At 33.7% G+C, this 72,089-nt stretch overlaps 3 protein-coding genes, 2 long non-coding RNA genes and 3 other non-coding genes across 8 annotated transcripts; 2 read left to right on the forward strand and 6 right to left on the reverse strand.

The window, feature by feature from the left end:
* Positions 1-3,099: 3,099 nt before the first annotated feature.
* On the reverse strand, positions 3,100-3,260 carry LOC112941221 (U1 spliceosomal RNA). The gene has a single exon (XR_003246318.1). It is a non-coding gene; the product is annotated as a U1 spliceosomal RNA (small nuclear RNA).
* A 9,190-nt stretch (positions 3,261-12,450) lies between these two features.
* On the reverse strand, positions 12,451-12,569 carry LOC112941218 (U5 spliceosomal RNA). The gene has a single exon (XR_003246307.1). It is a non-coding gene; the product is annotated as a U5 spliceosomal RNA (small nuclear RNA).
* A 334-nt stretch (positions 12,570-12,903) lies between these two features.
* On the reverse strand, positions 12,904-15,957 carry LOC138347188 (uncharacterized). Its single transcript, XR_011219885.1, has 2 exons — positions 15,838-15,957; positions 12,904-13,413 (listed from the first exon to the last, which is right to left on the reverse strand). It is a non-coding gene; the product is annotated as an uncharacterized lncRNA (long non-coding RNA).
* Positions 13,922-14,080, reverse strand: LOC112941232 (U1 spliceosomal RNA). The gene has a single exon (XR_003246329.1). It is a non-coding gene; the product is annotated as a U1 spliceosomal RNA (small nuclear RNA).
* A 1,016-nt stretch (positions 15,958-16,973) lies between the features above and the next one.
* LOC101250089 (4-hydroxy-tetrahydrodipicolinate synthase, chloroplastic-like) lies at positions 16,974-21,411 on the reverse strand. Its single transcript, XM_004234623.5, has 3 exons — positions 21,120-21,411; positions 20,947-21,030; positions 16,974-18,202 (listed from the first exon to the last, which is right to left on the reverse strand). The coding sequence occupies exons 1-3, from the start codon at positions 21,179-21,181 to the stop codon at positions 17,275-17,277; spliced, it is 1,074 nt and encodes a 357-aa protein (XP_004234671.1). The 5' UTR covers positions 21,182-21,411; the 3' UTR covers positions 16,974-17,274.
* An 18,590-nt stretch (positions 21,412-40,001) lies between these two features.
* LOC138347396 (uncharacterized) lies at positions 40,002-40,307 on the forward strand. Its single transcript, XM_069295693.1, has one exon. The coding sequence runs from the start codon at positions 40,002-40,004 to the stop codon at positions 40,305-40,307; it is 306 nt and encodes a 101-aa protein (XP_069151794.1).
* Positions 40,308-48,295: 7,988 nt separating this feature from the next.
* On the reverse strand, positions 48,296-49,036 carry LOC101249797 (uncharacterized). The gene has a single exon (XM_019212615.2). It carries the CDS (start codon positions 49,016-49,018, stop codon positions 48,296-48,298), a length of 723 nt encoding a protein of 240 aa, XP_019068160.2. The 5' UTR covers positions 49,019-49,036.
* An 8,083-nt stretch (positions 49,037-57,119) lies between these two features.
* On the forward strand, positions 57,120-60,409 carry LOC104646222 (uncharacterized). The gene is made up of 2 exons (XR_011219886.1): positions 57,120-57,456; positions 58,139-60,409. It is a non-coding gene; the product is annotated as an uncharacterized lncRNA (long non-coding RNA).
* Positions 60,410-72,089: the final 11,680 nt, after the last annotated feature.

Raw genomic sequence — 72,089 nt, forward strand, 5'->3', positions numbered from 1 at the left:
CAGTCGCGGCCCGGATTTGGGTCGTGACAAAAAACTAACTGAGCAATGTCTTTCTTCCTCCTTGATATTAGCTAAGTATAGTATACTCTGATGATATCAATGAGTAATTGAATAATGTTTTCTTTGAGTTTTTTTACAGTCCTTCGATAAGATTATTTAATCGTCCATTATACCGTAATGGTATATACATATTGTCATATCATTGAGGTATATTTCAATTCCTCAATTTTAATTTTAATAAATATAAGAATTTCATAAATATTTAATAATTTTCTCTTTATTGTTTCTTATTTACTTCTTAAAAAAGAGAATTCAATCCTATATGATATGATAGTGGAAGAAAATAACAATTTACGTTTGCGGCACGTCAAGATTATACTTTCGAGTTTTTTGAAATATTATTCACTCGAAACAATTCATGTTTGCGGCACTTCAAATTTCAAAATAAACAAGTTTTAATGGCTAATGGAGTCTTGTATTACCCGATAACTTTTTTAAAAAGTCATTTATATATATATATATATATATATATATATATATATATATATATATATAGAGAGAGAGAGAGAGAGAGAGAGAGTTAACAAAATGAATATATACTTAGTTGTGCACCCTAAAAAACAAAAGTTGTTGTGGGTGCACTTGTCGAATACACCAGTTTGATGTGCAACTGCGTGAGATCGACTCCCGGCGAAGGCGCCATTAATTTAACTTCAAATCCAACCTTTTCTCTTAAAAAGAACTTCTTTTAAATTTCTTTTATTAAAACTTGTTTTTCCACCTCATCTGAGCCCACCCCTTTCTTAACAACTTCTTTTTGTCGTCCGGTCCTATTCCTTTATTAATTGCATTTGAAAATCAATAAATGCCATAACACAATTCTAAACAAAATATAAGACTAATTTTCCCTAGCACAGTTGGATTCGGCTCCTCTTCATTTCTCGTATATCTATTTTTCCCAAGTTTTAGTTTAGATTGATGACACATGTCGTCGTTTAGAATTAATGATTGACATCTAATTGATTAAAATAAAGTCATAACAATAGTTATTTACTTCTTAAACATTTTTCAATCCAACAATTCTAGATTTACATTATATTTTTCATAAATATATTTGAAAGAATCAGTTTTTTTATTACTTGAGTATTCTTCACTGCATAATTGAAGTCGTATTCCTATTATCTCTGCTTAAATTGGTGAGTTCTTCTTTATAAGTGTATTTTCTTTTTGCAATAATTTGTTGTTGATTTTTGTGATTTGACATGGGTAGATTTTTTACGATAAAATGATTCTTCTCAACCAAGTGCTGGTTTTAGAGACAATTCTTCGGATTTTATAGATGAGCTTGATTTGCAGTCACTTAAACCAGATCCTGAAGAAATAATAACCGTTGATAAATATAGCCCTAGAATACGAGATGAAGTGAGAAGACACTATATTCAACAAGGTCTTGTTACTCCTAGCCTTACCCTTAGTCAATCTTAGTAGTGTTCCTCTATCTTCAAATTATGGGTCCACCACTGCCTTTTAAATAATCTCAAATTTTATATATAAGCTCCTCTCAATGTTCTCAAAACAATTTACTTTTATGGCAGGTCAAAATTTGAAACTCAAATTTTAATGATAGGAACATGTACATACGGAATACGAGAATTTCCACCTTGTAAAAGATCTAGTGAATATTTTTGGCACATAATTGGTTTGTCAAAAATAGGTAAACTTTTGTTCCATCAAAACTGCCCCTCCCATTCCTGAAATAGCCACACTCAGAGTTGGTCCAATCTGTACTTCTACTACAGCTTCAAGTGTTTTAAAATTTTAAAACCAAATCGAATGTTAAATTAAAACACCCCTTGTTATTTTCATATTTATGTGAAAAAATATATAATTAAAGAAAATTCAAATTATATATCTAAATAAAATTTCATCTTCAAATTAACCAAACCATTTCCAATAGACATTCTGCAATTTTTAATCTATATAAAAGAAATTTCTTACCTTGAAAATAAGAAAAAACACTCTTGTAAGAGTAGTTCGCTTTGTGCTCACTGCGTGACTGCGTAAGTTTTATTGAGAATTTATGTGTTTATTTTATTTATGTTTACTTATTATTCAACGGTGTGGTACTCGCCTCACTCCTTTAATATCTATATGAACAAAAATCAATCATCATGTTTCTTTAATGATTTTGTACACATATGGTCACAAGCAGATCGATGAAATGTCACCTAGAATGGTTTAGCCAGTATCTTTGACTATTCTTGACTTGTGCGTGGAGTAGCAATTTTTGCTAAACAAATTCAAAAATAAAAACACATGAAAAAGGTAAAAGGATTCAACAGTAAAAATAATTTTATCATTATATATGGAGTGATTTTTTGGTGAAGGCTCAGCTTTTCCTCTTTTGTGGTAGTTTAAGTTGGTCTTGTAATGGCTTTGAGTCATATAATGAACGTCGTGTCTCGAGCTAAGATTTTGAAACCAACAGAAAGTGGAGTGGATAGGGTTTAAGCAAACCACTACACTCTCTTCTTCCTAACTTGTAATTTCACCTGAATGTTGAGAAGGAACCACTACAGCTAAAAAAAAAAAGGAAGTACAAAAAACGCTAAAACTTTAGTGGGCTACAAAAAGTACTAAGATGAATCCTTCCTGTTCTTTTATATTCATCCAGATTCTTTTTTCCTTCATTTCTGTCGATGAGGGACATTTTTCGCTTGAATTCTTTTTTTAAACTTATGGTACCACATAAACAACAAACACATCTTTACAGCTCTCTTATTAGCCAAGAACTACTATGAACCAGGGATAAAAATGACAATGAAAAAATAATTTTTGTGGCAAACATAAACGTCAAAATTCATGTGTTTATTATAGGGCCTTTACTCAATATCTCAGGTTTAACATATTAGTCGCGTCTGGGAGCAACTAATTAATTATTTATTCCTCATACAAAATCACTGTGCAAAATAAAAAATAAACCAATAAAAACATTTTCAACTTTTATAATTTAGCCCCAAGTTAGCTGAAAACTATGTATCAGTAACCAGATGCAACAAAAAAATGAAAAAGGTTTGACAAAATTTTGTTTTAGAATCGGTAGGGACCGCGCGAACGCAGGCCCCCACTGCAACAAATTATGACGTAGGCTCGGCCACTTGGACCGACCTTAGGCGGGCACCCCTCCAGAGTGCAATGGAGGTCACCAACCTAGGCCATGGGCCTTATTGATCACCCATTGACCCCGTCCAGGTAAGTATGTTTCCTGGAGCTCAGACCTTTTTTCTTATACCCATTTTAATCCCTTTATTCCTTTGTTTCAACCGATGAGGGACTTATTATTACCCTTGATTATATTTTTTTTTCATTTATAGCACCACAAAGACTGTATGACTAATTCATCTTTCTTTGCCTTTGTAAGTGGAACATATGGAAGTATCCATGGCAATGGGATTTGGCTCATGAAACAACCATTCAACCAAATGCAATTTCCTTTTGTTCTCTATTCTTGTCGTAAATGGAGACACTATTGCTAGAAAAATTTTGTGTAAAAGTAGCATATTCTTCTTTTGATTTTTCAAACTTTCATCTTTCTTCACCAAACAATCTTTTGCTTTATCTTGTTCGATTACTTATACATGACACACGCATCCGTCAACGTTTCTAAAGAGTACAATCAGCATAGGCTAAACCTGATTGCTTAACAGCCAGAACAAAACTCCGTAATGCTCACTAATAAAATATCATCTTATCTCATTTACGACCTTTAACGTCAAAGAATCAACCGACCGACACATTTGGAGAAAAAAATATTACCAGATACACCTGACCATTTTATTCCATACATGGAAGGCAAATTTTCAAACTTGATGAGTGACGAATCTTATTGCTTAATAGCCAGAACAAGTAGATGCCTTTGGACAAGTAGATGGCTTTGAACAATCCAAAGTAAGCTTCAAACTAAAAAAAATGTCTTGGCTGAAAAGGGGTAAAGGGAACTCAAAACAAAGATTAATTGGGATCAAAAATCAAATTGATAAGCTTAAGAATGATGTTGATCACTTTGACCTCTCTAAACTTTGAATTTTGAGAAAAGAATCAGGTAAAGCTTACAAAGAAGAAGAAGCATACTGAAAATAAAAATCTATAGCTTTATGGTTGCAAGATGAAAACTATTCAGCGACGAAAATGCAATAGCATCAAATGTTTTGGCCTAGCTAATGGAAATTGGGTATCAGAACAAGGAGATATTATTAGAGTAGAGGAAAATTATTATGAAAATTTATATACTACCTCTAGACCAACAAATCTTGATCCCATTTTGAACTTAATCCTGAGATTACTTGAAGATTCCATCAACCAAAGTCTTATTAAACATGTTGTCTTTAGATGCATCCATTAAAGACACCAGGGATAGATGGAATGACCCCTTTTTTCTTTCACAATTATCGTTGAAATGTTTTATCTACAGACATTATAGTTATCGTTAAAAATTTCTTCTATTCAAGATATCTTTTACTCTCTTGGAATAAAACTCTTATTACTTTAATCCTTAAAGTAAAGAATCCTAGTGTTATTAGTCAATTTAGACCTAATAGCATGTGCTCTACCATATACAAAATTAACTAAGATTATCGGAGCAAGATTCAAAAGGTATTTGCCTAGTATAATCTCTCATAACCAATCTACCTTTGTAGGGAGTAGACATATTGTTGATATTGTTGTCTTGGCTCTTGAGTGTGTACATTGTGATGAAAAATAAGAGAAGAAATCATAAATTTATGGTCTTAAAATTAGACATGGCAAAAGCTTACGATAGAGGGGAATGGATGGGTTTTCGTGAAACTTTTGTTAGTTGGATTATGCAATTTACTTACAAGTTTAATATATATGGTGAAATTGTTCACTACAAAAGAAACTCCAATTACCAATAAAAAAACGTTTGTAAATTCTTCAAATTGATTGGCAAATTGAGTTACCAATCAAATGTCAACTTATATAAATCAGTTGTCCATAAATATTACCAAAAATCAGTTGGTAAACATCCAAAAATGTTGTTAAAAAATTTGACCCTGAAATTTTCTTTGGTAAATTTACCAACTAATTTTTGGTTAGTATATCTTTAGTACCTAACTAACAAATTGAAAAGGAGTTAATAAATTTTTTTCTCCATTATGAAAATTTATGTTGGTAATTTACAAATAAATTTTAAATACTTCTTTTTGGATTTTCCATCCGGTGTCTAATATCCACATTGGAGCCCGACTAAATTCGAATTCACGTCGAGAAATCTCACATTGGGGGGGGGGGGGGTAAAACACTCCCTGACAGAGGCAACTCTCTACACAAGGGGGATTGAACCTCAGACCTCTTGGTTAAGAATGAAGGAGTACTTACAACTCCACCAAAAATCCTTTTTGGTAATAATTTTAAATACATTAATATGATTATTTGTTTTTTCAATAAATTTACTAAATGATTGTTAGTTTATTGGTAATATATCATTCAAGTTTAATGTAAAGTTAGCAAGTGATGACAATATGTTCAAAATATTATTAACTAAATAATTATTTAATAGTAAAATATTTATTAATTTATGGGATAATGCACAAGTACCCCCCTCAACCTATGCCCAAAATCTCAGAGACATACTTATACTATACAAAGGTCCTATTACCCCCTGAACTTATTTTATTAATAATATTCTACCCCTTTTTTACTAACGTGGCACTATCTTGTGGGCCAAACACTGGTTGACTTTTTCTTTCAAACTAGTGCCACGTAGGCCTAAAAGGGGTAGAAAATTACTTATAAAATAAGTTCAGGGGGGTAATAGGACCTTAGTATAGTATAAGTGTGTCTCTGGGATTTCGGGCATAGGTTGAGGGGATACTTGTGCATTTTCCCTTAATTTATTGCATTCAAAAATCTAAGAGCACGAATATAAATCCAAAAATATTAATATCAATTTTATACATCATATTAGAATGAAACAATGAAAAACCTACTGTAACAAGTTAAATTAATCTCAATATGACATATATCATTCAATCAAAAAAATTAATTTGAGCATGCTTACCAAAAATAGTGGTCAAATCTAATTTTGGCCAAAAATTAAAAGTTAAAACGCCTAACAATAGAAACTGAAACTAGAAAGCTCAAAACATGAACTAGTCATCCTATTAGATATAAAAATTACCTTCCGATATTAATCGCGTTGACGAAATTCTCATCAGAGCACATTTTACAAAAAATGTTAAGTAAAGTCAAATTTTAGTCAAAATCTAAAAGTTAAAACGCCTAAGTTACATACTAAATATGAAAATCTCAAAATCCAAATCAACAATCTTATAAGACGAAAAATGACCTTCCAGAGTTACCGCACTGACGAGATTCAAATTTGAGCATGTTTCCCTAAAAAATGACCTAATTTAAATTTTAGCCAAGAGGTAAAAGTTAAAATCCTTAATGACACAAATTGAAAATAAAAGTCTCAAAACACGAATCAATCATCCTATGAGATCAAAACTGAACTTATATGGATAATCTCGGTGACAAATTTCAGTTTGAGGATGATTATCAAAAATATTGACTGAGGTGACATTTTAGACAAAATTTAAAAGTTAAAATTCATAAGGGCACAAACTAAAAATGGAAGTCTTAAAACTCAAACCTCTATCTTATTACATAAAAAATGACCTTCTGCATCTTACTGCACTAACAAAATTCTCATTTGAGCACATTCATCAACTTTATTGAACACATTAAATTTTGGCCAAAATTTATAAGTAACACCTTATGGCACACACTAAAAATGAAAACCTCAAAACCCGAACCCATCATTCTATTAGATAAAAAATGACCTTTGAAGTTAATTACGATGACAAATTCTCATCTGAGTACGTTCACAAAAATATTGACCAAAGTCAAATTTTGATCAAAGCATAAGATTTGAAACACCTAACGGCACAAACAAAAAATGCAAACCTCAAAATTCGAACCAACCACCCGTTTATATCAAAAATGACCTTTCGAAGCTATGACATTGATAGAGTTCTAACTTGAGCATGTCTACCAAAATATTTGACCAAAGTCAAGTTTTGGCTAAAATTTAAAAGTTAAAACGTCCAATGACACAAACTAAATATGAAAGCCTCAACAATAGCGCTGATTTACCAAAAAAATAAATTTCAACTGATAAACTTATCAACTATTCGAATATGAGTTAGTAATTAATAATTTACCAATATATTTTTTCACAGTTGGTAATAGTTACTATTCAACTAAACATTCATATGTAATATTACCAACTAATAATCAATATGTTGGTAAATTTTATTATGGATTTATGATCAATGAAATAAACCAACTATTTTAATGATGTCAGTAATTTACTAACTAAAATATTTATTCGTTGGCAAAATTTTCAACCAATTGGATATTGGTTGACAAGTTTACCAAAAATTACATTTCACTACTAATTTACCAACACTTTTATATTTGGTTGGTAAATTTAGCAACACAATCTTGCCGTTGGTAAATGTCCAGTTAGTAATTTATTGGTAATATGTCAATAATCATATAAACAATTTATTTGTCATATATAACAAACGATATACCACTTTGTTGGTAATATTACCTACAAAATTCGTGTGTTGGTAATCTTTTAATTGATAATCCATTGAAAGAGCGTTGCTAAATTTGGCGTCATTTTTTCTGCCGTATTTACCAATCAAAATACTTAGTTAGTAGATTTTGGTTGGTAATAAGTCTGAATTTCGTTGTAAAGTTTTAAAATATAATTAAGTTCGAAATATGTTGATATTTTGTTAGTAGAATACTAACCAACTTAAGTTGTTAGTAAAATCTGTTGACAATTTGAATTTTCTTTTGTAGTGGTTGAGGTTGTACAACCTAGTGGAAGACTAAGAAAAGGTGATCCTTTATCCCCATATTTGTTCAAATTATGTGCTGAAGGACTTTCAAGGCTTTTGAACCAAGCTGAGGAGCAAGGAGAGTTGTGTGGAATAAGACTAAGAAGGGGAGGTCCTACAATGAATCATCTTTTCTTTGTTGATGACTCCTTTTTATTTTGTTCAGTTAATACTCAAAGTACGATAAAAATCTTTGAAATTCTAAGTACTTTTGAACTTAGCTTAGGCCAAAAAGTTAATTTTGAAAAATCAACAATTTATTTTCAAAAATTTTATCGAGAAAGAAAAAGATAATATCATAGATGAGATAGGACAAATACATAGAGGAAATTTGGGGCTTCATCTAGGATTACCTGCGATAGTTGGAAGATCAAAGACGAAAATGCTTGAGTTTATCAAAGAATGAGTTAAAAGTCAGATAAAGGATTGGAAGAGTAGTTTTTTAAGCCCTGAAGGCAAAGAAGTCATTCTTAAGTCAGTACTTTCTTCTATTCCTACATATGCATTATGATGTTTTCAATTTCTAGATAACTTAGGAAAGGAAATTACTATCATTTTTTCTGATTTTTGGTGGAGGAAAAATGAGGGGAAAAGGAAAATGCACTACAAAAAAAGGCAGAAACTCTGTGAAGTAAAGTCCCAATGATTTTCGAGATCTTAAACAAGCCTTTTTGGCTAAACTTACGTGGAGAATTTTAACCCAGGAGGAATCTTTGCTTCATAGGATGCTAAAAAGTAAATATTTTCCTAATACTTCTTTTTTGAGTTCAGGATGTCCCTCAACAAGATCTTGGATTTGGAAAAGTATCATGTGGGGACGAAATCCCTAGCAACAAGGAATTCGATGGAGGGTAGAAGACAGAGAAAACATTAAGGTTTGGAGTGATCCTTGGATTCCTAATTCGATTGGTTTCAAACCCCTACAAGGACATACACAAATTTAATCCACAGTTGAGGGTAAGCGATCTTATAGATCAACACCATCATATATTGAATATCCAAGATCTCCATCACAACTTTTGCCTTGATGATATCAACTCTATTTTGTCTATCCCGATACCTAGCACTCAAAAATCTGATAAAGTTATCTGCTATATATAAATTCTGGACAAGGTAAGTTCTGGATATCATCTAGCGAAAAAGCCTAGCTAATAGTACTGATCATAGAACTAAAAAACCTCAAGTCAATGGTCCATCGTTCCCAAAAAATTTTTGGACTTTCTTATGGTCACTTAGAATAAAAAACAAATACAAACATTTCGTTAGAAAATGTATTCTTAATGTTCTTCCTGTTAGTGCAAATATTTCTAAGAGATTGCATCAAATTGTAATGTTTGTATGGTCTGTGGCTTGAAAACTGAAATGGTTGTTCATATGTTTTTCAGTTGCCCAAAAGCACATGGTATGGAAGTTGGCCCCATTAACTAGCCTAACGTAGAATATGTTATGAGTTTTGCAATATGGAGGAATAACTTATTTTGTAATACATTTAATATTTTTTTCTTCTCCTTTTATATATAGATAGATTGGTCTCCTTGAATTGATGATAATATAATTGATTATGTAAAGGGAAAAGGCATAAATTGCTCCCTAAACTTGTACCCAAAAGTCATTTACACGCTTAAAGTATTATAACAACATATTACACACTTATTCTCGTTAAAAGTGTAACTAATACCGCCTTCTAACGTACAAAATCAGTCACACTTATTAGAGTTGTGTGCACGCGCCTGCCAGATCATGTGCAAGAATACACGTGTAATTTTTTAATTTTTTCACTTTTTTCCTAACCAATTTTGCCTTTATCTTCTCTCTTCATTTTTTCACTTTTTTTCTCACCATTTTACCTCTATCTTCTCTTTTCTTCCTTGCATGAATGACACCATTTTTATCTTTATTTTTTTTCTCTTCTTTCTAACCTGAATGACTACATTTTCAATCCTTCCTTCTCCATTTTGAATCATTTCTTCTCCATTCGATCCTTTCTTCTGATTTTAAAACATATCAAACAAACTATTGTGACAAATAAGATCGACGGAGTAACATATATAATTAGAAAATTCGTGAAGAAATGGAGAGCATGGATAGAAAATTAAGTCAAAGTTATCATACAATACGATTTTGTCCCACTTTTCATCGTCACTGACATCAATTTTGAACCCAAAACTTATATTTCTATGTTTCTTAAACTATCTAAACACCTTTCTTTCTTTTGGGTTTTTTAAATATGGGTCAAAATGAACTTTATTTGGTAATGATTTATTTTAAAATTTCTTTTTAGTTACTAGTGTTTTGATGGTAATGGATTGTGAAACTTGAAATAAATATTTTAGTTTGATATTGATCAATTTTATATTGTCGAGTCAATTTTGATTTTGCTATGCATAAATCATCATTAAATCCAAATTCTCGTTCTATCAAATTTGCAGCGCTATGTATAATTGATAATTTTGATAAGTCGGGGTGAGGAACAATAAACTTTTCTTGTTAATAAATATTTTGTAATTAAGGGATTGACTCTTTAATGTGCTTTTGATGCTAATGGGTTGTGTAAAATTTAGATTAGAAAATTATCTTTTTTGGTGAATCACTTTGCTGAATTAAGTATGAGTAAAGTTGAAAATTCTCAAACATAATAATATTGAGTGAGAAATTGTAGAGTTCAGATAAGAAAAAATGAAGAAGAAGTCTAAAAGAGAATGAGAGAAGATAAGCACGAAATCAGGGGGTGGGGGTCAAAAAAATAATTTTTTTTTACTTTATTTTGACTAAAATGCGCCTAATTTTACTTTTTAATTTAATTTTCTTTCCACGTCAGTTCTGGAGTGATATTAGTTACACTTTTAACGAGAATAAATGAGTAATAGGTCGTTATAATACTTTAAGCGTGTAAATGACTTTTGGAAACATGTTTAGCTTGCAATTTATGCCTTTTCCCTTATGTAAATGAACCTTTGAGTATGGAAAACTAGAGAGTGAAGATATTTTTGTAAAAGATATTAGAATTTGATTGAATTTTGGGAGATTGATAGAATATTAGACATAGAAGAATGATTTATCTTGCTTCATCTTTTTTGTCTTTTATTGTGATGGTTTTCATTTGTGGTTCATTTTTTCTCATTACTTCAAAAATCAGATATTAAATCTCCCAAAGATTTTTCCTTTAAATGTAGGGAAAGTTACACATTTAATAGGTCGGTCAAAAATAATTAATTACATTTTATGGTCAAATTTATGGAAAAAAAATTATTTTCTCTATTTTTAATTTTGTCTGCTTAACTTTTATAGTCTATTTTAAATAGAGTATTGCTTTTCTTTTTCTGCAACTTTTTAATTTAGACTTTTCATATAAAATACTTAACGTCGTATGATTAAAGGATATTCTAATAATAATTTAATTTAAGTTTCTTACCTTTTGTTCAAAAATAATTACAACAATTCATTTTCTAAGATAATAAAAAATATAAAACTTATGTTTTTTAAAGAAAAAAAACAATACCTTCTTTGTATCATTTAATTTAAGTATCTTAATTTTCTTGTAGAAAACAATTGTGGTAATTCATTTGGGATGGTGCATACTCAATATTTCCTAGCACTTTCTATTTGTGGAATAGTACATAAGGCATAATCTGTTAGGAAAAGAACAATTATTTCTCAAAAGAGTAAAATATTTATTTTTGAATGTGTCTTTACTTTCATTTCCTTTTTAAATTTTAAAATGACATATTAAATTTAAATATTTATTTTTGAATGTTTCTTTACTTTTATTCCTTTTTAAATTTTAAAATGACATATATTAAATTTTTTTGCACGTTAACGTCATATTGATATCAGCGTTCATCCTTTTGTTCTCTCTTCAATATCATCACAGTATATTACAATATATGGATATAATCTGGTGATATCAAAAGTTGAAGGATTCTTTCTTCCTCCTTGATATCATCAAAGTATACTTACTTTGATGGTATCAATGAGTAATTGAATAATATTTTTATTTGAAGTTTGTCACAATCCTTCGATACGATTATACTTTGGTGAAATCAATGAGTAGTTGAATAATGTTTTTTTTAAGGTTTATTACAATCCTTCAATACGATTATTCAATCATTTATTATACCCTAATGATGTATCTACATATAGTCATATCATTGAGGATGTTTCAATTCCTCAACTTTAATTATAAAAAATATAAAAATATAATTTCTACTAATTTAGAGTTTCATAAATAATTAATTATTTTCTCTTTATTTTTTCTTATTTATTTCTTAAAAAGAAAAATTCAATCCTATATGATAATGATAATGAAGAAATCAAGATCAAGCTTTGAAGAAGCTGGATAATGGAGTCTGAAATTTCAACTAAAAATTTTAGATCAACGTTTGGAAATATTAAAACATCCCAATTGTTTAAAAAATTCTGCAATTTTAAATCTCTATCTAAAAGAATTTTCTTACCTTCAAAACAAGAATTATTGTAAGAACAAAAATAAAAAATAGTTGAATCTTAGATTTGTTGGGGTACTCAAAAAAGAGAACCCCTCCAAAAATTGGCGTATGCCATTATAAGAGCAGCGCACACACAGTATTCTTCAGTAAAAGGCGAAAGAATAATTCGCTTTGTGCTCACTTCATGGCTGCTTAAGTTTTGCAAAGGATATATGTGTTTCTTTTATATTACGACAAAGTTTATATTTACTTTTCATTTAACGATGTGGTACTCGCCTCATCCGTGTGATATCAATATGAACAAACCATCATGTTCCTTTGATGATTTTGAATTCATATGGTCACAATCTAATCGATGAAATGTTGGCATAGAATGTCTCGGGCTGAATTGTGCGCGAAGTCAAAATTTGTATTAAGGAAATTTCAAAATTAACACACGAAGAAAGCAAAAGGATTTAACTATAAAAATTATTTTAACATAATGAAGTGTGAATGTGTGATTTTTTGGAGTGTGAAACTCGTAATTTAGCTGAAGGTCGAGTAGGAACCACTACAACAACAAAAAGTAAAAATACAAAAGAATACAAAAAATTTTACCGACAAAAACTTAAGTGGGCATTTATAAAAAGTACTTGTCACTAGCATAGTTACCTATGTTTTTAGGGCACATCTGCACTACTTTCAAGTGAAGAGTTGTATTATGTTTTTCACAAACTATAATCTCAATTAAATTTTGTTTAAGAATTGGGAAGAGGTTGCACGAATGCAGGCCCCCACTGTCACAAAGGCTCGATCACTTGGGCCAGCCTTAAAGCTAGTACCCTTCCAAAGTGCAATAGATGTCACCAGCCTAGGCCATGGTGCCGCCTGCTATTCAAGTAGCTCCCCGGGGGAACGAAGCTGGTCCATCGAATCAGCCCCCACGAGTGGTCCCCTATCCGTATCAACTGGATGAAGTGATAGGGGGGGATTCCGTTCAGTCTATCCAGCGGAGGCTCCTAGCCAAATACTCCTATACTCCCCCTATCGGGATCCTGTCAAAGTGCAAAGGATTCACTCATTGACCCTGTCTAAGTAAAGTAGATCCTTCCTATTCTTTTATATTCATCCAGATTCTTTTTTCCTTCATTTCAGTCGATGAGGGACATTTTTCGCTTGAATTTTTTTTTTAAACTTATGGTACCACATAAACAACAAACACATCTTTACAGCTCTCTTATTAGCCAAGAACCAACTACTACGAACCAGGGATAATAATGACAATGAAAAAATAATTTTTGTGACAAACATGAACGTCAAAATTCATGTGTTTATGATAGGGCCTTTACTCAATATCTCAGGTTTAACATATTAGCCGCGTCTGGGAGCAACTAATTAATTATTTATTCCTCATACAAAATCACTGTGCAAAATAAAAAATAAACCAATAAAAACATGTTCAATTTTTATAATTTAGCCCCAAGTTAGCTGAAAACTATGTATCAGTAACCAGATGCAACAAAAAATTGAAAAAGATTTGACAAAATTTTGTTTTAGAATTGGTATGGGCCGCGCGAACGCAGCCCCCACTGCAACAAATTATGACATAAGCTCAGCCACTTGGATCGACCTTAGGCGGGCACCCCTACAAAGTGCAATGTAGGTCACCAACCTAGGCCATTGGCCTTATTGATCACCCATTGACCCCGTCCAGGTAAGTATGTTTCCTGGAGCTCAGACCTTTTTTCTTATACCCATTTTAACCCCTTTATTCCTTTGTTTCAGCTGATGAGGGATTTATTATTAATTATATTTTTTTTTCATTTATAGCACCACTGTATGACTAATTCATTTTGTTTGCCTTTGTAAGTGGAACATATGGAAGTATCCATGGCAATGGGATTTGGCTCGTGAAACAACCATTCAACCAAATGCAATTTCCTTTTGTTCTCTATTCTTGTCGTAAATGGAGACATTATTGCTAGAAAAATTTTGTGTAAAAGTAGCATATTCTTCTTTTGATTTTTCAATCTTTCATCTTTCTTCACCAAACAATCTTTTGCTTTATCTTGTTCAATTACTTATACATCACACTCATCCGTCAACGTTTCTAAAGAGTACAATCAGCATAGGCTAAACCTGATTGCTTAACAGGCAGAACAAGACTCCGTAATGCTCACTAATAAAATATCATCTTATCTCATTTACGACCTTTAACGTCAAAGAATCAACCGACCGACACATTTGGAGAAAAAAAATGTTACCAGATACACCTGACCATTTTATTCCATACATGGAAGGCAAATTTTCAAACTTGATGATTGACGAATCTTATTTCAACTGTCTATCACACTTTACAGTTTTAACTGAACTTAAGAATAGTCACACACAATGACATGAATCTTACAATGATGTCAAGAAATAAAGTGGTCAGCAATATTAAGCTAATTTCATATTCATCTACAGCTCTGTCTGGACAACTAAGCTTTAATTGGTAACAAGTCACAATCACAAAACATCTATTGGACTCAGTTTTAGTGTTCTATTTGGATGTTGTATAATTTTAAAGAGACTAATGTAGCTACTATTACTCTGGCAACGCAAAGCTCCAGAATCGTCTAGTCCAAATGCAAGAAACCTCACCGAATGCTCACAGAGCATCAATTCTCAAAGAGAATTCATTGATTTCACCAAATAAGATATAAGCATAGTAATTTTCCTCTATATATGTATTACTTAAAAAAAAAAAAGGGTTTCTCGTATGCAATGAATGATTCATTTCAGAGAACTTTTCTGAATGATGAGGCTTTCTTGGTTTGTTTAACTTTCTTCTGTTTTGACAAGTCTATTACTTTCTTTCACTAGAGCAAGAATAACAGAAATCAGTTGGGTTGTTAGGCCCTATAAACGAAATGAAAGAAAAATGTAAGGAAGTCTACAAACATGTCACAAAGAAGCAGTAAAAGTATATACTGCGTGCCACAAAAGAGCAGCGGGCACAGGGGTAATCAGCACCAACTGGCTTAAAAACGCATGAGAACACACTGGAACCAATATTAGAATTCTAATTAACCGTATAAAACGGATAAATTATTGTTTACAGTATTACAGAAGCTGAAATGGAAAGGAATGCAGATTAAAGTCAAATAGAGTTTCAGAACCATCACAAGGCTAGAGGGTGGATCAGTTATCAGGTTAACGTCATTTAAGTATGACTAGTCTCAACTGACAGCTAAAACTCCTAAGAACAGAGCTGAAGTAAGATAAAGTAATACAGGCGTAAGCGTGAGGAGAAAGTAAAGGAAATTCAACTCTATTAAGGGGCACTTCAGAGAGAAAGAAAGTCAGGAAAGGGGAACGTTAGAACTTGAACCTGAAAAGTAGTTTTGAGTGCTTCATTAACTGCTAATGAAAGGGGTCAGGAACAGCAAATTAACAGTGTTGAAGGAGATATCAAGAGGGAGTAGTATATTTATTACCTTGCTCCAGTAAAGCTTCAAAGTCTCTGATCGTTTCTTCTGAAATCACACACATGGCAGAGCTCGTTGAATTAGGGATAGTACTGGTCTAATTCAGCCAATACCTTTACTTATTAATTCAATTTTGGTCGTACTTTCTTGAATAAATTTTTCATACGTCACCGCATTACCATGAGTAAATACTTTCTTTCCTAAAGTGGACCAAAGTGACAGTATGTGCAAGTTAATTGACTTTAGGAGAATAAATTACATGCTTCCTCCTTAAACTCCTCTTGGTAGAAAGAAAAAACCAAGTGATTCCCCTCATCTTTTAAAGACAATAATATTTTAAATTTGTAGTTCAAATTCCTCTAAATATTCACCAATTATACAAAACTTGAAAGAGCATATTCTTGTCACCATCTATCCGTCAACTCTGGTTCAACTAATGTTTATGTTGTTAACATCATTATCATAGTGAGGGCAGCCAAATCCATAGTGCTATTGACAATCTACTCAGGCAATACAACATTGTCTTTTTCTTCTCCATATGGTAAATGGAGAGACTATTGACTATTTGCTAGACAATTTGGTTTAAAAGTAGCATATTCTTCTTTTGATTTCAATCCTCTCTCTGTTTCATCCTTCTCATAAATGAACTATAGTTACATATGATCCTTGGCTCCTCAATACAATGGATAACATATGTAATTTCCAAAGGAATATGATGTTTTCTACAATGCCTCAATTACATGCAGATGTTTGGAAGACCAGCAATATACTCCAAAATGTTCCTAAATGGGTATGGATTAGACTAATAAACATGTCAATACTAATACAAGAAGAAATGAAACTAAAGAGGAATCAAGATGGTCACACGACTATATAACAGTAAAATCTTGCCAGCTATAGTCATGAACTAAAGTCACATCTTTTATGAATCTTTTTAGGCACAGGAGCTAATCTTATGTTTATCTTAGAGCAATAAGTAGAAGAAAAATTACGATACTATAATATACTTATGTTCCCAACTCTATACAGAAAGTTGCTTATACTTGAGTATTTCAAGCGACCATGATTATTTATTTGCATCTTGAGAAGGCAGATTCTGCTGATGTTGCAAAAGTAAACCATAAACTGCAACCCTCTAAAACAAATTATAGTAACTCATCTCTTCATGATCTATATAAAGTACTTTGGAGAAAGATGACCAATACACCACGACATGCTGAGTCAAGAGAAGATTAAACCAGGATCTAGTCCATAAACAGAGAAAACAGAAGAAACGGATCCAGTCCAGAAACTAACAGCTACAATGTACATGCCTCTTAAAAGAGAAGCAATCAAGAAAAATGTGTGTAAGGAAACAACATAAAGAAGATATCTTCATGTCAAGAAATTTTTCAAATTAAGCCGCTAACAACAAAAACTTACTTCTCAATACCAATTGCGGAAAAACTAATACCTACCAACCAAAAAAAAATCATTATCATCCAAAACTTGGACATCTCTTTCCCCAATAAAGTTTTCCCGTCCAATTTTCTCAACTATCTTCACAAATTCCTCTCTCTTTGCCTTTGTAAGTGGAACATAGGGAAGGCGAAAAACAGGCCTCACAACCCCAAGTTGAGCTAAAGCTGTATTCAGAGCAATGGGGTTTGGCTCATGAAACAACCATTCAACCAATGGCATTAGCTTTGAGTTCAAAACAGGGTTATTTCCTCCAAACATTAGTTCACGCATCAGACCAGGAACCAAGTTGCTGGTGACAGAAATAACTCCCGTAGCACCATGATGCCACCTTGAGTCATGGCATTCATCATCGTTCCCACTCCACACAACCAAACCATTACGTGTATACTGCTCCACTCTATCATTTCCTACACACTCTTTGACACCAGCAAGGTTAGGGCTCTTTGCTAATGCCTGGATGACATGAGGGGGAATGTCTTGACCAGTTCGTGATGGCACATTATAAATGATAGTAGGGCCCATAGGGAGCACACTGTCAAAGTGAGAAATCAAACCCTCTATGGAGGTCTTCCCATAGTAAGGATTAATGTGAAGAGCTGCATGCATACCTACAGCAAATCCTTGTTCTGTCGCATGGATTGCTTCCCTGGTTGAGTTGCTTCCTGTGTTTCCAATGACTTTAATTGATCCACCAAAACAATTGATGGTATGACCAATGAGCATGATGTGTTCATCCCAGCTCATCAATTGACCTTCACCTGTAGTGCCACCAACAATCACACCCTCGACACCATTTTCAATTTGCAAATTTACTAAGGCATCATAAGCCTCAAGATCGAATCTTCCATCTGGTAGATATGGGGTTTTGATTGCAGTAATCAATCGAAGTTTTTTTATGTCCTCGGCAAACGTCCTGCATAAGAGAAGGTTAATGAATTTATATTAACATTGTGGTTGCATGTATCTCCTGTAAATTTCCTTGATGCCGATATTCACCTATTAGCTGTTTGTGATAACTACAAGGGAAGCATGTATCATTGATTGTTACCTACAGGGAAATGTTTATCCATTTCCAATGCATATCATTGATTGTTGCTAATAGCTCATCAGAATAAGATGATAATGAATGTCCCATTTTGTTGACACAGCAATACCTAAGCATTCAATATACTAGATAGTTCCTAATACTGTTAATTCATGGAAGACTAACTGCATGAAATCTAAAATTGACCACATTACAAGAATAGGAATAACATGTCAAACAGGCGAACGATTCATCAAATCACACACACAAATAGATGACAAAACTATGATCAAGGAACCACCATTGCCTTCTAATATCTTGGTCTGATTTATTAAATTGATAAAATTATTGGGTTTGGCTAACCTATCAGTTGCGAGGTGTCATAACGACTTGTATTTTTGGATCATGACAATTTGGTATTGGAGTTGGTAAAAGAGTTTTGACAGTTCAAAATCGCGTGATTAGGATATAACCAATCTATTCCATGGGTAACATAAAAGTCTACAATATCTAAGACCTTCAAATTCAGTTGAGTATCATATTCCATCAAAGTTACTAGACACACAGCACATGTCCAAACTCGCAGCAAATTATGTCGAAACATAAGAATAAGTAGAGCCTGAATCAAATAATATTGTAGTCGACCGATGACAAACCGGAATAATAAATGTGAGAAAAACATCTGAAGCTCTACCCTACTCGAAATGCATAACACTAGGCATGGCTGCCCTCAGACTTCACACGACCGGAATGGAATCCACCTCTGCCCGTATGAGAACCCCCTCTACCACTTTGTACACCTCGCCATATCGGAGGTTGTGCAGCCTTAGAAGTCAAAGCATGAGAACCACCACATCTGTATGGGACAATCTCTCAAGGAATGTCCCGTGTCACCACACTCAAAACAACCCCTACGGGGCATAGGCTGATGCGAGAAACCTGAATGCCCTCCACAGCCTAAAGGTCAGGATGATGAGCATTGTGAAGTTTGTATTGAACTGGAAGTACTACGTCCTACATAATCAACCTCAGAGGATGACATGAATGGTTTGTTAGACAGAGGGTGATAAACCCTCCCTAAGTAACCTCGACTCCTAGGTGGAGCACCACCATAATCACCTGCCTGACATGCCCTCTTACCCTCACGCTAAATCTTTTTTAAATCCTAGACAACATCTATCACTTTCTAAAATGGAACAGCGAAAGCGAAAACCTAATAAACTCACATGCAAATCGAAATAATCACTCTTTCAACAGACCTTCTCACTTTCGATGGCAAGTATCATCAAAGTGTGCCTAAGCAAGGCATAAATTTAGTCTCGTACTCAATAACTGACATACCCTCCTACTCTAATCCCTTAAACCGCGTGGAACAAACTATGCTAGAACACCTTGGTAAATTTAGCCCATGAAAGTGGAGGTGATCCAGCTAACTATCGATATAATTCCTCCACCATTGATTGGCAAATGTTGTGTAGTCAACTCTACTAACCCAAGGTTGTGTAACCTCTCATGACTGCGGACTATAAACTCATATCCATCACACTCAATTCACTAGTGTAGGTCAGAGGATAACCTTCTAAACATCTTTTGCTTATCAATACCCATGGCATGTTTATTAGTCAAATGTGGTTTCCATTTCGACCTTGGTGGTGGTCGTGATGTTTATAGTCTAAGAGCGGTTGTGTCCAGTGTTATGATTTTCTGAGCAGGCCAGAAGCATAGGCTCATCTGTTGTTACCACGTGTATTATTCTAGTTTGTCATCGATCGGTTACAATACTATTTGAACTAAGCTCTACATATTCTTATATGTCTACAAACTTTGCTTTGAGTCTGGATATGTTATGTGAGTTGCTTTATTTGCATGTACATGTTTCTACTCTTGTTGGGAATCCCATAGTGAGTGATATATCGATTGTGCGTATTTTGATGATATATGATACTCAAGCGAATTTGAAGGTCTTAAATATGATAGACTTTGATGCTATCCTGGAATAGACTGGTTAATTCCTTCTCATGCCATTTTGAATTGCCATAACCCTTTACCTACTCTAATACGAAATAGTCATGACCCATAAACACAAGTTGTTATGACACCAATCTTGGATGGTATTTCATTTTTACTGCATTTCATTTTGTGAAAGACTAAGTGTTTATGCTATTTTGTTTGTCACTTACTTTTTCAATTGGTTTATTAAATAGAAATGATAAAATTATTGGGATTGGCTTACCAATCAGTTGAAACATAATTATCATCACGACTTGTGTTTTTGGATTGTGACAGCAGCATGTTTTACAAAGTTTGAATCTGCCAACTAAAAATGTTTTATCTACTACAGTTGAGTCAATTTTGATGTTCAGTGTACTTATTTTCTTAGGTAAAATTGGTGAATATACTACATTATTTCTTCTATCATCTCCAACAACCTATAGTTTTTCCTAGCCATTTCACCACTACACCAATAAAACAAAAGAATCAACTTGTCATATACTATTTTCTAGCATACCCAAACAAGAAACACAAGTAAGTAGCATTATCCAATAATGCATGGAACCAGGGTGCACTTTCAAAAAATTGTTCATATCATAGATCACATTTAATCCCAAATCAACTCTGCAGGTGGATATTACCTATTTTTTACTTCATTACTTCGCATCGGGAGGTGGATACTTGGAATTACTGCTGCTCTCGGTGACTTCCATGTTGCATTTCTCCTGTTAGCGAACAATAATCAATTCACAGTACAGAAATTAAGAAGTTGATCATCATTTGATGATGTCGAGCAACATACATACATACATACCTGTTTGTTGTTCCGGCACGTTCAACATAGAAATGGCAGCAACTTGTAATTGAGGATGACATTTCACTCTATCGGAAATGTGTAAACGTAGATACGAAAAAAGACGAGAGAGAAATAGAGGCGCAACACGTTTTTTTTTTTATAAAAAATTACACCGGAAAGAGGCTTAGGGTTTTCTGGCGGGATGATCAAAGGGTATTTCTGTCATTTAACTCAATCATGAAAGTCACCTCATGCACCTAGCCTTTGAATTTTCTCTCTTCCTAATTAGTTATGGGCCCTTTAGGAACACGCCTACCCATTGAGAATTTGTATTCATCTATCTTACTTACTTGCCATTATTAATAATTCATACATAATCACATCTTATCACTATTTTAGCTTTTAGCTTTAAAAAAAATGATAATAAGTATGTTTATCATTATATTTTTATTTTGTGTTATTCGGAAGTGAGTTTTTTAAGAAATGAACATTAATTAATTTATATTCATTAATTAAATTGATCAATAAAATATTATTTAATTTGAATTTACATTTTCAAAGCTAATGTTCCTACTATTCTTAATTAATTGTTCAATTTTGAAATGACACACCTATTAAGAAAAAAAAATATCCAAATGATATACCTATTAATTATGAAGTAGATAAATTAAAAATTTAACATTTTTAAGAAGTTCTAATTTTTCAAAGTAATAAATTGAGAATATAATAGAGAAAAAAATGTGTCCTTCCTTTATTCGTCAAACAAGACAAATAATTAGGAACAACCTAAAAAAATTATATAATTAATTAGAGACAAATAAAGTAACTCTCAACAATAAAATGGATGACAGTGATGCAAATTAGAAAAGTATTTACTATATGTGTAAGAATTTCTACTTGACATAAAAATTTAGAGCGAGAGATATTAGAAAGAAAGAGAAAATGGTCAAAAGCTTTCCGAATTTATATTTGATTTCTAATTACACACTTCAATTTTACGAGAGTCCTATCACTCATTTGAATTGTTTAAAACTGTAATTATACTCTTAAAAAGTCACAACCACGTCTATCTTGACATTTAACATCGCACGTTTGACAGGTGAAAATTGATTCTAAAATTTTTAAATTTTTTTATTGTTATTTGTCACTTTCTCCTATACTCTTCCAACTTCTTCAAATTTCTAAACTAAATTCTTCCCCCATTTTTTTCAAATTCCTGCCAATTTATTCTAATTCCTAAACTAAACTCTTCCCCCAATTCTTTCAAATTCCTATTGAATTGTGAGAAATAACGATAAATATTGATAGCTAAAGCTTGTCAAGTAATATTCAAGTTCGTTCTTAAGAAATTTGTATGAAAACAAGTCTCCTAAGATTATGCCATCAATCAACGGTTTCTTCAGCGATCCAAACTAATGCCCTAGTCAAGTTTAATATGGATTAACATAAATATTCTGTCTTATTTTCCATTGAATGAGATAGACATTAAATGCATTTTTCTGGCCTACGATGGGCATAAAAGATACGAGTCCGAAGCCTACGGAAAAAAAATGTCAAAAATTTAAAATCGTTGTTATGTTAGCGATTTTGGCGGCGACATTTTTTATCCAAAAATAATCGCTGCATGGGCAGCGTTTTCGACAAATTTTTATTTTATAAAAAATAATATTCTTGTGACTTCAGCCTTTTCAAAAGCGTTTTTGGCAAATTTTTATTTTTTAAAAAATAAAATTGATGTGACCAGCCTTTTCATTGAATTTTTTTTTAAAAAAATTAGTATCACTGCCTAGGCAGCGATTTATGTGAGAATTTTTTATTATGGAAAGTCACTGCCAAGGCAGCGTTTTCAGTTTTTTTTTTTTTTAAATCTTGGCAGCTATTTTTGCGAACTAATTTTTATTAAAATATTGCTGCCAATTGCTTTAAAATTTTTTGTATAAATGTTGGTGAAAAAATTTAAAAAAATAGTTTTACTATTTTAGAAAAGTTGGCACAAATTTAATTTTTTTAAAAAAAACAATTCCACCAAGCAGCAATTTTTTATAATAAAAAATTCACAAAAATCGATGCGAAGAAAAAAAGTACACACTAAAAAGGAAGAATTTTTTAATATATAATTGCTGCAATTGCAGTGATTTTAAATAAAATATAATAATTTGAGTTTTTTTAAAAAAAATTAATTTAGTGAAATATTTACTAAAAATTGTAATGCAATTTTTATATTGATCAAAATTAAAAAAGAAAATTACCAATATTTAATACGGCTTTTTTAAAAAAAGAATTGGCAACAATATTTTTAAAAAGAAAAATTTACTAAAAGCAATTTTTTTAATTAAAAAGATATTTTTATATAAACGCTGATTTTAATTATTTTTTAAAAAAATTAACCAACATTAAATAATTTTTTAAAAAATAATTGGCAGTTATATCTTTTAAAAAAATAGCTTACACTGCCAAGGAAGTGATCTTTAAGAAAAAGGAAAAACATGTCCACACAAATCGCTGACTTGCCAAAAAAAAAATTCCCACTAAAATCGTTGTCTCGCTGTCTACGCAGCGATTTTCTTTAAAAAAATTATACATAAATAAAATCGCTGATAAGTCAGCTATTTTGACTCAACGGCGTGAAAATAAAATCACTCCATCAGTAGCGATTTTACCGTTTTGATTAAAAAGAAATTGATGTACCCTTTTGGAATTTTTGGTATTTTTTTTTTACCCTTAAGGCTTAGGACTCTAAAAGATACGGAAAGAAACTTGAATAAATGTAAGGCAGAATGGTCTAGTGGAGCCTCGTACTTGTATCAATTTGTATTCTGAACCCTTCTACTTAACTATTTATCAACTGAGCCTTTAGGCTCAACAAAACTCAACATTTTAAACCCCCTTAACTTTGTGTGAACTTCGAACGCTCAACAAAAGTGACACATCGTCATCCACATCAGATTTAAATGACACGTCATTAATCATTTATTTTTAAGAAAAAAAATTGTTTTCACTTCTTTCCTCCTTCATTCTTCTTTAACCATCATCTTCAATTTTCACTTCAAAAAACGAATTCACCAAAAAATTTCTTACATCAATGCTAACAGAACCCTCTTCTTCATCCAATCGAAGATATTTCAAAGCTCTCATCCCACTATCCACAGTAGTCACTGTACAATTCCAACCACAAAACATTCAAAATCTCCAAAAAAAAATAACATTTTTTCCTCAAATTGAGCTCATAAAAATCAGTTTTTTTTCACCTTTTCAAGATGTATTTTTTAGGAGACGCTCAATGACTATTTTGTCCACAAGACTTTCATCAACAGCAAGAACATGAACTTCATGAGTAGCATCTGTTAACGGCAATAACTCATCGTACTCCTCCACCTTCTCCGCCCTACGCCGCCGTAAAAAAATACTATTTCTAGCCATCTCACTCAACAAACAAAATCAACAAAAATGGAACAAAAACCATAAATATTTCACCAAATTAAGAAAACCCCACAAATTTTCTTGGAACTTTTTTGGTGGATTGTTTTTCAAGTGAAAATTGAAGATGATGGTTAAAGAAAAATGAAATTAAGAAAATTCCACAAATTTATTAATTTTTGTATTATTTTATTCTTTTATTAATATTTTTAAAATTGAAATATAGTACTCACTCGCCTTAAGGAGTATGAAATTACACACTTTCGCCAACTCAGTCATCTTAAAGCCACATAAGCGTGGTCAATGGTCAGAGAGGTCCGATAAATTGTATTTTATTGAGTCTAAGGGTCCAGATGACAAAGAGATGAGTAGATGGGTTCAGAACATAAATTGCTACAAGTATAAGGGTTCACGAGACCATTCCACCTAATGTAATAAGAACCACAAGTTCTTCCATTTTGACCAAAAAATCAATTGATGTAAATCCAATTTAATTTTCTTTTTCTTTTCAAATCTGATCCAAATCTCTTTTTTGGTGATATAAATACATGTCTTTATCTTCAATTAAATTGATTGGTTCTTAAAAAAATTTACATGGGGTTTAAAAGTTTGTGTGAAATCAACAATGGTGAATCTGATGAAAGTAATTTGGTTACTATGAAGAAGAAAGACAATAAATAAAAAATAAATAAAAATACATTTATTTTTACATATATTTTTAAAAGAGATTAAAAATAAAGTTTTCATATTTGTTTTTTGTGCTCATTCTCTTTACTCTCTCAAAGAGAGTTAAATATATTCTCTTTGTCAGCTAAGTATTTAAGGAGGAATTAATTTCACTTTTATACAGTTCAGGAGTGATAAGATTTTCATAAAATAAAATATGTAGTTAAAAAATGTCAATATAGATTAGAATTTTTTTAACCATTTTTTCAAAATGAAAAAAACGAATATAAGAAAAGACTAGCATTATGTTTTAGGATCCATGTGATCATAGTATTATGTATATATAATTAAGGATATTTATGTTTTATCTAATCTTAAGTAATACATTAGTATAAATAGTATGGGATGAATATTATTTTCACTCTTGAATTAAGATTATTCATGAATGAATTTAATGTCTCGCAATTCTTTGTTCAAATTAGGTTATTATAAAATTTTATTCAGTAGTTTCTAATTGAGAAAATACATCAAATCGCCTTTGAATTGATAACATAGTTTATTTTAACACTTAAGTTATATGGATACTTTTTATGTCTCTAATTATTTGTCCATATTTTTTTCAGTTGTTTCTAATTACTTATACATTTTGATAAATCAACAAATGACATTTTTTTTTACCTATAATACTCTCAATCAATTACTTTGAAAAAATAATTTTTTTGAAAATCTTAATTTTTAATTCATCCACTTCATAATTAATAGAGGTAAAATGATAAATATATATATTATGCCAATTAGTATTATTTTCTTAATAGGTCTGTCAATTCAAAAGTGGATAAGTAATTAGGGTCAGGTGGAGTATTTAAATACTATCTTATTTCAAATGGGTGAAAATACATTAGACTCGACTTATATTTTAAATGAGTAAAAACGAGTTATCCAATAGATAATATAGATAAATATGGGCACTCATATAATAGCAGGGATATTGTTAAAAACTTCAAAATCAAAATCTTAACCCCACTCTTCACCTCCCATCACCCACCCTAAAAAAAAGTTTTTAATTTTTTCAATCTCAACTCATTCAAGCTTAACCCATTTGAAGAGAATTGTCAATTGAGCCCAATTCAATCTTCATTTTCAACCCGTTCTAAAACTAATTATTAAGATATGTTTTCTATATTGAAGGTATGAATTATTAGCTATTTATCATCTTTTAAGATTTATCTATAAATTTGTTTTTTTTAACAAAAAAATCTTGAGCGAAAATTCAAATTGTGATTATAAAAGTTAAACATCGATATGTTAAATTATTGAGATTAATCGAGGTCAAATTGGGTGGGTCAAGACCCAACCCATTTTTTAGACCATTTGAGCCCAAAATAAACTTAGGCGGGTCAAAACCCAACCCGCTTTATATTCAACCCATTGTAATATTTCCAATTTCAACCCAAACCGTCCATTTGACACCCCTACTTCTAACCCATGATAGTTATCAACAAGAAAATAAATCAAATTATAACACCAAATCATAGCTCCGGCGAACACAAGCAATTGTCGATCTCACGTCATAAAAATCCATCCTTTATACCCTGTATTACTTGAATTTTATTATATCGTATTGTTTAAATTCATTCTTAAGTAACGATGAAAATATTGATTATATGTAATGACTGATTTGGTGTGATTGTGTCGTTACCTTAATATTTTTTTCTTATTTTATCTTTATTTATTATTAAATAATTAAATTTTAAAAAATTATATTATATGTTCTCAATTATCCGGATTATATTATATTAAATATTTAAAGAAATGAATTTAACTTAATTACATCTCACGTTAGGTGTTTGTTGAAATAATTATAATTAGTAAAAAGTAAAAGTATATGATCAACTGTGTGAGTGTAACCAATTAAGATCTAAATAACCATTAGAATATATAACATAATTTATTTATTTTTACGTATAATGGAATATACGTTTTAATTAGGTTGTATTAAGACGAAAAAGAATTTCTAAAGAGATTTTCTTAAAAAACATACTTTAATGCCCTTTGTTTTTTTAAAAAAACAAACTTTTTGTATAAACACTTTAATTTAAACAGACAACATAATATGTAAAATTCGCAGAGAATACATTTTCATTTCATACATACGTGTAAATACATTTGACAAGCAATCCCCTAACATGCAGACATGGTTAATATATTACCGAGTTAGGTAAATAAAATTAATATTCATTATTTTTAACAAAACTTATATTTATTTATAATTCCAAAATGTTTTCTATTATAATTTTAATTATGAAAATATATATATTTGCCATAAATTTTATCTAAAAACTGATAAAAATAAAATTATTGACTGTATTATTCTTCACATCAATCGACGCATGTAGTAATATCAATTGGATAAAAATAACAGCAACTTGGCAAAGGAAGATGAATATCATATTTCTATGACTAATTCTACTTTATTTGTTTGATAATGATTGTTTTACTTTTTAAAATATTATTTGGTAAAAATAGTGAAAAAATGACTAAGTTTCAGAAAATCAATTAATCTTATGATTTAAGAAAAATTGATTTTCCAAATTACGGAGTCGCCACTTGATTTTTGATAAAACCAAGAAAAAATTTAAAATTAATTTTCAAAAGATTTAAAACAGATAAAAATCAATTGAAAAGGGTTCGAAGTTCAAATGTACATCCCGAGAAGGTGTTAGGCTCTCGGAATGCCCGCTAACTTGCGGTTGACCGGCGATTTGACTAAATGACTTTTAAAATAACTTTTCCAATTTTAACTAAATAAAGAGAAAATTTGTTTTAATATATATATTTATTTCATTTTATTCTTTATTTATCATTATTTCTAAAGGAAACATTTAGAGGAATTTAACCAGGGAATAAAATAAATGTTGACAATAGTCAATAAAACAAACTAAGTAAGTAAAATAGTAGTAAAAATTTATGATTAAATAAATATAGTAAGAAATGGCTGTCCTTTGAAAATTAATAAAATTCCACCGAATGTTTGTCAATCCAACAAATAACAAATAAAAGAGGGAGAGGAGAGAGTATTTGAATTTGTGCTTAAATACCCAAATTCATTAAATTGGGCCTTGGCCCACCTGTCCTATACTAAAACAATGGCCCAAAATAGGTCTTGCCCATTTAGGAACCGATTGGGCCTGCTGGATTTTATAACGCTTTTGGTCCCTTTTTAACAAATCAAAACCTGCATAAACAAATTAGGAAAAATTACTAAAATACACTACTTTAATTTATTTAATTTCATAAATTCCCTATTGATGTATTAAATCACAAAAATTCATTTTTTTATCCCAAATGATACTAATTAAATTTTATACATTAAAATATTAAAAAGTTAGTTTACCTTACCAAAGTAAAGCATAAATTACCTTCCCAATGCATGACTCCTTTCCCCTAAAAAAATCACCTTCCCAAAAATTACCCTACTTCCCAAGATTTCTGCCTCCCATAAAAAACTTCTCCTAATTTTTTTCCACTAATTTCAGTTAAAAATTGTGAATCAAATTTGAAATTCGAATTATTCTAAGGATTATTATCAATACTTATCTGAATTTGAGTCCTAAATCAGGTATATCATCATCCTTATTACGATTTTTCAATTTTTTCTCGTTTTTTTTTGTATTTTTAGTGATGGTATATCATCATCCACATTGATATTTTTCAATTTTTTCCCGTTTTTTTAATATTTTCTATGATTATTGTTCAAAAAATTTTATTGCTGATTTTGATAATAAAATTCTATGTAGATCTAGGTTCTTTATAGTTGTATCAAACTATGGTCATGAAAAAAATCAAGCTCTAGCAAGAAAAATTCTTCAAAAAACAAAGATGAATCTACATCTAAAGACCTCGAAACCCTATAAAAGAGGGGTCGAAATATTCATATTTGAAAAATCAGAATTGGCCTTTCAGAGTTTTTTTTAAGCAGAATAGTATTTTTTTTTTTGAAAAAATTACTAAAATACACTATTTTAATTTACTTAATTTCATTAAGTCCCTACTGATATATTAAATTACAAAAATCCTTTTTTTATCCCAAATGATACTAATTAAATTTTATACATTAAAATATTAAAAAGTTAGTTTACCTTACCAAGGTAAAGCAGAAATTACCTTCCCAATGCATGACTCTTTTCCCCCAAAAAAATCACATTCCCAAAAATTATCCTACTTCCCAAGATTTCTGCCTCCCACCAAAAACTTCTCCTAATTTTTTTCCACTAATTTTGGTTAAAAAATGTGAATCAAATTTTGAAATTCGAATTATTCTAAGGATTATTATCAATAATCTTCTGAATTTGAGTCCTAAATCAGGTATATCATCATCCTTATTATGATTTTTCAATTTTTTCTCTTTTTTTTTTGTATTTTTAGTGATGGTATATCATCATCCACATTGATATTTTTCAATTTTATTCCATTTTTTTATATTTTCTATAATTATTGTTCAAAAAATTTTATTGTTGATTTTCATAATAAAATTTTATGTAGATCTGAGTTCTTTATAGTTGTATCAAACCATGGTCATGAAAAAAAATCAAGCTCTAGCAAGAAAAATTCTTCAAAAAACAAAGATGCATCTACATCTAAAGACCTGAAAACCCTAAAAAAGAGGGGTCGAAATATTCATATTTGAAAAATCAGAATTGGCCTTTCAGAGTTTTTTTAAAGCAGAATAGTGTTTTTTTAAAAAAAAGTTACTAAAATACACTACTTTAATTTATTTAATTTCATTAATTCCTTACTGATATATTAAATTACAAAAATCTTTTTTTTTTTATCCCAAATGATACTAATTAAATTTTATACATTAAAATATAAAAAAGTTAGTTTACCTTACCAAGGTAAAGCATAACTTACCTTTCCAATGCATGACTCCTTTCCCCCAAAAAATTCACCTTCACAAAAATTATCCTACTTCCCAAGATTTCCGCCTCCCACCAAAAACTTCTCCTAATTTTTATTCACTAATTTCAGTTAAAAATTGTGAATCAAATTTGAAATTCGAATTATTCTAAGGATTATTATCAATACTCTTCTGAATTTTAGTCCTAAATCAGGTATATAATCATCCTTATTACGATTTTTCAATTTTTTCTCGTTTTTTTTTTGTATTTTTAGTGATGGTATATCATCATCCACATTGATATTTTCAATCTTTTTCCGTTTTTATATATTTTCTATGATTATTTTTCAAAAAATTTTATTGTTGATTTTCATAATCAAATTCTATATAGATCTGGGTTCTTTATAGTTGTATGAAACCATGGTCATGAAAAAAATCAAGCTCTAGCAAGAAAAATTCTTCAAAAAACAAAGATGCATCTACATTTAAAGACCCCGAAACCCTAAAAAAGAGGAGTCGAAATATTCATATTTGAAAAATCAGAATTGGCCTTTCAGAGTTTTTTTTAAGCAGAATAGTGTTTTTTTTTCCTGATTTTGAATGACTATTTTAAAATTTTTAAATTGAATGATGATTTAATGTAGTACTTTGGAAGCAGTTTTCACGGTAATTTGGTTTCAAAATTAACATAAATAAAGGGAAGGAAAATCATTAAATTAAATGATGATTTAATGTAGTAATTTTTGAAACAATTTTCACGGTAAATTAGTTACAAGATTAACACAAATCAAGTGAAGGGAAATCAGTTACCCTTGATTTTAGCTATAACAGTTACAGAAAAAAATATATTTAGTCATTTATATTTATTTATATTTAAGTATTATTTCTGTTTTATAAAGTATCCCGAATTCTTAAAAATAAGGAATTTTTGGTAAATATTGATATTATAGGGATAAAGTGTAATTTATCATTTACAGTATGTCATTTGCCTAAATTTTTACAAAAAAAATTATGGCATTTGGGCCTATTTTGTTAGATTTTTGCTGACGGCCCCCGACCCATTCTTTCCTAAAAAAAGAAATTTGGGGTATACACTTGATGTATACTGCTGTATATAACGTATATCCGGTCTGTTTTGGACTTTTGAATCCTGTATTTTGTTTGGATACGTATTCTCGCGATTCTACTTGTATTTTCCAGATTACTTCGGTGCATTTTATACCTGTACTGTTCTTATACCGTTTTATTAGTGTATATCGCTGCATAAATGGTGTATACCAATGTATGCGGGCTATGACCTATGCACGTATTTATTCATTGTTCATGAATTTTACTTGAATTTGACATCCTTGTACATTTTTGGACCTGTATATTGGTGTATAAAATATGTATATAGCTTCTTCAACACCTGCAAATATGATTTCCATCAACACCTTTGGTATGTTTCAACCTGTACGCCAGTTTTGAGGGGGGGCTACGACTCGAGGATTGAGGTTTGAGCCTTTACGGCTCAACAAGAGAATGCAACGGAAAGAAATCCATTATGGATTCGGAGGGGTTCATACAACAAAAACAACAAAAGGAGAACATTTAGAAATCGTTTCAAACGTAGATGAGAGAGGAATAATTTAACTCATACAAGAACTAACAACTCGAAAGAAAGATGAAGCCAACCTCGACAAATAACTCTTAAGATAAGCAAATAAAAACGAACAGTCTTGATGAACAATACTAGCTAACAAAACTGTTATTATTTTCTTCATCCAAAGTGATATGCAAGGGCATGCATGATTACAAAACAAACAAACTATCCTAATCCCTTAAGATGCAGAATGCCTAAACTAACAAATGTAAGCTCAAATTAGGCAAATAATGCAGAGGAAAGTAAAGCCTACATTCTGCTTGAAAAGAGCAATGTCTTTATGTTTCAACTAATTCACAAGAGCAGTATATTCAAAGGAAGGCAAAATATATATCCACATTAGAGGGATGCAAGCAAGACAAATCACATCCATGTGCGGAATGCAAATGACAAGGTACCTTAGCTATAAGTAGAACTAAACCAAATGAAACAAAACAACGGCTACTGCTATATTTCTTAGCTATGAACAACGGACAACATATCCCAAATGTCGACTAGGCGATTTTGCTTGATAGCAAAGATAGCATATCACATATTTGCAAGAGACTTTTCAGAGGAAGAAGAGAAAGCAAAAGAACAGAGAAGAACAGACTTGAACTCCACTGTTCCATAGCTCAAATCAACACGATAATGAACACAAGACAAAATCATTGAACCATACTAACTCGTAGGAGAAAAAATCACAACGTTTGCACTAATATCACATATTCACGCTAAACTGGAAACACAATACGACCAAAGTAAAAATCTGCATACAAGCAGTTCCAAATGGAACTTAAGCATAGTTGAAGCATATCCGTCATAACCATTACAGCTAGTCAGTTACACCATTCAAAACAAATCGACAACCAAATAATCTTTCGAAGAAGAGTATAGAAGTCGAAACGAATAAGCAAAACAGTGACGAAACCAGAGAAACCAACAACACTCATCACATCATACTCGACATTGAAGTAAGGCATAAGTAAAGAGGAAGCGTTACCTTTCTCCAAGCAGCGACTGAGACTGTACTAGCGAGGGAGACAACTTTCCACGACTACAATAGAAATCTGACAACTTCGACGAACTCCGAAAACAGTGAGGGAATAAGAATAGAACGAGGAAGGGATGGAACTTTAGACTGAAATGAAGCTGGTTCCAACGTTGGGAGCCTGAGCTTTCACTTCTAAATTTTATTTCTATAGGTTGTCTTCAACCTCTAGTATGTAAATTATCCCTCAAACTAGTGCCTTCACTTTCTTCAATTTTTTATGACTGTTTGTTTGTATTTTTTGTAACAATGAGATAAAAGCCAGAAAAAAAAATCCTGAACAGTGAGTGAAGGAATATTGATTGTATTAAAGTGTTAACCTAATAAGGGAATACATGGGAGATATATATAGGAGATATAGGAAGGAGTACTAATCCTAATAGGACTAGGATTAAGGAGTACTAATCCTAATAAGACTAGGATTAGTACACAGTAAATACTAATATTATTTTATACTATTTATTTAATACTATCTGTTATTATCCCCCCTCAAGCTGAGCTGAGCGGAAGCGAGCGGAAGCTTGGAACTGAGGTAATCGTGCTGTCGGCTCGGGAGAGGTTTGGTGAGAATATCAGCCGGTTGTTCTTCAGTAGGTACATACTGCACAGTCATGGTGCCGGCCTGAACTTCATCGCGAACAAAGAGACAATCAGTATCAACATGCTTCATTCTGGTGTGTAGGACAGAATTCTTGGCCACACAGATGGTTGATTTGTTGTCACAATAGAGAGCAGGAACAGTGTGAGTGGCGTGGAGTTCGCGAAGAATATATGTGACCCAATGGTCTCAGCAGCAAGAAGAGCAAGGGCGCGGTATTCAGCTTCAGTCGAGGACCGAGAGACCTTGGGTTGTTTTTTTGTACACCAGGAGATCAGGTTCGGCCCCAAAAAAATGAGAAACCTCGATGTTGATTTTCTGTCATTTTTATCATTCGCCCAATTTGAATATGAGAAACCCCGAAGCTCCAAGTCACCGGGTCGAATGAGTAAACCACGACCAAGAGTGCCAAAAATGTACCTGAGAATGCGTTTTAGACAATGGTAATCATGTTCATTTGGTTGATGCATGCGCTGAGCAACTCGGTTGACAGCAAACTGGATGTCAGGACGGGTAATGTCCAAATACTGTAGAGCCCCAATGAGGCTGCGGAAGTGGGTGATATCGGCAAAGGGGGTGTCGGCTTCATTCGTAGACGAAGAGACTGCCATCGGTGTTGGTTGACTGGTGCATTTTTCCAGTCCAGCTTTCTGCACTAGATCTCGAGCATATTTTGACTGATGAAGAAACAAGCAGCTGCCTGTCCGAGAAACCTCCATTCTAAGAAAATAATGTAACGGGCCAAGGTCCTTCATTTTGAAGATAGTATGCATAGCTCGAGTGGCATCCTGAATGAGAGCTGCAGTAGAGCCTGTAATAATGATATCATCTACATAGACAAGAAGAATGACTGTACCGTGTGCTGAATGTTGAGTAAACAGACTCGTGTCGTGTACGCAACACGTGAAGCCTAGTCCCTGGAGGAACGTTTTCAGACGTGTGTACCAAGCACGGGGGGCTTGCTTGAGCCCATACAGAGACTTCTGGAGTTTTCAAACATGTTGAGGGAAGCGAGGATCAACATAGCCCGGTGGTTGCGTCATGTAGATAGTTTCATCAAGCATGCCATGAAGAAAAGCATTGGAAACATCCAACTGATTGATGAGCCAATTGTTGCGCACGGCGAGTGAGTACCAGGCGAATGGTTTCCTGCCGAATAACAGGACTAAATGTCTTGTAGTAATCAAGCTCATACTCCTGATTGTAGCCTTTAGCAACCAAACGAGCCTTGTACCTGGAAATACTGTGATCTGCATTGTGTTTAATTTTGTACACCCATTTACAGCCCACTGGGTGCCGCTCATGGGGCTTAGGTACAAGAATCCAAGTTTTTTGATCAGTCAAAGCCTTAAACTCGTCATCCATAGCATGACGCCAATAAGCATTTTTTGAGGCAACATAGTAGGTTGTTGGTTCACTATCGGGAAGGGGTGTATTTGGTAGTATGGTAGCCTGAAAGGTTTTGGGTTTAAAGATATCGGCTTTGCCACGGGTTAACATGGGATAAGTATTGGGGGGTGGGCACGGGCGGTGGTGATTCAGGGGTGACCGGGAAGGACCCAAAACAGATCAGACTGGAGATGTTGTAGGTATGGGGTGGTTCGGGTTGGTTGTGAGTGTGGGTGGTGGTTGCGGGTGTATTGTGGGTGACGGTCGAAGGGGTGATGAGGGGTGGTTGGGTAGAGGTGGAGGTGTGGGGGAAGGTGGTGAGGGACCCTGTGAGTATGTTGGAAAAAGGGGAAGGACGCCAATGAATAATGTATTTGTGGAGGAGGAAATAGACTCGTAGGAAAACTCATTTTCGACAAATTTGACATGACGAGATATGTAGACTTTATGAGTTTGTGGGTCAAGACAGCGATAACCCTTGGAGGTAGGATGATAGCCCAAAAAAATACAAGGACGGGATCGGGGTTGTAATTTGTGAGTAATATGAGGGCGTAGCCAAGGGTAGGCAAGACACCCAAAGACGCGGAGGTTGGTATAATTGGAAAGTTCTTGGTAAAGGAGTTGATAGGGTGATTTGTTAGAGAGGGTGTGACTGGGCATTCTGTTAATGAGGTAGTTTGCGGTGGCTAGAGCTTCTACCCAAAAGGAGACAGGGAGATGAAATTGATGTAGAAGAGTAACCACCGTTTCAATGAGATGGCCATGCTTACGCTCAGCCACCCCATTCTGTTCGGGAGTGTATGGACATGAGGTTTGATGTATAATTCCCAGGGATTGCAGAAACTGGCCAAAGATGTTATTTATATATTCCTTTCCATTGACACTTCGAAAAAGTTTAACATGAGAATTGAATTGTGTTTTGACCATTTTTTCAAAGGTGACAAAGGTGGTGTATGCCTGTGATTTGTGTTTTAGTGGGTACAACCAAGTGTATTTTGTAAAATCATCCACAAAACAAATATAATAGCGAAAACCAGCAAATGAAGGAACAGCAGTAGGACCCCATAGGTCAGAATGAATAAGTTGAAAAGGTGCAGTTGTACGCTTTTCAGATAAAGTAAAAGGTAATTTATGAGATTTAGCAATTGAACAGGACTCACAATTGTTTACATAAATGGAAGAAAAACCTAATTGAGACATTAAAGAATTTATTATTTGAGTAGACGGGTGACCCAGACGACTGTGCCACAATAGACTGTGGCCATCAGCCGAAAGAGCCACCAGAGCCACAGGAACGCTTTCTGAAACTGGGTGAGCAGACGAACTTATGCTAGGAAGAACGTATAGACCATGCTCACAGGGGCCCTGAAAAATCACCCTCTTGGTAGTATTGTCTAGGATCAAAAAATCATTAGAGGTGAACAAGAGTGAGCAATTATTGTCTTTTGTGAATTAGTGAACTGAAAGGAGATTGGTTTTAATAGAAGGGACGTGAGTAAGGTTACCTAGGTGAAAGATAGCGGTGGGGGTTTTAATGGTACCCGTGCCAGTGTGAGAAATATTAAGGGACTCACTGTTGCCAACAGTAATACCATTGGAGCCATGATATGGATTTGGAGCGTTAAGCTTGGATAGATCAGAAGTAACGTGCATGTTGGCCCCAGTATCCAATAGCCATTCAGAGGAAGGGCCGACTTGAGATGCATAATTGGCACGGTTATCACTATTTCGGCTCTCCTCATACCGAAACCAGCAACGAACAGCGGTGTGTCCTGTTTTCTGACAGATTTGACAAGTTGGATGATCCCGCTCGTAAGTGCCCCGCCCGCCGCTGGAAGATGACTGTCCACCGCTGCCGAAGGAGTGCAGGCTGTTGTTACTGCCGTGCTGCTGACCATCGTACGGCGGACGACTGCCCTGCCGACCGCCGCGCTCGCGGCCTCCGCTGTTTCTACCGTAGCCACCACGGCTCCCCTGCCGGCCGCCACCACGCCCCCCGCGATAGTTCTGGCTTGCGGTGAGGGCGGTGGCCGGCTCCATAACAGCGGTTTCTCGGAGAAGAAGTTTGCTCTCCAGATCCATGTTGATTTCTTCACTTTTTAGCCACGAGGAGAGAATAGCCAGGTCAACAGGCGTTGGACTGATGCGAACCGCCTGTTTAATGGAGGAGTAAGCTGATGGGAGCCCCCGAACGACGCACATGATGAGATCTTTTTCGAGAATGATTTCGTTCACGGTGTCGAGGGCTGTGATAATGGTGGAGACCTCATCTAAATACTCCGCCATAGTTTTCGTGCCTTTGGTAATTGTGTGGAGACGATCACGCAATCGAAAAATATGAGAGTGGGAATTTGATGCATAGCGTGTTGTGAGGGCCGTCCACAGGGCTGAAGCAGTTGTGTAGGATCGGACGTGTTTCTGAACCGTGGGAGAGATGACCGCAATCAAACATGATCGGATCTGGCCATCCACGGCTTTCCAGGCGGCATGGGCCGGATTGGTTTTTTCTGATTTGTCTGTGACGGTGATGACTGCCGGCGGCGATTCTGTGCTTCCATCGACTTATTTGAGAAGGTAATTGGCCTCATGGGCTGTAAGAACGGTGATTTTCCATGTAGGGTAATTTATGTCTGATAATTTTTCGGGAATCAGGGCATGAAGATGCCTGAGAAGGAGTTTAACGCCAGAAGGAAGTGAATCGAGAGGATCCACCTCGGTTGTCATGGCTGCCGCCGCCCAAGAGAAGAGAAGGAACGATCGGTGCCCTAAAAGGAGAAAAAAAACCTAGAGAAAAGAAGATCTAGGTTTTCTGGCTCTTGATACCACGAATGAATATTGATTGTATTAAAGTGTTAACCTAATAAGGGAATAAATGGGAGATATAGGAAGGAGTACTAATCCTAATAGGACTAGGATTAAGGAGTACTCATCCTAATAGGACTGTAAATACTAATATTATTTTATACTATTTATTTAATACTATCTGTTATTAGTGAGCAAATGGCAATATATAACCATTTTTTATGGGTGGGGAGAGCGGAGGACATCACAAGAAAGGGCCGGGGTAAAATCACGATTCCACGTCCCCTTTTGAATTCGAAATCCTCTCTTCCCCATGAGGATAAGGACGCTAGCTAAAACGAGTACAAACCCTCAACAGAACAATTGCTCGCAACCATTGAATTGCGAGTGAAGGACAATGGAGAAATGGGTTTTCTCCACCTGGACCTGTCCTCCAACGTCCTTGTACGATTTGCAGAGGAGATGGACGCTCGCGAGGAGTGAAGGATAAGGACAGACACGCGCAATGAGGGGCTACTACGTTGTGAAATCTTTCTTGGAATTTTCTGTCTATGGCCGTTGGAGGAGATGAAGAAGGGGACGGGTCATTAGAGAATTAAAAATGGGCTGGGAAAGGGAATAGAAGGGAGTGGGCTGCTGAAAATTTGAATAACATGGGCTGAATTTTAAGGAAAGTGGGCTCACTATTGAAGAATAGGCCCAAAATTGAATTAAGTTGGAAATTTAAAATGAGTTTATTTAATAAATAGCCAATTTGGGTTAAGATAATAAATTCGGCTAAACCTTAAATAAACAAATTAGTATTAATTAATCAGCGAGCTTCTTTATTTTAGTAATATAATTATTTTAATTGTAAAATAGTGATTCAAAATATAACCATAATTTAAACTAAATTAGTTTAATAGAATACTTTACTAAAAAATTAAAATATTTTGACAAATAATCGTAAAATATACCAATTATATACATAATCATGTAAAATATATATGTTATCTAAAAAATTATAAGAAAATGGCAAAAGTATCCAAAATAACGCAAAATTCATAGATTATGCATTATATTTTTGCAATACATGTATTCATGAAAGTCATGATATACGACGAACAGAAGATGAAAAATTTAAAAGATCTCGTATGAAATAATTGTACTTATACGTAATTTTTTTAGCGAAGTGAAATCAATATTACTTGGCTTTGTATGGTAAATTGAACCAATTTTCAAAAAAATCTTGCAATAGAATAATATTTCTCATTATATCTATTATTTGTTTACTTATCTAGAATGTTATGGTGGTGAAAGTTTGTTGTTTCATCTTTTTTTTATTTATAATATTAATCGAGAAACAATGTCATAAATTGACTACTTCTAGATAGACGCCTTAATTTAATTTGTTAATTCTTGAAAATTCATTCTAGACATAAATATAATTTTAAGTCATGCGAGATACTTTTATAAAGTTAATTGATAATTTAAACTTGTTTAGTTATTTTAGTTCGTTACTCTCATCCATGAGTAATTAAAAAGAGAAAAAAATGCTAAATGACTTGAAAAGTGTGGTTATGATTTGGCAGAATAGTAAAAAAAACTATATTTTAATTAAGTTATTTTAGTTCGTATCTCAAAGCATTGTTTTATCTTTTTGTTTCCGCTACAACCTTGTATGATTCATAGTAGCCAACTTGAATAATCTCACTGGATATATTCCAGCAAGCGAATCTACTGAATTTTTTCGTAGAACTTACTTCTTCTGATACAAATAGGTTTATTTGCTAAATCATCTCATGCAGGGTGAAATCCACAATTTTTAGAAGCATTAAAACTAAGAGTTATTGAGGAATATGATAAAAGTATTGATAAGAGTTGAATTAGTTAGTTAGTTAAAGTTCAATTAGTTAGTTAACTAGTTAGTTGTTAGTTGTTAATTGTTAAGCTTAGTTTGTTAGCCAGTTGTCCTTTTACGATTGGTGCATTAAAATTGTTAGTTAGCTAATTGATTGTATATATACATGAGTAGTTTGTACATTGTAAAGTAGAATACATATTGTAAAAGACATGAAGATGAAACTCTCTCAATAACATTCTTCTTCTTCTTCTTCTTCTTCTTCTTCAATCTTCCACTATCAATTGTCCTGCATCAACAAATTGATATGGTATCAGAGCCGGAGTACAATATCTGAGAAACTCTAGCTCATTTTGATCTCTGGATCTGTAGATCGGGAGAGGTAGTAATGGCAAGCAAAATCGATCATACACATCCTCTGTATTTGTCTTCTTCTGATGTCACAGGTGCAGTTCAAATTGGGATTCAACTTGTAGGGATGGAGAATTATACTTTGTGGAGCAGGGCAATGGAGTTAACATTGCTAACAAAGAATAAATTGGGATTTATTGATGGCAGCATCAAACGTGAAGATTACACAGTCGATTCTGAGAAGAAATAGTCGAATCGATTTAATGCAATGGTGCTTTCATGGCTTATGAACAATGTGAGCAAGGAATTGATGAGTGGAATCCTATTTCGTTCTAATGCATCACTGGTTTGGAGTGATCTGAAGGAACGATTTGACAAAGTGAATATGTCTAGGATATTTCACTTACACAAGTCGATTGTTACACATACTCAAGGTACTTCTCCAGTCTCAGTATACTATTCCAAGTTGAAAGATCTGTGGGATGAATTTGATTCAATTGTTCCTCCTCCATCTTGTAATTGTGAAAGATCTAAAGAATATGTTGATAGCATGCATAGACAGAAGCTTCTGTAGTTTTTGATGGGCTTGAATGACAATTATAGTCATACTCGAAGCCAAATTCTCATGATGAATACACCTCCAACTGTTAATCAATGTTATGCTATGATAATTCAAGATGAAAGTCAAAGAGAGTTAAGTGGAGATCACTATAATTTAGGAGGGCAAATGGATCCTACAGCTTTGTTCACTAGTAGATCCGGAGGGAAAAATTTTAGTGGTCAGAGTAATCGAAGTGGTAATGTGAAGTTTAACAAACAGAGAAGTGGATATTTGTATTGTGATCATTGTGATATGAAAGGCCACAATAGAGCTGATTGTAACAAGCTGAAGTACTGTATTCACTGTCACAAACATGGACATCTAAAGGAATCTTGCTATCAGTTAATAGGCTATCCTACCAATTATAAGGGGAAGAGACAAGCAAATATTATGACAACAGACTACAATCCTCAATTTAACAATCCAGGTAACTCAACTAATGGTAATGTTGTAGATCAGATGCAGCAGTTTAAGAGTGGTGGTGCACATAAGATGTCACAACAATATGAAAGTAATCCAAGTTCAAGTGGTTCAGGAGCTGTTTTATCTCAACATTTTACACCTGATCAATACCAACAAGTTTTACAGATGATGAACAAGTCATTGATTCATGAGGGAATACAGTATCTACCAATAGTAGTGCCAATACAACAGGTATATTTGCAGGACATTCTCAGTTTACTCCTTCAACTTCTAGTTTTGATTGAATTGTTGATAGTGGAGCAACTGATCATATGGTGACAACTAAGGACTTGCTAACTCATGGATCAACAGTAAAGAGTTCAGGAAATGTTCAGCTTCCAAATGGTGATTCAACTAAAGTCACACATTCAGGCTGCTCTCAACTACAAGGAGGTGAAGTAGTTAAGAATGTTTTATATGTGCCAGAACTTAACTTCAATCTTCTTTTAGTGGCTAAACTTACTAGGCAATTGAATTGTTGTGCAATTTTCTATCCTGATTTCTTTCTCCTTCAGGATCTCTTCACTGGGAAAGTGAAGGAGATTGGTGAAGAAAAAGGTGGTCTATACATCTTAAAGTCATCACAACTGATAGACACTGGACAACATAGAAGTTTTGTTGCAGTGAAGAATTCTGCTGAAGGTGAAGTTTGGCATAAGAGGCTAGGTCACATTCCTATGAGTGTTCTCAGGAAGATAGACATATTTGCTCATAAAAGGGATTTTCAGTTGAAATGTTGCAATATTTGTCCATTAGCTAGACAAGTCAGACTATCATTTCCTAATAGCAGTACTAGAAGTACACAATGTTTTGGTTTAGTTCACATGGATGTATGGGGACCTTACAAGATTACAACTCATAATAAAATGAAGTTCTTTCTTACTTTGGTTGATGATCACTCTAGATGGAATGGATATATCTCATGCATCTCAAGTCTTATGTCTCTACCATATTGAAATAGTTCCTTGCTATGGTTAAGACTCAATTCAATGTTCAAGTTAAAATCTTTAGATCAGATAATGGTGGAGAGTTTTTTAATGCTCAAGTGAGTGAAGTGTTTGAATCTCAAGGAATTATACATCAGAGTTCTTGTCCATATACACCTCAACAAAATGGTGTAGTGGAAAGAAAACATAGACACATAATGGAGACAGCAAGAGCTATTAGATTTCAAGGCAATATTCCAATCAGGTTTTGGGGAGAATGTGCTTTAGCTGCTGTTCATATCATCAATAGAATTCCATCCACTGTGCTACTTAATAAGTCTACTTTTGAAATGATGTTTGGTAAACCTCCAGATTTGTCTTACATGAAGATCATTGGATGTTTGTGTAATGCAACTACATTGTTCAGATCTGATAAATTTGGTCCTGGAGCCATCAAATCAGTACTTATGGGTTATGGTACTAAACAGAAGGGATACAAACTCTATGATCTACAAAATAGAGTCTTCTTTGTCAGTAGAGATGTGGTTTTTAATGAATCTATCTTTCCTTTTCAAACTCAGTGTTTTGATGACATACAGGACAGTGTATCATCCATTGAATCTTCAGATTTGCCAGTCAGATTTGATGATCTTGAGGATCATCATTAACAGGATCAACCAACCAAAGATGATCCCATTGATAATGTTGACAATGGATTTGCCAATGATCTTAAGGATCATCATCAGCAGGATCAACCAACTATGGATGATTCACTTTTGAGCTCCAACAGACGACAATCAACTAGAACTTCTAGGCATCCTCTTTGGCAAAAGGATTTTGTTACCACATTCAAGTCTAGATCAAGATCCAATTGTTTGTACTCTCTGGAAAATAACATTGATTACAGAAATTTGTCTCCCTCTTATCAATGTTGCATTGCTAATCTTTCAGTTGACACTGAGCCTAAGTTCTACCATCAAGTTGCCAAAGATAAGAGGTGGGTAGCAGCCATGAAAGAAGAGATACAGGCATTGGAAGAGAATAAGACCTGGGAGGTAGTAATTTTACCTATTGGCAAAAAGGCTATAGGTTGCAAATGGGTGTATAAGATTAAGTACAAGGCAAATGGTGAAGTTTAAAGATTCAAAGACCGACTTGTAGCCAAAGGATATAGCCAGCAAGAAGGTTTAGATTACCAGGAGACATTTTCTCCAGTTGTTAAAATGGTCACAGTTAGAACAGTGCTCACTTTAGCTGCATCTAAGGGATGGGATGTCCAACAGATGGATGTTTATAATGCATTCTTGCAAGGTGACTTGGTAGAAGAAGTCTATATGCAGATACCTCAAGGATTCTCTCATCTACATGCTGGGGATCAACCTGTGTGTAAGTTGCTTAAGTCATTGTATGGACTTAAGCAAGCTTCACGACAGTGGAATGTGAAATTGACTCAGGCACTATTAGTTGCTGGATTTCAGCAAAGCCATTTGGATTACTCTTTATTGATCAAGAAGTCTAATGAAGGTATTGTGATTGTTTTGGTTTATGTTGATGATTTGTTAGTCACTGGCAGTAACATCACACTAATCAATGACACCAAACAAGTCTTAAAGGATAACTTCAAGATCAAAGATCTAGGATCATTGAGATATTTCCTAGGGATAGAGTTTGCCAGAAACAGGGAAGGAATTATCATGCATCAAAGAAAGTATGCATTGGAGATTATTTCAGACTTGGGTTTAGGTGGATCTAAACCTATTGCCACACCTGTTGAGATGAATGGAAAGCTCACTACTGCAGTTTTTGACAAGCATGTAGGAATTACATCTGATCCTGTATTATCAGATATTGGTGAGTATCAAAGATTGGTTGGGAGATTGATCTACTTAACCATTACTAGACCTGACTTGTCCTATGCTGTTCAAAACTTAAGCCAATTCATGAATGCTCCTAAGCAATCTCATATGAATGCTGCTATTAGAGTTGTCAGATACATTAAACAACAACCTGGCCTAGGTATTCTGTTATCTGCTCAGGATTCTGGTTCCTTACAGGCTTTTTGTGATGCTGATTGGGAATCATGCCCTGATACTAGGAGATCCATTACTGGATATATGGTTACATTTGGAGAATCTTTACTTTCTTGGAAGTCTAAGAAGCAATCTACAGTATCCAGGAGTTCTGCTGAAACAGAATATAGAAGCATGGCTTCTACTGTTGCTGAAGTTACATGGTTAATTGGTCTCTTTCGTGAATTAGACATGGCTATTGTCTTGCCTATTGTTGTACATAGTGACAACACTGCTGCTATTCAGATTGCTTCTAACCCTGTTTTCCATGAGAGGACCAAACATATTGACATTGATTGTCATTTTATTAGAGAAAAGGTTCAAAGAGGTTACATATCCATTCAACACTTGACTACTACTGAACAACCTGCTGATGTATTCACTAAAGGACTTGGTTGATTGCAACATGAATATTTGATTTCCAAGCTCGGAATGAAGGACATCTTCATATCTCCTAGCTTGAAGGGGGGTATTGAGGAATATGATAAAAGTATTGATAAGAGTTGAATTAATTAGTTAGTTAAAGTTCAATTAGTTAGTTAACTAGTTAGTTGTTAGTTGTTAATTGTTAAGCTTAGTTTGTTAGCCAGCTGTCCTTTTACGATTGGTGCATTAACATTGTTAGTTAGCTAATTGATTGTATATATACATGAGTAGTTTGTACATTGTAAAGTAGAATACATATTGTAAAAGACATAAAGATGAAACTCTCTCAATAACATTCTTCTTCTTCTTCTTCAATCTTCCACTATCAATTGTCCTGCATCAACAAATTGATAAGAGTGAGCTTATATCTTCACAATATCTTAGGAAACAGTTAAATATGATTAGTCAAAGTTATAATGTACAAACATAACAATTATTTAACTATATCATAAACACAAAAATTGTGAATCTAGAATCTGATACTGTTTTTGTCTTAATACCATACAACATGGTCATTTAGTTTGTTAGATAGAAAAAATTACACCTTTCTTATGTTGCATGATAATAACCAGTGCACTAGAACGGGAAAAAAGATCTATTTCAATTGTTCAAGTCAATAATTTTAATACATATATAAAAAAACAAAAAACAATAACTTATTTCGCGAGAAATCATCTTTTGATGAATGTAATAAAGAGAAGGTGCTGCAGTTGAATTGAGATCCCGCGAGAAATCATTTTCTATTTCTTTTCATTAATAGCGTATATTTGTAATTGAGATCCCGTTTGACTTAAAAAAAAGTAACTTTTAGAAAGTACTTTTGAAAGTGTTGAAACTTATTTTTGAAATAAGTAGTTATGTGTTTGGATAAAAGAGCTCCAGTTGAAAAATAAGTTATTGATGTGTTTGACAAATAAGTGTTGGTAAACATTTTTTTTGGCAAAATGTCTGAAATACCCTTAAAGTTGTTAACATGATAAAAAGTTGATTAATTTAAGGTTTTCATACTTAAAAAAAAAACAAAGTTAATTTATATTTTACATCCATAAATAATAATATTTCTTATCATTCACATATTTATTTATCACCACAAATTATTATTATTATTATTATTATTATTAATATTATTATTATTATTATATCCCCGAACTTTCAAAAATGGTATGTCAACACCCTTTGTCATACTTTCGGTTTATCAAAACCCTTACCGTCCAATAATCAATACATATTTACCCCTCCTACTAACAGAGCACTGATCGTGTACACATGTCGCAATCCTATGCCATAATCCGATTGACCAATTTTTTATCCCAATTTCAAAAACCCGCCCATAACCCAATACCCACAAATAAACTCTCTAAAATCCTAAAGAAAAATTAAAATTCTTATTGAATTTATCAAGACCCTGATAGTATCTTTATGAACATTAATATGATTTTAAATCTTCTTCACATTTTGATAATCCACCTACGGTACCGTCGGAAATGGGCGGTAGAGTTGGCGGCGGAGGTTGATACCCTCCCCACCCATTATTACTATGAGAATAATAATAAGAAGAATATTGATTTTGATAGATTACATATATAGGACCACAACTGGAGTGACTGAAATTAAAATGGGAATTCGAATTCGAAGGAGAAGGATAGTTGGTGAGGAAGGAGGAGTTAGTAAAGGCTAAGGGTTTCGGGAAGGGAAATGTGTTGTAGAAGATGCACGTAACTAATAGGTTGGGTGGGTAAGGCGGTAAAAATGATGATTTTGATGCCTTATACTCCATGAATTCTCATTTTTTCTTCATTTCATGAACCAGAGGAACATATGAATTTTGGAGAAATCAACAGAAGATTTAGAGAAGAATTATTAAAGAAAAGAATAATAAAAAATGTGGGACTCAGGTTGTTAATTAACAGAAAGTGAGTATTAGTATGTTAAGTTTCGAAAAATTAATTTTTAAAATTAAGTTTTACAGTAACAATTCATTAATTAATAAGAGTATTATAATAAAATTCTTATTATAATTATATTTTGAAAAATACGTGTAAAGTTTAACATAATGAATAAACTTTAGGATTTTTCTTCAGGAATTTAAAGAGTTTTTTTTGTGGGTAAATCAGGTGGATACTTGGGTTATGGGCGAGTTTTAGAAATTTGGGTAAAAAATTGATCAATCGGGTTGTAGCATAGGATTCTGACACGTGTACACGATCAATGCTCCGTTAGAGGGAGGGGTAAATATGTACTGATTATTGGACGGCAAGGGTTTTGATGAACCGTAACTATGACGAAGGTATTGACTTACCATTTTTGAAAGTTCGGGGGTATATTTGTCCCTTTTCCTTGATAATAATAATAAAAGAATTAAGAGCAAAACATGTACTTGGTCAACATAAAATGACTTTTAAGCTGGAAAAAAAAAAGCATCCTTCACCTACCTTTTAGCTTTTGACTTAAAATAAGTCATTTTTTTACTTAAAATAAGTTACTTTGATAATTATCAAACATAACAATTAGTCAAAAATTGACTGTTAAGCCAATTTGACCAGCTTTTAAGCCCATCCAAATAGGCTTTGAGTCTATCAAGTTGAATTAACCCATGAATTTTTGTAATTAAAATTAAATCATTCTACATATGCAAATAGATTTGTGTATTTCATGAATTCTTGGTCAATAAACCTGTCAACATCGATACAAAAGAAGAAATAAACAAATTATTATTTAACAATGATCAAAATTACAATAATTACTTGTGATATAAACTTCATCATTGTATAGTTCGTTGCGTCAATAAGATATGACAATCAAATAATGCATGACTTGAAATATAGCAAAAATAGTTATATTACACATATTTTAAAAGACTCACTAGTCTTTTTCACAATCTGCCACGAAATGCTGACAAAAATAACGGATGTCACTAGATTGAATTACCACCATATTCATTTTTCTTCTCTATCACTATTACAAATATTATGAAAATTACCTTTTCACAAACACAAATTAAAATGTTACACATTGGCCACTAACATTACCAATGAATCCCCATATCATACTTCTTTTTTACCAGAATTAGAAAATATTATGAAATAAAAAAAAAGGTTCAATTTATTTTATTAAAAAATTTAATTTTCTTTATCACCCCAACCAGCCCACAACCCCTGTAATCCCACTCACTCCTCTTTTACTAATCCTTAATGGCGCTTCCACTATCTTTAAAAAATGTAGAAAAAAATAATTATAATTTTTTAAAAGTAACTTTTTACCACTCACTCCTCTTTTCAGTCCCTTGGGAATTTCTATTATCTATTTAACTATCCACTTTAAAATGAGTAATATGAGTTGGACATTTTATTTATTTAAAATGAATAAGTTTGAATAGTTATCCATTCTTAAGTAGGTTGTATCAATTGTTTGATTTAATTACGATACTTTCCCACTATTTAAATCAAGATATTTCTCATGCTAGCGGATATTTAGTTGATTTAAATGATTGAGGGTCCGATTGGGCCGCTCTAGTATCTAAAGTATTTTTTGTAACTAACTTGTACGATTTATTATAGCACCCCAACTTGGATGATTTCACTGCGTAAGTTTCATATAATAAATCTAGTGAATTTTTCTAGATAAACTTACCTCTTCTAATACAAATAAATCTATTTATTAGTTTGTCCAAATAATCAAAGGATCTTACTCATGTAGTGTGAAATTCACATAATTTTAGAAGTATTAAAAAAAATAAAAAAGAGTGAGTACAAGGTATAAGGTGCAAACATAACAATTTTTTAACCTATTTGAACAAAAATATTGTGAATCTAAAATCTAATATTCTTGTTGTCTCAATGTCATACATTATGGTTATTTCAGTTTGTAAGATAGAAATAATTAAATCTTTGTTGCATTGCATGACAACAATTAGTGCAACAAAATCTGTTAAAAGAATGACAAAAGTCCCACATCGGTGATTAATGAGATGGGTGAACTCTTTATAAGGCTTGGACAATCCTTCTCCCTTTGAGCTAGCTTTTGGGGTGTGAGTTAGGCCTAAGACCTAATTTCACATGGTATCAGAGCAGGGCCCGTCTCACCCGATGTTGGGGTCCCCAAAATTAAAAATTGCCCACGCACTAGATGCTAAGCACTGGGCGTGAGGTGGAGTGTTAAAAGAATGACAGATGGGTGGAATCTTTATAAGGCTTGGACAATCCTCCTCCCTTTGAGCTATATTAATCAGAACGACACCCTTTCTCATGACAGATATAAAATCGTTGTTCACGATGCCAATAGTTTCATTGTTCATAGCTAAGCAACATACAACAATATCAGCTTTGCTTGCAAACTTCAAGATATCAGCATGGTTTCCCCTCTCGTCAACTAGGTCAGCGTAGCCACCATTCTCAACAGACGGTGCCTCGGATTTGCTCGAGTCCTGTGCAGGCCGGCCCCAACTTCGTTTTGTAGCAAGTATTTTCACGTCAAATGGGCGTAGACGCTTTGCTAAATGTATCCCGATATTTCCAAACCCCAGGATAAATACCGTTTTCCCATGCAGGTTGACACCAGTTGGCTCCCCTAGCTTTTTCTGCTCCACGGAAATTTTCATTTGATGTTGCTTACGCAGGAGGCCCAAGATGAGATATATGGCCATTTCAGCATATGAAGCAGCATTTCCAGTTGCACCACCCGAAATTTTGGCGACCTTAATGCAATGATTTGTGGCAGCAGTAATGTCAACACCTTCTAACCCAACTCCAAATTGCATTATGAGCTTCATCCTCTTTGCACGGGAGTGAACATCAGAGTTCATACGGAAGCTTTTAACCACACAAATTGTTAGAAAATAGCATATACAGCGGAAGCATTCCAGAATCATACATCTTGCATGAATATAAATAACAATCACAAATAGTTATCACATACAAAGTATGCTGAAAATTAACTCAAGATTATCTCTTGAAGCGTGTGCAGATATCTTGAAGTAAATCTAACTCCAGTTCTATAGTCTTCTACAGTGATCCCAATCAACAATTGAACTCTCTCAATACTTGGGTGGGCAAGTATTGTATAGAATACTCTGTTTTGAATCTAGGTTAGAAAAATCCTTATTTATAGAGATGTCTTCCTAGTCCAAAGAGGAGAAGAAAAGCCAATTCTTTTTCTTCAAGAAGAACTTCAAACACACGTTTTCCTTCAAAGAAAAAGAACGCTACTTTTCCATCTTCTACTAGAATAGGATTCTGAGTTCTAGTTAAATTGAGCACTGGAGGGACCACAACATTTATTTCTGAGGCTTCCTATTATGGAAATAATTCTAAATAATTAATTTGAATTATTCTTACCATAATAAATTACAAATCATTCCACTAAAAATTCGTAATTGAACTCCTCTATTATTTCGAAATTCACCACTAAACACTTATTTGATTCCCCATGTTAAGATTACCGATACTAATCAATAAATTAAATTACTGACGAATTTAATTCAATGATTAACTTCTTTTAGAGCAATACTTAAATTATTTCATGTGCCAGATTCATAAATCTACCGGCCGAGTTTACACATGAAAACTTACAAGCTTCTCATAAAAGGTGTATCATCAATCTCTATACTGAGACATGAATTCCATCAACTAACTAATTATTTCACCAATATATATTATTATCATCCAATCTTCCAGGCATATTGACCCATCTCAGAATCTTACCTTTTAATAAACCAAAATGATAATTAATATATACAGAGCATAATCGTTATATCAAGATTAAGAATATAAGTACATTTAATAGTTTAGAGAATATGTTTGAGAATATGTTTTTATCAGTCAGTCTAAAACAACTATCTCTGCTTGGTCGCGTTCAATACATACCAAATGCACTAGCACGAGAAGTTAGAACTATGCCATTCTCATAATCAAGATAAATTACATTTAATCTCGTGCTACAATCTTTCTGATGATTTTGTCCAAATTTCCATCTATGAATGTGAACTATAAATTTTAACTTATAAGAACTAATGATTTAATCTTCTGTGTATAAGCTTAAACTCTATACACCAGATCATCTACTATATAAGTTAAGGACACATATATGATAGTTGATCTATTTAATGTAACACTTTATTGAATTGAATAAATGAATAAACAATTGTTCAACATTAATACTATATCAAAACGCATGGTTAATAGTATATCCTAACAATCTCCCACTTAGACTTATAACCATGCACCTACAACTCTAACACCCATTCCTTCAACATGTCTATCAAAAGACTTTTGCGGTAAAGCTTTTGTGAAAGGGTCTGCAAGGTTGTTCTCTGATGCAATCTTCGCCACCATCACATCCCCTCTCTGTACTATTGCTCGAATCAAATGGTATTTTCGCTCAATGTGTTTTGCCTTCTTATGACTTCGTGGTTCCTTTGAATTTGAAACCGCTCCACTATTATCACAAAACATTGTAAGTGGCATTTCTATTGCAGGAACGACCGCCAAGTCTTTCAGAAAGTTTCTGAGCCACACTGCCTCCTTAGCTGCTACATATTCGGCTTCCATGGTAGAATCAGCAACACAGGTTTGCTTGATGCTTCTCCAAACAATGGCTCCACCTCCCAAAGTAAACACATTTCCTGAGGTCGACTTTCTAGAGTCCATATCAGACTGGAAATCTGAGTCTATGTACCCTATGGGCACCAACTCATCCGAATGATAGACTAGCATGTAATCCCTAGTCCTTTTCAGGTACTTGATTATATGCTTAACTGCTGTCCAATGTTCTCGTCCAGGATTAGACTGATATCTGCTAACCATGCCTACGACAAAACAAATGTCAGGTCTAGTGCATAACATGACATACATGAGACTTCCTACCACTGATGCATAAGGAACTGTCTTCATGCTTTCTGTTTCCTCATCCGTCTTAGGACATTGATCCTTAGATAAAGAAATTCCATGTCTAAAAGGAAGAAAACCTTTCTTGGAATCGTGCATGCTAAACCTGGTAAGAATTGTATCAATATAAATAGCTTGAGATAAACCTAACATCCTTTTCTTGCGATCACGTAGAACCTTGATCCCAAGGATGTGAGCAGCTTCTCCCAAATCCTTCATATCAAAGTTTGTGGACAACCATTTCTTAACTGAAGTCATCAAGCCCACATTATTTCCTATGAGCAAGATATCATCTACATATAATAACAGAAACACCACTTTATCCCCATTCCACTTTTTGTACACACAAGACTCATCAAGACATTGCTCAAAACCAAAAGACTTGACTGCAGTGTCGAAGCAAGTGTTCCATGCCCTAGAAGCTTGCTTTAATCCATAAATAGATCTTTTAAGCTTGCACAACATGTGTTCTTTTCCTTTTTCTATGAAACCATCTGGTTGTCGCATAAATATGCTTTCATCAAGACTTCCATTAAGGAAAGCTGTCTTGACATCCATTTGCCAAATCTCATAATCATAATGAGCAGCAATGGATAAGAGAATTCTAATAGACTTAAGCATGACTACTGGCGAAAAAGTTTCCTCATAGTCGATCCCTTCTTTTTGAGTAAACCCTTTTGCAACAAGTCTAGCTTTGTAAGTTTGCACTTGTCCATCTACTCCTCTCTTTTTCTTATATATCCACTTGCATCCAATAGGTTTGACTCCATCTACAGGTGGTTCTACAAGATCCCAGACTTTGTTAGAGTACAAAGACTCCATTTCTGATTTCATAGCAACAATCCATTTTTCTGCATCTTTATCTTGTAGTGCTTCGTCGTAATTCACAGGTTCGGTATTCGACTCTTCAGGCATTCTGTCTAAAGACTCTCCCAAGAGTGCATACCGAAGTGGTTTTCTTATCACTCTCCCACTACGATGAGACACTACAGTTGTAGGGGCAGGTTCAGAGAGATTTGCATTATTATGATCTTGTGGTGGAACCACATCATTTTTAGGATCTTGAGTTTCCATCTTATCTTCAGTATCTTGCGATGCAGAGATATCAACAACTTCTTCCTCTAATGCAATCTACTCACTATTACTCCCACTACCTTGATGCAATGAATTTTCAAGATCTTGTACTTGCAGAATTTTATGTTTGTTAACATCTCTCCCACTATTATAATGCAATGGTATGTTAACTCTAACATGTGGGGTTTGAATTTGGTTTTCATTATTTTCAGTAGATTGATTTGTTTTCTCTTTGCTCAATTCCTGTAAAACTAGTTTACTTCTAGGAATATGGTTTGTTAAAAAATCCGTTTCTAGAAACTTGGCATTGGTAGACACAATGACCTTCTTTTCTTTAGGATTATAAAACATACCACCTTTCGTTCCTTTAGGGTATCCAATAAAAACACATACTTCTATTTTAGGCTCCAATTTTTCTGCCTTCCCTTTTAATACATGTGCTGGACATCCTCAAACCCGAATATGTCTCAAACTAGGTTTGTGCCCAGTCCACAGTTCAATGGGTGTCAAAGGAACAGATTTAGAAGGAACTAAGTTCAGAATGTAATTTGCAGTTTCTATGGCATATCCCCAAAACAAATGCGGCAAATCAGAGTAACTCATCATTGATCTAACCATTTCTAAAAGAGTTCTACTTCTTCTTTCTGCTACACCATTTTGTTGTGGCGTTCTAGGTGCAGACATTTGAGATGTAATTCCTTGTTCTGATAAGTAACTAATAAAATCATTAGAGAGGTATTCGCCACCACGATCAGATCGCAATGACTTGATATATATTCCATGTCGTTTCTCTGTTTCAGCCTTAAACTCTTTGAATTTCTCAAATCATTCAGACTTACGGCGCAACAAATATATATATCCATATTTTGAGTAGTCATCAATGAAGGTCACAAAGTACTCATACCCACCTCTTGCTTGAATGTTCATTGGGCCACACAAATCAGAATGAATTAACTCTAGTTTATCATTGACTCTATTTCCTTTTGAGGGAAAAGGTCTCTTAGTCATTTTTCCTTCTAAACAAGATTCACATGTTGGTAGTGCCTCCACTTTTAATGAACCTAAAGGTCCATCTCGAACCAACATTGAAATCCTATCTAGATTTATATGACATAGACGCAAGGGCCATAGATAAGTCTCATTAAAATCAGAAGAACATTTTCTTTTACTTGAAAGGTTAACATTATTCAATTCTACGATTTGTTGCAGTTCTGGAGAGACATTAATAATAAAAAGACCATCAATCAATGTACCAGCAGAGACAAGATGTTTTTTATAACTTATAACACAACCGTTATCAGAAAAACTAACATTATAACCATCTCTCAAAACTTTAGAAACTGAAATCAAATTTCTTCTAACAGCAGGTGCATATAGAATGTCTTTTAAAATTAAAACTCTACCACTATCAAACGAAAAAGTAATATTTCCTAATGCTAAAACTGGAGCTGCAGAGCCATCTTCTTGAAAAACGCTGACTTCACCTCTAATCAGCTTGCACGTTTCTTGAAACCCCTGCATAGTAGTGCAGATATGATCAGTGGCTCCTGAATCTACACACCATGAAGTGGTAGAAACAGCCGCTAAAAATGTTTCAACGACAAGTGAAATTGAGTTACCTGGTTTGTTTTTCTTCTTGGCTAAGAAATCTGGACAATGTGCCTTCCAATGACCTGATATCTTGCAATGAAAACACTTACCCTTAGACTTTTTCACTCCCCCAGTTGGAGGTGCAGTTGCCTTAGCTTTGTGAGCCTTTTTCTTCTTCTGTCCACCTTGCGGTTTAGAAGTAGAACCTTTCTCAACATTAAGTGCCATTGATAGTGCATGTTTTTTGACAAGGGTCTCTACCGCCTGTAGCTCATTCAACAATTGTGCCAAAGATAGACTCATCTTATCCATATTATAATTTAGGAAAAATTGTTGAAAACTATCAGGCAGAGACTGCAATATCATCTCAACTTGGGAGTCATTGTCAATTTCAGCCCCCAAAACCTCTAGTTCATTCAGAAGACCTATCATCTTCAGAACATGGTCTCTTACAGGAGTGCCTTCAACCATCTTAGTGTTCATGAGAGTTCTCATGGCAGTCTGCTTAGCTGATCGACCCTGGTCTCCAAACATTTGTTTGAGATTCTCCAGAATTTCAAAAGCAGACAACATAGCTTGATGTTGATGTTGCAAAACATTTGACATTGAAGCCATAATGTAACATCGCGCCATCTCATCAGCTTTGCGCCATTTCTGATAAGCTAACTTATCCTCATCACTCGACTGATCATTTGGTTTCAATGGACATTCCTCATGAAGCACAAACTTACATTCTTCAGCAGTTAACACAATGTCAAGATTTCTCCTCCAGTCAACATAGTTAGAACCCTCTAGTTTGTTTTGACCCAAAATAGTACTAATGGGATTAAAAGGAGACATGTTGAATCTGAGATTGAAGAAATAGTTACAATAGATCAATAACATAGTCATATAACATTGAATATTTACATTCAAACTCATGATATACATATACATTCATGCATTTAAATAGCAAATCGTTGGGATTGGAGAACTATTCATACAGTATACATATATAATGACCGATTATTCACTCCATAAACTTATACAGACCTAACTCAGTTGGAGAGTCTACTGTTACTTTAATTCAAGTGAAAATCCTCTAGTTGCATTGATCCAATCATATATTACTCAGTTTAGGAGAGTTAATACAAATTATCAAACTAGCGATTAAATATGTAATGACTTGTATTAAATTCATCCGATGGGGAGGAAGGTCTAAGCCAACACATAAACTTAATACTTCATTACTATTTAATCTTGGTAATTTTTTTATTTTTTATTTTTAAAAAAATTACTCATCACTATTTTATTTTCTTGGTAAATTTTATGCCAACAAATTTCTAGAAAGAAACTATGCAAACAACAAAAATTTCAGCTTATCATATTTTCAAAACTGTTACAGTAAATCCTTTTTTTTTTAAGTTACTGTTGCAAATTTTTTTTTTCTTTCAAAAGTGGTTTAAACTCTTCCAAGAAACATGGATCATTAATTACATATGAGCCAAAGTAATTTTATAAAAAAATCACAAGTGGTCAAACTTTTTACGAAGAAAAAGATTACACCCAAACACATGTGATTTTTATACAATTCATGGGTTAGAAAAAAAATCAGCAATTCAATTTTAAATTCTTTATTTTTTTTCTTACTATACCAGAAAACAACCAGCCGCCATAAGCCGCCATAATACGAGAAAAAATTTGCACAAAAGTGCCGCCACAATTTAAAAAATAATGACAGGTACAACTATCAAATTTCTTTTAAAATTATCCATCCAAGGAACACCGTGCATCACCATATGAGAATATTATCAAAACTTACATATCAATTTTCATAAGTAACTATTACCGTATGCATTTAACAAAAACAAATCAAATCAAGTTTTTTATCCGTTCTGTCCTTTTCGAGATAAAACAAAATTCACAATCACGAATCATACATATAATTTCACATATGCATATTTTAGGTTATGTATAAAGATGCAAGTATGACTCTTGATGCCAATTGTTAGAAAATAACATACACAGCGGAAGCATTCCAGAATCATACATCTTGCATGAATATAAATAACAATCACAAATAGTTATCACATACAAAGTATGCTGAAAATTAACTCAGGATTACCTCTTGAAGCGTGTGCACATATCTTGAAGTAAATCCAACTCCAGTTCTATAGTCTTCTACAGTGATCCCAATTAACAATTGAACTCTCTCAATACTTGGGCGGGCAAGTATTGTATAGAATACTCTTTTTTGAATCTAGGCTAGAAAAATCCCTATTTATAGAGATGTCTTCCTAGTCCAAAGAGGAGAAGAAAAACCAATTCTTTTTCTTCAAGAAGAACTTCAAACACACGTTTTCTTTCAAAGAAAAAGAACACTACTTTTCCATCTTCTACTAGAATAGGATTCTGAGTTCTAGTTAAATTGAGCACTGGAGGGACCACAACATTTATTTCTGAGGCTTCCTATTATGGAAATAATTCTAAATAATTAATTTGAATTATTCTTACCATAATAAATTACAAATCATTCCACTAAAAATTCGTAATTGAACTCCTCTATTATTTCGAAATTCACCACTAAACACTTATTTGATTCCCCATGTTAAGATTACCGATACTAATCAATAAATTAAATTACTGACGAATTTAATTCAATGATTAACTTCTTTTAGAGCAATACTTAAATTATTTCATGTGCCAGATTCATAAATCTACCGGCCGAGTTTACACATGAAAACTTACAAGCTTCTCATAAAAGGTGTATCATCAATCTCTATACTGAGACATGAATTCCATCAACTAACTAATTATTTCACCAATATATATTATTATCATCCAATCTACCAGGCATATTGACCCATCTCAGAATCTTACCTTTTAATAAACCAAAATGATAATTAATATATACAGAGCATAATCGTTATATCAAGATTAAGAATATAAGTACATTTAATAGTTTAGAGAATATGTTTGAGAATATGTTTTTATCAGTCAGTCTAAAACAACTATCTCTGCTTGGTCGCGTTCAATACATACCAAATGCACTAGCACGAGAAGTTAGAACTATGCCATTCTCATAATCAAGATAAATTACATTTAATCTCGTGCTACAATCTTTCTGATGATTTTGTCCAAATTTCCATCTATGAATGTGAACTATAAATTTTAAGTTATAAGAACTGATGATTTAATCTTCTGTGTATAAGCTTAAACTCTATACACCAAATCATCTACTATATAAGTTAAGGACACATATATAATAGTTGATCTATTTAATGTAACACTTTATTGAATTGAATAAATGAATAAAAAATTGTTCAATATTAATACTATATCAAAACGCATGGTTAATAGTATATCGTAACAACAAATATCATAGTCACCAATCACAGCAGGCACACTTTCGAGTGGAACATCATCAACCTGAACAAATGGATAGCCTTGCAAATATTCTCTTGTATAATTGTGAGAATCAGGAAAATGAGGCCCACAAAAAAGAACACGGGTAACATGACTGCACCTATTATCACTCATCTTCTGAGATGAGTTTGCACCAGCTTGAGCTAAGGAACAAAACCAATGGCGTTGATGTTGGCGGTGAAGAAAAGTTTTCTCCACAACGTTGCAAGTGATGAGCGTTTTTGCGTTAGAAATCCAAGTTTTGCAATGAGTTAAAATTGATTTTTTGTGACTTCTATGCCAATTAGAGGTTTGTATACTGTGTTATTCTTGTTAATTTGAATTGGGTTTTCATTATTTCTTAATGGTATAAATTTTAGTATTGGATTTCCGTTATTCCTTCTTGTGACTGCTTCTCTAGCTATGTCTATAAGAAATTTATCAATATTGTGTTGGAAGGCTGTCTGCTTCTGAATATATGTAGTGTATGCAAGTGACTATTTTGTGAAACTCATATTTCACAGCAAGCCGAAGAAAACCTAAGGTTATGCATTTTTGTTTCTCAAATGTCATGTGATTTGCAACAACAAATGCAACTGGCTAAACCACCAGTTGTTATAATGTCATATTTTCAAGTGAATAACAATAGCAACAACTTAGCATAGGAAAGCATATGCGATTTACCAAAAGTGAAAGAGTCATATCCCCAAACGAATGCTATTATTAGCAACTACTACTATTGGTCAATTGCTGTTTTTTCACATGCTAAAACATTCTAATTTTGTACTTAAAAAAATAGACAGTGAAGTGATTGATCAACTGTATTTTGGTAGATGTGCAGAATCATTAGAAATAGTTTCAAGAATTTCTATTTTAGAGCAGCAATTCTTTTGTATGGTTGTGTTCCTAGTTCAAACATGTTCTGAAATTGGCTCTTTTTTTGCATTACTACATTAGGCTCTTATATTGATTTTGTGTTTATTTTTTTATAGGCTTTAATACTTTTTATGGATCATAATATTGAAGCATCCGTTGAAGAGGTTCAAGAGAGTGCAACAAGTTAATCAAAACAAAGAAAACAAAGATGTGAAACATGAATTTTTTTGAGAAGTTACCACGGGATATGAATGAAGATAACATATTATGAGCAAAATGTAAAACATGTCGACTTGTGTTGCTGGCTGACTCGACTTCAGGAACTTCAAATTTAAATCGACATCACTTGATACACCAAAAAAAGGCAAACAGTCAAGGTACGCCAGTAGATCATGAACAATATCGTGAAAAGATAGCTAGGGCTATAGTTAGACATAATTATCCTTTTAACTTTGTGGAGCATGAAGGAATTAGGGATATTCATGTCTTCTTGAATCCTGCTGTGAAAACTCTTTCAAGAAATACCGCAAGAGCTGACGTGTGTAAGCTGTACGAGAGTCATAAAAAAAATAAAGGATGAACTTGCAAGTATTTCTAGTAAAATATGTTTGACAACTGACTTATGGACTTCAATCACCTCTGATGGTTATATGGTGTAACGACTCATTATGTTGATACAAATTGGATTTTGCAAAAGAGAATTTTGGTATTTCGTCATTGTTCTTCCTTCTCAAAGTGGTTCTGTTTTAGGTCCAAAATTGATCAATATGCTTACAGAATTGGGAATTGAGAAGAAAATATTTTTGATAACTCTAGATGATGCATGTTATAATGAAGACATTGTAGAGAGGTTGATCGATCATTTTACGTTGATGGATTCTCTTCTTTCTGATGGAAAGTATGCGCATATTCGATGTTCAAATCATATTTTAAATTGGTTGTTAAGGCAGGTTGGAAGACAATTGAAACTTCGTTATGTAACATTAGGAAAAGCATCAGATATCTTAAAGGTTCAAAGGCAAGAAAAATAAAATTTGTAGAGTGTATTAAGAACCCCAGCTTGAAGTTGAATGGGAAGGTACGTCAAGATGTATTGACGAGATGGAATTCCACATTCTTGATGCTTAATAGTTCTATTCCCAATCGTCGTGCATTTTCTGATTTAAGGTACTTGATGCTGACTTTAGATGTTGTCCTTCAAAAGTTGACTGGGTTAAAGCTAACGATTTCTAAGTTTTTGAAGCCTTTCTATGAAGTCATTACTTTGTTTTCACGAAATTACTATCCTACTGCCAATATATATTTTCATAAAATTTGGAAAATTCATATGATAATAATTGAAGAGAAACAAAGTGAGGATCCTAATATCAAGGAAATGACAATTGAAATGGAAGTTAAGTTTAAAAAATATTGGCAAGAAGACTATAGTCCGATTGCTTCAATGGCGGTAGTCCTTGACCCTCGATACAAGTTAAAACTTGTAAAATTTTGCTTCACCAAACTTGATCCACTCACTTGTATTGAAAAAGTCAAAGATGTTGAGGATAATATGCATGCATTATTCAAAGAGTACTTGAAAATTTCAATTATTGATGTTGATATGATGGAAAGTAGTAGTAGTAGAGGTGATGTTGAAATGATGGATGATATGGAGGAGTATGATATTTTTGAAAGCCAATCAGAACAAGGTTCAGAAAAGACACAACCAAATTTATACTTAGAAGAGCTCGTGTTGGTTCACAAAGGAAATGAAGATTTGGATGTACTTAAATTTTGGAGAGATAATAGAATTGAATATCCGAAACTTTCATTGATGCCGCGTGATTTGCTAAGTATTCCTATCACCACTGTTGCATATGAGTATGCATTTAGCATTGGGGTCGTGTTATTGGTAGATATCAAAGTTCAATATTACCTAAGAATGCAGAAGCAAAGTTGTGTTCACGAGATTGAATTAATGGTCATCATAAAAAATCTTATCAACTGTTTAATGAAACACTTTCTGTGTTTTGATAATTTGTCTCTCACATATATATTTGTAGCATCTATTGACTCTGAAGAGGAAGATGACATTGCCATAGACGTGGAGAAAATTGCGACTAAATATTTAAATAGTTTGGTGATATGTGCATCCTACAAGTATATGCTTAATTTATTCCTTCTTGTGACTGCTTCTCTAGCTATGTCTGAGAAATTTATCATATTTGTGTTAGATGGTTGGCTGCTTCTGTTTGTATGTAGCGTTTGCAGTATTCATTTTATTTATGTATGGAGTGTGTCTATAGTGTATGCAGGTGGCTATTTTGTGTATATATCCATGTGACATGCCTAATGTCCTATTCCACTATCCATTTATCCTCTTTGATTTTTGAGATCTTTGTCAACAATATCTCATTCTGATGAAGTACTTGAGAGTTTTTGTTTTGTAATTCAAAGTATGTTGTCTGCAACTCACCATGCTTGACACAGACAGTCTGTATCTCCACCTCAAGTATGGCATTTAGTTGAGTACTACTGCTCATTTCTGACTGTAATTTCTTTGGCATCTCTAGTAGGCAATAATTTTCTTTCTGCACTTTAACCAGCTTCTCAATCAATAAATGTTGCTTATCATACTCGTACATTCTGAGTGCACGTTTCAGATCATCAACACTGCCCAAAATGTAATGCATGAACAAGAATAGATTTTTCTCCATTGAGAATTTGTAACTTGTGATTTTCAATTAATGGAAAGAAAGGTTGAGCTCTCTAGCTTCTGTCTGTGAATAACTTTTAAGCTCTTTCTCTATAAGAGTTGAACTGATTCATGACTTTGGAGTTTTGATTCTTGATGATCTAACTTCAGGACTTTTCAGTACTTCAGCATTGCAAATCATTTACATGCTTAAAACCATGGTTGTTACTCGTGATCGAACGATAATTCAAGTACAACAGAAGCATTATCAATATTCTTACAAAAAAGGGAAATGTTAATGAAAGAAACATCTTGTATGAGTTATAGAGTTCATTTTTTGTCATAGTCAACAGAAGCATTACATATCACTTTTTAAGTACCCTTTTGAAAGATTCTTGATTGTGATGCATCATTATGTTACATTAATTGTGCATTTTGATATTAATGTGCCGCACACTGTGTGCGACTGTGCGTTGTGTGGCATTGATATGTTAGTTTCCTCAATGTATGTATGGTTCATGAGCTACTTTTGGTTGTTATAGATTCTGTTGTCACTGGTTCAACTGAAAAGGAGTGTGTTGATATATTGCCAAGAATTGATAATTTTGACACATTGAAAATGAGTGTGCTGGATCAAAGGATTGTTATTGACTATTTAGTGAGTTCAGCTGTGTTCTTCACTGTGTCCAGCCTTGCCATGGTGAAATTGTTCCAGTTGCATAATTTGATATATTTTATTTGGAAGTTTTATAATTGTCACATATACAAACAAATGTAGTATTGTTCTGTGGTTTCCACTTAATATCCATCCTATTATATTGCTCCTTATATCGTGTTACATTGCTTTTTAATATCGTGTTGTATTATTTTTTTAATATCGTGTTGTATTTGTACTTTCTACTTAGTATTGTGTTGTATTATTAAGCGGGTCATATTGGGCAGGTCATAACCCAACCTGTATTTTAGCCTAAAGTAAATTTGGGTGGGTTATAACCCAACCCGCTTTTTAATGCAGCCCATTTTAACATTTGCAATTTCAGCTCAATCAACCCATTTGACACCCCTACTTGAAGCCTCTATTAATTGAGATGGATGTTGAAAAAAAGACACATGACATCCTAATATAGCTAGAATGATAAAGCAAATAAAAAGAGTCCTCAAGAAGCAAGGAGACTCACCAACAACTCTGAAACTCAACTGGATCAACGAAGCGTTGGATGTTAATCCCGATTTCTTATATATGTATCATAAAAGATGTAGGAAAACTGATGTTAGTACACGAAATGTACAAGCATGTAAGGGGAATTCTAAAACAGACATAAGCTTGAAATGGAACTGAAGAAAACTTACTTCGTCTCAACTCAGTTCAATATAAGCTAGTGCTAGAAATGCAATACAAAGAAATGCTTTAAAACATGTAGATAACAACTCAATGTATTGAAAAACACAACAATAACTTAGTTTATATATGAAAAAACAAGTAACTTTGTGTGATATTCTCTAATCGACAACCATCACTCTGAGCTACGTGATGATACATTGTCTTACCTCACGTTGCCAGGTCTGTTCTATACTTTCTCGGGGTATAGAACCTCTACTAAGTGGATCCACTAGTCTATGCTAAAAAGCACTAAAGAATCATCTAAAAAGTATGACCGTTTTTATCAATGTTGGCTACATGGTTTATGAAGACTTTGAGTTATTTGAACTCGTCCCCATATCAGTGCTCAATACTACTCCCAAAATTTAACTAGCTCAAATATTTAAAAACATAACTCTTTCTGTGGTTTGAGATTATTACTTAAATATATCTCTTAAAAGAGATGATATTCAAAAACTAGTTCAAAAGCTCTTTTGGAAATTAGTGTTTCCTCTCTTATTTAAATGTCAAAACATTTACTCTTGGAAATACTTAGTTCCATATATCCTGCAATGAACGTAGTTTTACTCTTTCTCAAACTCAATGCTCAAGTCTTAAAATAAGTAAACAACTGTAAAAGACTCAAAAAACTCTCTAGGTTTGACTCTTAACTCTACCTTCATGTTATGGATAATCATGTGATGTTTAGACGTACCTTAGAGTGTAGAAAATAACTAAAAAACATAGGTACAATTCAAGAGAACTCAAACGAAAAGAAGAGGGTAGAGAATCTGGGGACCATGTGTACTGAGTGGCGCATGATGCCTGACCTTGAACTGCAGAGCCTAGGTTGGGGCACACTGAGTGGCACGGAGCCCCAGTGCCCATCATACAGACCTTGATGTGGGACGCACTGAGTACCGCGGTGCCCCACCCCTTTCCCCAAAAAATTGGACAAATTTTCTTACTTGTTTTTCAATCCTTATTCGTCTAGAATCGAACGATTTCTTCCTCAATAACTTAGATCCAAATACCCAATCATACTGTACAATAATCTAATAAAAACACCTTAAAGTTCATGCGGTTATCTCAAGAATTCATCAAAACCTCAACAATCAATATTATGAAGGAAACTTCAATGAAACACATCAAGAGCTCAAATCTTTTACTTTCATGAACGAAATTACATGGAATAAATTATAATTGGCGCGTAGATGTATGAACCCAATGTTATGTGAACTCGAATTCCTCTTAGGGATCAATCCGTTAGCGAAATCTGCAACAAAAACCTCAAGAATTCAACGAATGCTTAACTTTTTCTCCTCTTCTTGAACTTTTCTCAAAACCCTAGAGTAAATTTGGATTTTTAAAATTGAACCAATTCAGTTTAGACCCCTAGATATTACCAAATTTCGTTTTAAGTTGATTGGATAAGGAAAAGATCAAAATATCCCTCTTAAATTCGGATAACTTTCCTTAATTGACATGCAAATTTTCAATTGATCATATATCCCTCATACAAGGTTGAAAATTAACAAAATCGGTGACCTTGGGAAGATAATTTCAAGACCTTTATTTGATATCCGACAGCCACCTAACTCATACTGTACCTTTGATAATTTCAAGACCTTTATTTGATATCCGACGGCCACCTAACTCATACTGTACCGAAAGTTATGGTCGTTTGAGGTTGACCTTTACTCATAACTTAGGCTTAACTTGCAAAATTTCAGATTTTGATCTTTTCAAATTAGTTCTTTCTATTTTAGATATTTCTAAAGTGGGACGTTACAGCCCCCCCTCCCCCCCCCCCCACCCAACAACCCCACCACTATCCCAAAAAAAAAATTTAAAATTATTTCAATAAATAAGATCTTTAAATTTGTAAAAGTATTTTTTATCACCACCCTTCTTAAAAATACTAATTGTTTTTCAAGGAAATTTTTAGATTTTTCCCTTCCCTCAGCCCCTTACCGTGACTATCTACACACAAAAAAAAAATTAAAAAAATAATGCTTGTCCTTTTGTGAGTAAAACTCTTTTATTATTTAACTATCTACTTTTAAATAAATAATATGAATTTTATTCATTTTAAATGAGTTGAATATCCTACCTATTTAAAATGGATAAATTTGAATAAATACCCATATTACCTATTCTACCGCCATTATGTAGTAGCTATCAATTGTTTGATTTGATTGTGATCCTAATCGATTATTTAAATCAAAATGTTTACTTAAATTATGCACGTAGTTTTTTAAAAAATTGAATCACAAAAATTTATTGCAGAATTTGTTCTTTTAATCATATCACGAGTGTTTGTTGGAGGAGGGAGAGGGGAGAGAGACTATTTATCACCAATTTTTTTCTCTACAAATCACTCCTTTCCAACTAGTCATTTGTACACTTAGTTACATGCGCACATATTTTTTAAACTCTATTTTTAAATTTTCCGTAATAAATTGCACTAGGGCTGGGTTCCTTCATCTTGAAGGTGTTAAGGTGCTTTTGTTTGAATTAATTTTATGAATCAATTTTGATCAATGTACCATAATCTCCATATTTGGTAATTAATATATTATTTAAGAATATCCTTTAAAAGTATTAATTGATCAAAGAGTGGATCAGACTTCAAATTTTAGTAGAGACAAAAATGTTAGATGACTTCTTCTCTTCTGACTGAACTAGGACAAAGTTATTTAATACTTCATTCGTTCGCTTTTACTTGTCACATTTAGTTTTGTCATGATCCAAAACGAGTCGTGAGTGACACCACACTTAACCTCCTAAATGGGCGAACCAACCAATTTAACCTAACTTACAAAATACAAGCATAACGTGGAAACTCAAAATCTTACTTAATATCATTTCCCAAAACCTCAAAGTCATCACATCAACGACATGTATTCTCAACTTACTAAGTCTAACAGTATTTAAGAAATCAAAATAAGTAAAAAAACTGTTCATGTCCGAAATTTCAAGGACATCAAGACGTGAATGAGAGAATCCAACACGAGCTAGAAATAATAGCTCACCCTGAACTCTGATGTGCTGGAGACTGGCTAGCGCTGAGAGCAATTTGAAGTCATTGATACACTCACTGCATTTCATAAAAGGAAAACAAAGAAAAACACAAGTAGGGCTCAGCGCGGGGCAACATGTACTGAGTAGGTATCATTGACCAACCCAAAATAGAAACTAATATTCAATGAATAATAGTATGAACTCAACTACAACACTTAACAGGTGAAAATCAAATAAAAAACAACATGAACAAGTGTCAACAACATTAAAGTAAGTACATAATAAGTCAACGATATCAAGATCACGCATGAGGACTCATGCCTCCAAACCAAACCATTTTGGGAGTTGAGTTCTTTGATATTGAGTACTATCCATTAATTCAACAGGTTTTTTCTTTAATATTACCGTGTCAAAACCTGACACTCCAACTCAAGAATACCGTGTCGAAACGTGATACTCCATTCCAAGAATACCTTGTCAAAACATGACACTCCGATCCAAAAATACTGTGTCGGAATGTGACACTACGATCCAAAAATACAATGTCAAAATGTGACACTCCGATCCAATAATATCATTAATTTATCATTTAATATCACCACTTTTCCATTCGTTAATAATATTTTATCAAGCCTTCTTTATTCAAGGCATCACTTTGATAGAGAGGGTTCAAGATTATAAATTTCATGGTCTCAGGATTTTAGACCAATCACAAAACACACAACCAAGCCACACAATCACACAATCAAGTACATGGAAAACTACACAATATCATTTAATGCATATCAATCACTATCAAAAGTTTACTATCAAATAACATAAACCATAACTTACCTCCATCGAAGAATCGAAATCAAGCAAGCTACTTGTTGTGTGGAATTTGATATAATACGAGAAAATATAAACGCGAATAAGACAACAGATTTACGTGGTTCACCAATAAATTGGCTACGTCCACGGGAAGAGGGGGAGCAGTTTTATTATGGAGAGGCAAGAACAGAATTACAGAATAGGGTTTGTCATAACGTCTATATATAGTGCTAAAGCTACGCCCTAACAGGCTTGGGCCCAAAATACAGAATTGACAGATAATTAAGGGCCCAATACAACAACATTGTATACGGGTCCGATTCAAGGCATTCAACAAATCTCCACCTTGACTTGAATTCTCCAAACAGATTCTTCAAACGCACTATGATAGTGCCAGGCCTCCCCCTCTTCCTCAGAATTGCCCCGCAGGGCAATTAACAGCTTCTGATGTTGAGCAAGTCCAAACAGTGTTGAAACTTGCTCTGTGGAACTGGCTTTGTGAACATATCAGCAGGATTATCAGCAGTTCCTACTTTCTTCACCTTGATTCTCTTCTCACTTCTCAGAAAATGATACCTCACGTCAATATGCTTGGTTCTCTCATGATGGACTTGATCCTTGGCTAGACAAATTGCGCTCAAACTGTCACAATACACCGTAGCCTGATCATGATGCAGACCAAGATCACTAACCAGCCCTTTCAGCCAAATCCCTTCTTTTGCAGCCTCTGTCAAGGCCATGTACTCCGCTTCCGTAGTAGACAAAGTCACTGTAGGTTGCAAAGTTGCCTTCCAACTGACGACAGATCCTCCAAGGGTAAACACATAGCCAATCATCGATCTTCTTGTGTCAACATCTCCAGCATAGTCAGAATCAGAATAGCCAGTAACTAAGCATTGAGTATCACCTCCATAAATGAGACCAACGTCAGATGTACCTCTAAGGTACCGGAAAATTCTCTTCACAGCCTGCCAATGTTCTCTCCCTGGTTGTCCCATGAATCTGCTCACTGCACTGACTGCATGTGCTAAATCTGGCCTTGTACAAACCATAGCATAGATCAAACTTCCTACGGCACTGGCATAAGGGACTCGTGACATATACTCCTTTTCTTCTTCTGACTGTGGAGCGAACATGGCAGTGAGATGGATATTGGCAGCACTGGGGGTATCAATAGGCTTAGATGAAGACATGCCAAACCTCGCCAAGACCTTTTGAATGTAGCTTCTCTGTGACAAGAAAAGTTTCCTTCTCTCTCTATCTTTAATGATCTCCATCCCTAGAATCTTCCGAGCGGCTCCCAGATCCTTCATCTCAAACTCAGCACTAAGTAAACCCTTCAGCTTCTGAATGTCATACTTCTTCTTTGCAGCTATCAGCATATCATCTACATAAAGCACCAGATAGATGAATGAATCATCCTTGAGCCTATTGTAGTAGACACAACAATCATATGATCTCCGAGTATAGCCCAACTTCACCATATAGCTGTCAAACCTTTTGTACCATTGCCTTGGAGACTGCTTAAGTCCATATAAGGACTTCTTCAACTTGCAGACGTGATTTTCCTTCCCTGGAACTTGGAAACCATCCGGCTGAGTCATGTATATCTCTTCCTCCAACTCTCCATGTAGAAATGCTGTCTTCACATCAAGTTGTTCAAGCTCCAGATTCTGATGTGTAACTATCGCTAGTAACACTCGGATGGAAGTATGTCTGACCACTGGTGAGAAGATCTCATTGTAGTCCACTCTCTCTCTTTGGTTGAAACCTCTGGCAACAACCCTGGCTTTATACTTGACTCCTTCTGCTGGTGATATCCCTTCCTTCTTCTTGAAAACCCATTTGCAAGTAATAATCTTTCTCCCCGAAGGCTGTATGACCAAATCCCATGTCTGATTCTTGTGTAGGGACTCCATCTCATCTCCCATAGCAGCAAACCATTTTTCAGAATCAGGACTTAAAATGGCTTCTTTGTATGTAGACGGCTCAAATGTATCTACCTCTTCAGCAACCTGTAGTGCATAACCCACCATGTACTCAAAACCATACCTCGTAGGTGGTCGAACTCCAACCCTCCTTGGCCGATCTTGAGCTATACTCTGATGGATATCTGATGGCATAGATTCTGGAATATCAGTTTCTGTCTGTGGCTCTTGATCCTCCTCTCCAGGTTCTTTCAAATCGCTCTCGTTCTGAATGACTTGAAACTCCACCTGTTTATCAAGACTCCCAGTTTCTGACGTAGTTGTAGGCTTCACAATGGTTCTAAGCAAAGAACTTTCATCAAAGACAACGTTCCTGCTCATAATAACCCTCTTTTCTGCTGGAGACCAGATTCTGAAACCTTTCACTCCATCTCCATAGCCCACAAATACTCCCTTTTTAGCTCTTGGTTCTAACTTACCTTCACTGACGTGATAGTAAGCCGTACAACCAAAAGCTTTCAGATTTGAATAATCAGCAGCTTTTCCTGACCACATCTCCATAGGTGTCTTGCACTGTATGCCTGTATGTGGTCCACGGTTAATCAAGTAGCAAGCTGTACTAACCGCTTCTGCCCAGAATCTTCTATCTAGCCCAGTATTAGAGAGCATGCACCTTGCTCTCTCCAGAAGTGTTTGATTCATCCTCTCAGCTACACCGTTCTGCTGTGGTGTATTTCTGACTGTACGATGTCGAGCAATCCCTTCATCCTTACAGAATTGATCAAATTCAGACCAGCAGAATTCCAGCCCATTATCAGTTCGCAACCTCTTGATCTTCTTCCCTATTTGATTTTCCATCAAAATTTTCCACTCCTTGAACTTCTGGAAAGCTTCACTTTTATGCTTCATCATGTACACCCAAGTCATCCTTGAGTAGTCATCAATAATGGACACAAAAAATCTGCAGCCTCCCAAAGACTCAACACGGCATGGACCCCAGCAATCAGAATGGATGTAATCAAGTGTGCCTTTTGTTCTGTGAATGGCCTTTGGAAACTTGTTGCGATGTAGTTTTCCAAAGACACATTGTTCACAAAACTCTAGGATCTTAACCTTATGACCAACAAGAAGATCCTCCTTTGACAGAATTTGCATCCCTCTTTCACCCATATGACCAAGTCTCATGTCCCATAACTTAGTCATATCCTCCTGGTGAACTTCTGACGATGCAACATGGGCTGAACCTGTAACCGTGGAACCTTGTAGAAAATACAAAGTACCACGCATGACACCTTTCAGAATCAGATTTGAACCCTTCCAGACCCGTAAGACTCCATCTTTTTCCGACCAACTGAATCCCTTGCTGTCCAAAAGACTGAGAGATATCAGATTTTTCGTCATCAATGGAACGTGCCTGACCTCGTTCAATGTGCAGAAGCTACCATCATGTGTCCTTATCTTGATCGAGCCTGTCCCAACCACCTTGCAGACAGAATTGTTGGCCATCGAGATGCTGCCTCCGTCTACCTGCTCATAAGTCGTGAACCACTCTCTCCTAGGACAGATGTGATAGGATACCCCAGAATCGAGAACCACCCACACATCTGAATGATGAGTGTGCTCATCCGCAACTAGGGCAATGTCTTCTTCAGAATTGATGCCTTCTTCAGCAACAGCAGCAGACACTGATTGTTTTTCCGATTGCTTCTTCTTCTTCGGACAATCAAATTTCCAATGTCCCTTCTCCTTGCAGTAATTACAAACATCATCCGGCTTTGCACCCTTCGACATCGGCTTATTTTCCTTTGCGCTATTTTTCCTTCCCTTTCCGCTACTGGTGAATAGACCGGAAGGTTGTATGTCCGTACTTGTGCCGTTAGCCTTATGCCGTAATTCCCTGCTATGAAGGGCCGATCTGACTTCTTCCAGCGACACAGTATCTTTCCCAACAATGAACGATTGAACAAAATTCTCAAACGACATTGAGAGAGATACTAACAGAATCAGGGCAGCATCTTCATCCTCGATCTTCACATCGATATTACGCAATTCTAATAACAAAGTATTCAATTGCTCTAAATGTTCCCCGAGTTGTGTACCTTCAGCCATTCGTAAACCGAATAGATGTTGTTTCAGAAACAGCTTGTTGGTTAGAGATTTTGTCATGTACAAACTCTCCAACTTCAACCACAGACCATCAGCAGTCTCTTCATCCGAGACCTCCGTGATGACGTCATCCGCGAGACACAACATGATCGTCGAGTGCGCCTTTTCCTCCAGAATCGCCATCTCAGGAGTAACGACGACGTTCTTGTCTTTCGACAACGGCGCCCAAAAGCCTTGCTGTTTCAACAAAGCCCGCATCTTGATCTGCCATAAACTGAAATTGTTCCTCCCTGTGAATTTGTCGATTTTCACGTTCAAAGCAGACATTTCGAATTCTCCAAGAACACCGATTAACCGAGAGGCTCTGATACCAATTTGTTGTGCGGAATTTGATATAATATGAGAAAATATAAACGCGAAAAACAAGACAACAGATTTACGTGGTTCACCAATAAATTGGCTACGTCCACGAGAAGAGGGGGAGCAGTTTTATTATGGAGAGGCAAGAACAGAATTACAGAATAGGGTTTGCCATAGCGTCTATATATAGTGCTAAAGCTACGCCCTAACAGGCTTGGGCCCAAAATACAGAATTGACAGATAATTAAGGGCCCAATACAACAACATTGTATACAGGTCCGATTCAAGGCATTCAACACTACTTCTCCAATACTTTTGCTTTCCTCAATGCCTCCGAACATTGTCTATCTATCAAGTATATATGCATATTTTATAATTTAACCAGTCTATTAACGCTCAGATTATTATAATAATTTTTTTAAATTTTGATGTCAACCAATATGTCAACTCTCGTATTTCTCAAATTTCCAACCTAGGGTTAAGTCTTAATTTCTCAAATTATCATAACTTTAATGAAATTCAAATAATATAATACCTTAATATTTAATTATTTATATCAATATAACAAAAATCAATCGTGATATAATAATTAAAGAATAATAATAAATATTTAAAATTGAAGCCACTGGTTACGAACCAGTGGCAACACTTCTGAAACAAAAACAGTAATATGTCCTAATATTTGTACAATCAATTCACATATTTGTTATATTGATATACATAAAAATCACTTTTCATCATTAGACCTTCCTCACTTTTTCTTTAAATAATAATTTCCACACTTATAACATTATCACTTTTTAAAATAATAAAATAATATTAACGATAATCAATATCCATCAAACCATCCATTGTTTATAAAATAAAATTTAAAATTGAATGAAGTTTCTATCTTAATATTTTTTGTCGATCTTTGTTTATGGCGTTAAGAACCTAAACCAAGAGTTGTGAGTAGTTCGTGATATAACCTAATAATATTACCCTATTCATTATATGATTAATTATAAATATGATAAAAGTGATCCATTACTAATTTTAATGTTATTTTTTTGACCACCAACTAAATAAATTATGGAAACTATCCATAAGTTTCATAATTGTCTAATAGTTGAAAATATCCATTATAAAATTTATGAAAAAAATTAAAATAGTTCTAGTTCTCGAAACAATGTAACGAATCGTTACATTGACATAATCATTTTGTCTTTGTTTTATAACTTGTGGCCTTCAATTTTTTGCAGCTTTTTAATCTTTCAGAAATTCTCTGACAATTTTATCCCTTGCTTACATTGTGCTTATGTGAAATGAATGACACTTATGTCTCATTTGTTTTCATTTAGACGAAGACCTCTAAATATAAATACATGTTTAGATATAAAGATTTATATTAAGAGTTCGATGTCTAGATTTGAATATATATCTAAATATTAAGATGTGATTTTTAAATTTGAACATTGAATAATTATTGTTTGTTTTTTATATCTGAATGGACATATGAAATCAAACATCATATTAATAAAAATTTTATAAAAAATTCATTTCAACAAAAAATGTTACTTTTTTTTAATTAAAAAGTATCATAATAATCAAGCTTAACATAAAAAAATCACGAATAAAAAGTATTTTATAGGCACAATATAATATCAAAAAGTTCAATAAGTATGATATGTACTAGTCGAAAAATAATACTCCCCCGTTTTAAAAAGAATGACCTAGTTTGACTTGGAACAAAGTTTAAGAAAAGAAAGAAAACTTTTTGATTTTGTGGTTCTAAACTAAAGTTATGTCAAATGTACCAAAATACC

This window comes from Solanum lycopersicum, chromosome 3 (genome assembly GCF_036512215.1).
Source record: "Solanum lycopersicum chromosome 3, SLM_r2.1".
Classification (NCBI taxonomy): domain Eukaryota; kingdom Viridiplantae; phylum Streptophyta; class Magnoliopsida; order Solanales; family Solanaceae; genus Solanum; species Solanum lycopersicum.

Coding starts and splice junctions, on each gene's coding strand:
- LOC101250089 (XM_004234623.5), bottom strand. CDS start 21,181: ATGTCATCCTCAATTACAAGTTGCTGCCATTTCTATGTTGAACGTGCC. Junction 21,031..21,119: donor CGTGCCGGAACAACAAACAG/GTATGTATGTAT, acceptor GTTCGCTAACAG/GAGAAATGCAACATGGAAGT. Junction 18,203..20,946: donor AGTAATGAAGTAAAAAATAG/GTAATATCCACC, acceptor TCTCTTATGCAG/GACGTTTGCCGAGGACATAA.
- LOC138347396 (XM_069295693.1), top strand. CDS start 40,002: ATGGTGCTTTCATGGCTTATGAACAATGTGAGCAAGGAATTGATGAGT.
- LOC101249797 (XM_019212615.2), bottom strand. CDS start 49,018: ATGAACTCTGATGTTCACTCCCGTGCAAAGAGGATGAAGCTCATAATG.